The 55,512-nt window shown below is 50.8% G+C and overlaps 2 protein-coding genes across 7 annotated transcripts; one reads left to right on the top strand and one right to left on the bottom strand.

Annotated features, from left to right (window-relative positions):
* The first annotated feature begins 4,157 nt into the window (after positions 1 to 4,157).
* Positions 4,158 to 14,318, top strand: Cd74 (CD74 molecule). Of its 2 annotated transcripts, XM_021150594.3 has the most exons (9): positions 4,158 to 4,402; positions 9,522 to 9,691; positions 9,846 to 9,925; positions 10,647 to 10,709; positions 11,605 to 11,697; positions 11,953 to 12,043; positions 12,918 to 13,109; positions 13,504 to 13,566; positions 13,806 to 14,318. In XM_021150594.3, exons 1-9 carry the CDS (start codon positions 4,326 to 4,328, stop codon positions 13,814 to 13,816), a joined length of 840 nt encoding a protein of 279 aa, XP_021006253.1. In that variant the 5' UTR covers positions 4,158 to 4,325; the 3' UTR covers positions 13,817 to 14,318. The 2 variants fall into 2 exon arrangements, with proteins under 2 accessions (XP_021006253.1, XP_021006255.1); XM_021150596.3 differs by lacking the exon at positions 12,918 to 13,109.
* Positions 14,319 to 15,416: 1,098 nt separating this feature from the next.
* On the bottom strand, positions 15,417 to 50,354 carry Tcof1 (treacle ribosome biogenesis factor 1). Of its 5 annotated transcripts, none has more exons than XM_029472094.2 (26): positions 50,145 to 50,354; positions 47,212 to 47,267; positions 44,774 to 44,916; positions 41,323 to 41,384; positions 40,446 to 40,632; positions 39,478 to 39,551; positions 37,036 to 37,287; positions 34,786 to 35,034; positions 34,342 to 34,551; positions 34,047 to 34,244; positions 33,770 to 33,928; positions 33,381 to 33,599; positions 33,120 to 33,287; positions 31,024 to 31,125; positions 30,684 to 30,872; positions 30,397 to 30,591; positions 29,380 to 29,487; positions 24,664 to 24,850; positions 23,495 to 23,619; positions 20,990 to 21,212; positions 20,477 to 20,559; positions 19,635 to 19,815; positions 17,657 to 18,184; positions 16,608 to 16,702; positions 16,177 to 16,222; positions 15,417 to 15,756 (listed from the first exon to the last, which is right to left on the bottom strand). In XM_029472094.2, the coding sequence occupies exons 1-25, from the start codon at positions 50,250 to 50,252 to the stop codon at positions 16,196 to 16,198; spliced, it is 4,128 nt and encodes a 1,375-aa protein (XP_029327954.1). In that variant the 5' UTR covers positions 50,253 to 50,354; the 3' UTR covers positions 15,417 to 15,756; positions 16,177 to 16,195. The 5 variants fall into 5 exon arrangements, with proteins under 5 accessions (XP_029327954.1, XP_029327953.1, XP_021006608.1 ...); XM_029472093.2 differs by having other exon boundaries at positions 15,417 to 15,759; XM_021150949.2 differs by having other exon boundaries at positions 15,417 to 15,850.
* Positions 50,355 to 55,512: the final 5,158 nt, after the last annotated feature.

Genomic DNA, 55,512 nt, shown 5'->3' on the forward strand with positions numbered 1-55,512 from the left:
CCCTCCCCCATCCTCCCCTTTCTCTCTCGACCAGAATTCAGAGCTCCTCCTGCCTCTGTCTCTCTGGAGTTCTGGGACTAAGGGTGTGTGCCACCACACCCAGTTTCTTTCTTTCTTTTTTTTTTTTTTTGGTTTTTCGAGACAGGGTTTCTCTGTATAGCCCTGGCTGTCCTGTAACTCACTTTGTAGACCAGGCTGGCCTTGAACTCAGAAATCCGCCTGCCTCTGCCTCCCGAGTGCTGGGATTAAAGGTGTGAGCCACCACGCCTGGCCAGTTTCTATTTTTAATGTCTCAAGAGTTCTTCTTCATTCTTCAACACAGTCACACGTGTCTGCATCCTCTTTGTGACTCTAGATACAGCTCCATCCTTTCCGGCACTGGGAAAGTTAGTGAATTTATTTCTTCCTTGTGCTTTCTCCACTTGACTGTTTTTGCCTGCTCTCTTTAATGGTAATACATATTCCTTTGGATGTTTTATGACCCTTGGTTTTCTGAACTGGAGTCTGTGGCCCATGAGTACGGCTTGGCTGGGTCAGTGAGGTCCTGCACAGGGTTATCTGGCTGGGCTGTCCCACTGGAGAACAGTTCCAGATTCCTCAGATGTTGTCCCCTGTGATGGTCGTGATCTCCAAAGAAGTTTCCTTCTGTGTGCATCCTGGAGGAAGAAGGCCTAACGTCTGGTATTCTGCCACAAGAGATGATAGATGCTTAGAGTGGGTTTGTGCCTTTCTCTGTCAGGGGTTAGGCTGTTATATAGGAGGGCTGAATCAGTCACTTTTGGGTCACTGTGACTAAATACGCAACAGAAACGACTTGTGTAAGGGAAGATTTATTTTGGTTGATGGTCAAAGAGTTGTAGTCCATCCTAACAGGAGAGGTGAGACATAGTGAGTGGCTCAGGCATGGCAGTGGGATAGGAGGCAATGCCTATTTACATTGGATTAGGAAGCAGAGCGAGCAGGCACAGTTAGGGGTACACCCCCTAGTATTCTACTACTGCCAGACAGACCCCAATTTCTAAAGGCTCCACAACCTTCAGGGACCAAGCACTCAAACAGAGAGCCTATGGGAAACAATTTAGATTCAAACGGTGTCTTTTGTTATTGTTGTTGTTGCTGTTGTTTTGAGACAGTGTTTCTCTGTGTATCCTTAGCTATGCTAGAATTTACTCTACAGACCAGGTTAGCCTACTTCTGTCTCCAGAGGGCTGGGATTAAAGGCATGAGCCACCACTGCTTGGCTTAAACTGTGTCCTAATTACTGTTCTATTGCTGTGAAGAAACATCATAATCGAGAAAACTCTTTAAAGAAAGTATGTAGCCGAGTGTGGTGGCGCATGCCTTTAATCCCAGCACTCGGGAGGCAGAGGCAGGCAGATTTCTGAGTTTGAGGCCAGCCTGGTCTACAAAGTGAGTTCCAGGACAGCCAGGGCTATACAGAGAAACGCTCTCTCGAAAAACAAAAACAAAAACAAAAAGTATGTATTGTAGGCTTGCTTACAGTTTTAGAGGGTTGGTCCATGAGCATCATGGCAAGAAGCAGAGAGTGAAAGTGCGTTAGTGCTGGAGCAGTAGCTGAGGGCTTTATATAGATAGATAGATATATATATTTTAAGATTTACTTATTTATTGTATGTATATGAGTACACTGCAGCTCTCAGACACACCAGAAGAGGGCATTGGATCCCATTACAGATGGTTGTAAGCTACCATGTAGTTGCTGAGAATTGAACTCAGGACCTCTAGAAGAGCAGTCAGTGCTCTTAATCACTGAGCCATCTCTCCAGCCCCCAGGGCTTTATATCTTAATCTGAAGACAGCAGGCAGAGAGAGGGAGAGAGAGAGAGAGACAGACAGACAGAGAGACAGAGACAGAAAGAATGGACTTGGCGTGGGTCTTTGAAACTTCAAAGCTCATACCCAGTGAATAACTACTCCAACAAAGTCACACCCCCTAGTCCTTCTCAAACAGTCCCACTGTCTGGTAACTAAGCATTCGAATATATGAGTCTATGGGCACAGGCCATTCTCATTCAAACCATCTCCGCTCATACAAGGGGAACTCAGGGAAACACTCTGCTTACCACTTTATCCTAAAAGAGCCACATGCAGAGGCAAGCGGTACATGACCTGCGGTATGGGAAATAGGCCTCCGGCACAGGAACTTGTAGTGTTGGCTGTGCTGCACTCTTGAAGTATGAAAGATATTCAGACCCTGTCCGCTGGGGTTTTTATAGAAGTTCTGTATATGAACATATGATTAAGTTACTTTGTAATGTGATTATGCTCAATCTTCATCTCTTCCCCCTGAAAAGAGTTCAAGTCCTCATCCAATGGTCAGTCATTCTGGCAACACGCCTCCATCCTAATTAACATATAAAAATATCCTCTGGGCTGCAGGGGGGGGCGGGGGGGGGGGGAGATCAGTCGGTAGAGTATTTGTCTATCACATCATGAAGGAAGCCCTGGGTTCAGTTGTTGTCGGGAACTTTGTGAAATAAGCACTCTGATACCAATGAGAGTGGAAGAGAGATGATGTCACCAGTGGAGCAGAGATGATGTCACCAGTGGAACAGAGATGATGTCACCAGTGGACCAAAGCCAGTACAGCTCTTCAAAGCCTGTGATACTGGGTCCAGTTTGTGTTCTCTCGTTTTATGCTCTTTGGTTACACAAAGACAGGATTTCTTTTTTTTTCTTTCTTTCTTTTGTTGTTAAGATATATATATATATATATATATATATATATATATATATATATATATATATATATATATATATACTGTTGCTGTCTTCAGACATACCAGAAGAGGATATTGGATCCCATTCCAGATGGTTGTGAGCCACCATGTGGTTGCTGGGAATTGAACTCATGTCTATCCTGGAACTCATTCTGTAGACCAGGCTGGCCTTGAACTCACATAGATTCTCCAGGGATTAAAGCACCACCACCTGGCTCTTATTTTATGCTCTAGAACCACAAGGTGGGTTGGGAAGCAAACAAACAAGATTTTACAGAAGTGCACATGGCAGTGAGCAGGTTGTTAGGGAGCGAATAGGCAGTATAAGCAGTGCTTTACATAAATCAATAAATAAGTCAATAAATTAATATCTAATAATAATAATAATAATTGGCCTTTTCTGTCTTATTCTACTTCACAGTCCCCAGCATTGCATAAACTTGGTGTGGTGGTGCAGGTATATAATCCCAGCACTCAGGAGGTGGGGAGGGAGGAAGATCAGAAGTTCAAAGCCATCCTTAGCTACTTAGTGAGTTTGAGGCCAGCCTGGGCTACGTGAGACCCTCTCTAAAACAACAACAAAATGCCCTTGCCACTCTAGATCCCAAGGCCTTAGTGATTCTTGTGTCAGAGACCAAGTGCAGAGACTGAAGATCTTTCTAGCTAGGTCCCAGTGTAGGCACAGATATGGATGATGAAACCTTGTCAACACAGTGAAATCTCTATGGCGCCCTTTTCCAGCCTCTATTTCCTCACTCCCTGTCACACTGACACTACACAGTCTGAGCTTTGGGAAGCAGAAGAGAATGGCTAAGAATCTGGGCTCCAACCATCTCTGCTTGCATGTATGAGCCTGGGCACACGTAGCCTCTCTCTCTACACCACAGTGTGAGCCTGGGCACAGGCAGCTTCTCTACACCAGTTTCCACTTGAAACACGGGAGAAGGCGCACTCCTCTGAGATATCGTAAAGATCCTATAAAGCTCGACCAGTTATGATTTGATCACAGCATGGCGTTAGTCTATGATGACAAGTGTCAGCACGAGGGCCTTCACACATGGACACTGTGTAGATAGGAGCAGAGGGGACACCAGACCAGAGAGAGGGGGACTTGTCTAAGCTCCTTTCATCCTTCATTTATTCATAGATGAGGGGCAGTGGGGGTGGGGATAGGGATGGGTAGACAAAGGCACTTTCTGCTTCAAAAATAACTCCTTGCCTGGGGAGAGTGCCTGCTTCTAGAACTGTCCAAAGAGCCTGATGAATCCAGAAGTCTGCCTAGAAACAAGTGATGATAGCCCTGGCCAGCCAATGGGATCATGCAGGCCTTTCTACCTGTTTAGGGAACTCCCCCTTCATCCTGCCCAGGGAAGGCAGCTTTGAGTGAGTGGGGAATTTCCAGATTTGTGGCTTTCAGTTCCACATCTACCATGTGGGCGGAGTGACCAGCTGTGGACGAATCAGATTCCTTCCAGTATCAGCTTTAAGAGGTGATCTCGGGGCTCAAGGGTCCCAGACACACAGCAGCAGCAGCAGCAGCAGCAGCAGCAGCAGCGCCTGTGGGAAAAACTAGAGGCTAGAGCCATGGATGACCAGCGCGACCTCATCTCTAACCATGAGCAATTGCCCATACTGGGCAACCGCCCTAGAGACCCAGAAAGGTATGTGTGAATACTAGCAGAGGGGCACAGAATGCAGGCCTGGGGAGGGACACAGAGCTGTGTTGCAGGAAGGTTGCCTTGAGTGGCCTTGAGCGCTGATTTTCTGAGTGAATTTTATTTATTTATTTATTTTTGAGATAGGGTTTCTTTATATATATCCCTGGCATTCTACATAATGAAACTCATTATATACACCAGGCTGGCCTTGAACTGCCTGCCTCTGCCTCCCAAGAGCGAGGATCAAAGGCATGTGTTACCACACTTGGCTTTGAGTAATCTTGCCTCCCCCACTCTGCCCCCACCTGCCAAGGGTACTGACTTCCCCTCTGTAAACCAAGGGCCTCCTTTAGGACTTGTGTTCAGAGAGCCCTGGATTCGAGTTTCACCATACAAGTAAGGTCTTTCACAGATCCTCTGAAGCTGGGCCATAACTCCAGGTCAGAAGACTTAAGACCATAGTGTTCCCCCTTGAATCTGTTCTCCCTTGTCTTCAATAAGTCTGTTTGCTTTCCTAGCCTCTAATCTGGAAAAGGGTTCCCATGCCAACAGCCTCAGAACCCATTTCTGAGGACAGTAGAAGTGGCTCCTCACAGTCTTCCTTAACTGCTAGAAGACGTGTATGAGCCCAGGCAAGCAGGGCCTCACCAGACCCGAGTCCACACCTGACACAGGATGAGCCTTTCTGTATATGTGTGTAGGGGAATAGAGCTGCCTGCCATCCCAGACGCTGCTCACAGAAACGGAGCTCCTGGTCCATGTGTTACATGGTTGCCACAGCCATCCAGATAGCCCTGGGTTCCTCTCCCAGCCCCTTAATGACCTCAGCCTTACACTCCCAATGCCCCCCCAAACCAAACAGGGTTAGAATTCGCTTGCCTTCTTGCCTTGTTCCCCCAACCCCCAAGCTGCCTATTTGCTTGCCTATGGGGAACTAAAACCAGATGTGACGTCAGCTGTCTCCAGGCAGAAAGGGGTTTTGAAAGAGACTCTGGGAGATTGACCACGAATGGCATTCTAGCAAGAAGGTAACCAGATATGGATTCTTAGAGCAATGGGGAATTCTGAGGCAACTTTTTTTTTTTTTTTTTTTTTTTTAGGTTTTTCGAGACAGGGTTTCTCTGTATAGCCCTGGCTGTCCTGGCACTCACTTTGTAGACCAGGCTGGCCTCGAACTCAGAAATCCGCCTGCCTCTGCCTCCCGAGTGCTGGGATTAAAGGCGTGCGCCACCACGCCCGGCCTGAGGCAACTTTTACTGCTGTCATGGGTGACCACAGAAAAACCACAGCCTCTTTTCTGGGTCCCACTGCTTAACAGCAATGGCTATAAGAACTGTTCATCTATTGTGTCCCTTCCACCGGTCCTCAGATGACATTGATCATCACGGTAATGATAAACAAACTACAGATTCCATATTAATTCTTTCAGTTACTGTAGCTAGGACTTGGGCATTTTTATTATCTCCCTCTGCCTGTGCCTTTTTTTTTTTTTTTTTAAGGCTGGTTTTACTATGTAGTTGGGCTGGAATTCACAGAGTAGACCAAGCTGGCCTTGAGCTAAGAGAAACTTGCTTATTTCTTCTGAGTGTTGGGATTAAAGGTGTGTGCCACTATGGCTGGCATTATTATTACACAGAAGGAATTTGAGCTCATCTAGTAAGTAACTTCCAGGTTATTTCACCTGCTGAGTGTTGGGCATAGCATTTAAGCCAGGACTGAGTCCTGTCTGGGTCCTGTAGAGGCCTCATTTGTGGAGCGAGGAGGTGGGAGCCCTCTGACCTCAGGCCTCTCATTGAGGGCTGTGTGTCATCAAATCCATGACAATCTTCACTTTACTTCAGTTACTGCTTCCAAGACTGACCAGGCCTTCAGCTCCAGGGCTATTCCCTACAGGTTTGATTTGGGGCATTTTTGTGAACACTTCTGCCTGGCAACATGTGCGTCATGATTCCTGTCGGCTCTGGTTGGTTTCTGACTTAAGTCAATTTTTTTTTTTTTTAAACACAAGGAGGAAGTACAAAGGAGGAAGTAAAACTAGGAGGTGGCAAGAGTTGGCATTCAATCAGAACCAAGACCCAGCCAACCTAGAGGCAGTAAGAGGTGTGGTTGTGTATGCCTAGAATCCAGCATTTGGGAGGTGGAGGCAGGAGGATCAGGGGTTCAAGGCCAGACTCATCTACATGAGACCATCTCAGAAAAACAAAATAATATTAAATTGAGTAAAAGAGGAAGGAGAGATGATGCTGGACTTGACGTCCAGTCTCCTGGAGGGCAGCATTGTACTGGATAGTGACCTACCTGAGAGCAGCATTACTGGTAGAGGAAATGTGTGTCAGGTGTGGGGCCAAGTGTTTCATCTCTTCGTTATTTAGCAACCGCTCATTCCAAGCCCTAACCTGGTCCACACACAGAAGTGTTGTCTTGTTCCTGGCCCCAGAGTTAGGCAAGCCAGGACGCCAGTTATGGCTACTGTTCTCATCTTCAATACAAACCTGTGTTCACTGGCCTTCTGAAAGATTGAAGTTCGAAAGGAGAGGGACGTGGCTACCCCAAGCTCATGTGGTAGCAGGTAGAGCTGGGACTAGATCTGAATATGGGGTGGTAGAGGGGTTCAGGGGTTCCATGAGTCACCAAAGTAGATGAAGCAGAAGACCTTGAGCCCAGGTTCCATCTTCCTTCAGAAGGCCAAAAAATTAAACTTATTCTCCCTCCTGTCTGATCTCCTTTCTCCAGCCCTTGGCTTAGGAAATACAGAGGGTTGGTAAGCCAATGAGAATTAGCTGTGTCTGTGACGTCATATGTTACCAGGCAGACAGGTTTTCTGGCTTTTCCTAAATGACCCTTCCTGGTTGCTGGAGTAGGCAAGATGCAAACTTATTGAGAGAATTTCCAATGTAGTTCGTCTTACTTAGTCTGAGTCTGCGTTACTATAATAGAAAGCCACAGACTGGGTCATTTATATAAATAATAATAATAATTAATAATAATAAAATCTGGAGATTTATTTCCTATAGTTACGAAGGCTGAGAATCCCAAGATCAAGGCGCTGGCATCTAATGATGAGTTTCTTGCTGTGTTGTAAATAGAAAGGCAGTGAAAAGGCAGGAGACTCACTCCCCTGTTAAGCCTTCCTACAATGGTGCCTAACTCCACCCATGAAAACACTTGAATCTTAAAGGGGATGTGTGCAAATAACAGTACTGATTGTTCTCCCCACCCAAGGGTGAGTTGGGAAGATTGGACAGGAACTCTCAGGGTGCCCAGTCAGGGTCCTTGTGCTCCATATTGTAACATGTGCATGCACCCCAACACATTACTCAAAGCCCCCAAACTGTAAGGAGTCACTGAAGTCTGAGAGTCTGGCTGTCCAGGAGCATGAAGCCCAGGTAACCTGTGTTGCTCTTTAACTTGCCCCGTTGGAGATCACTACAAGATGCTTCTATGGCCATAGTAAGATCTTGTTTCAAAAAAGAAAACTGTGCTGGGGTGGTGGGGTGGTGGCTTAGTTAGTGAAGTGCTGGCTACATAAGCAGGAGCCACCCCCTGACCCCCGCCCCATTTGAATCAAGTATCTGTAATCCTAGTGTTGGGGAAGCAGAAACAGGAGGGACCCCTGGGCTTTGTTGCTGAGACAGTCTAGCTGAATCTTAAAGCTCCCAGGGTCAGTGAGAGACCCAGCCTCAAAAAAAAAAAAAAAAAAAGGTGGAGAGCGACTGAAGAAAACATCCAAAGTGGACATCTGGTCGCCACACACATGTGGGAATGCACATGTAGGCACACACATACACACACACCATACACACACACACCACACACCACTCATGCACACACCACACCACACCACATACCACACACACCCCACACATACACACCACACACAATACACACACCACTCACAAACACCACACACACCACACATACACATACACAGCACACGTGAGTATACACGCACACACACACTTGTTGGAGGACAGCCAAATTTTAACACTGTGGGTTTGAGGCTTGCTTACATGACACATGAGAGAGCTGGGAGACTGGTGAAGAAGATCTATTCAGATTTCCAGGGACTCTGGGACAGACGGACTCTGGAGCAGGGGTGGGGGTGAGGGGGTTGTCTTGAAGGTGTGTGTGTGTGTGTTTGTGTGTGTGTGTGTGTGTATGTGTGTGTGCGCACGCACACGTGCCTGGCACTGCTCCAGCCTGACAATGTTCCTCCCGCTCTACGTGTAAAAGCTCTAGGCCCCACTTCTCCTTTTCAGGTATAAATCCGGCTTTTGCTGTCCCCTACCACACTTCCTTCCCTTTTCTCTTTAAACCTGACGTCACCTCGGGGATTGGGGACGGCACAGTGGATGAAAACCCTTCTTCCTCTTACATAGTGAACTCACCTATCTTTTTCTGCCAGCAAAAACAAGATCAAATCCCCCTCCCCACTTCTTTTTTTTTTTTTTTTAAAGATTTATTTATTATATGTAAGTACACTGTAGCTGTCCTCAGACACTCCAGAAGAGGGAGTCAGATCTCGTTACAGATGGTTGTGAGCCACCATGTGGTTGCTGGGATTTGAACTCTGGACCTTCAGAAGAGCAATCTGGTGCTCTTACCCACTGAGCCATCTCACCAGCCCTTCTTTTTTTTTTTTTTGTTTTTTGTTTTTTTTGAGACAGGGTTTCTCTGTATAGCCCTGGCTGTCCTGGAACTCACTTTGTAGACCAGGCTGGCCTCGAACTCAGAAATCCGCCTGCCTCTGCCTCCCAAGTGCTGGGATTAAAGGTGTGAGCCACCATGCCCGGCCCCCCTCCCCACTTCTGAGGGGGGCTTAGCTCCTCAGATCTCCAGGGTAGAGGGAACTTGGGAGGAGGGAGGACACTCCACTTTACCCTGTCACTACACAGAAGAGACACCAAAGCCCAGAGGAGGCAAGGAACGTGGCTCATCCTTCCCATTGAGCTTGGGCCCCAGGTGGATCAGAGTTCTTCCTGGGAAGGACACTGGGGGTCGGCAGGAGCAGATGTCCTCACTATTGGGAATGTTTGAGTCTGAGAGGGCGTGGGTGGGGGCTTACGTCCCCACTTCCAGTCAGCATCCAGCTCTGGATCATGCTCTTACTCCATCCCAACAGGTGCAGCCGCGGAGCCATGTACACTGGTGTCTCTGTCCTGGTGGCTCTGCTCTTGGCTGGGCAGGCCACCACTGCTTACTTCCTGTACCAGCAGCAGGGCCGCCTAGACAAGCTGACCATCACCTCCCAGAACCTGCAACTGGAGAGCCTTCGCATGAAGCTTCCGAAATGTGCGTGCTCCACCTGTCCCTCACCTCACAGACATCATTTCTCCGTTTAGCCCCTCCCGATGTCCCTCCCTCCCCTGCACCAGGTTTCAGATCTTAACCCCTGGGTTCCTTACTCCCTTGGACCTGGACTCATACTGTCTTCCCTGCCCCACAGCTGCCAAACCTGTGAGTCAGATGCGGATGGCTACTCCCTTGCTGATGCGTCCAATGTCCATGGATAACATGCTCCTTGGGGTAAGGAAGGAGGCAGGAAGGAAATGGTAGCTGGTGTTTGCCAAGGGGAGGGGCCGAAGGATAACAGCTGTCAAGGAATCTGGGCACTAACTACTGGCGAGGAGCAGGGCACACCTCAGAGAGGCTCGCCCAAGGTGACTGAGGAGGCCAGCACTCTTAGGGCTCCCCTGGTGGGGAAAGGGCAAGTCCCACAGCTTGCAAAGTGCTTCTTCACCTTAGCATCCTATAGTTCCTTACTTCCTCCAAGTCTTTGGCTGCAAAAATGCTGTTACTCATAAGATTACTATTGGTACCTTATCCAGGGCAGAGCACATCAATAGAACGGTGCCAAATGGTCAGTCCTGAAAACATACACAAGTTAGCATGATGCAGATGGGGCAGGTTTAATTAGGACTAGTGGTGTATATATATATATAGACATATAATATATGCAAGCAATGACAATGAATGAAAAAAAGAGGCCATGAATTTGAAGTGAAGCAGGAAGGAACATATGGGAGGGTTTGGGGGGAGAGAGCAAACTCTGCTATTGGGAAGGCTCTGACAAGCTTATGCCCGCCTGACCAGAGAGGGCATAGAGGCAGGAAGGGCGGGCGTGAGGGGCTGGCACTTCCATGTTAGGAGGTGGCAGATTTGAGCTGTTGAGTGCAAGCACCTGACTCGTACTAGACTCTAGCTGCTGGTCCCTGCAGTGCTGGCAACCCTGTTCCCTTCCCCACAGCCTGTGAAGAACGTTACCAAGTACGGCAACATGACCCAGGACCATGTGATGCATCTGCTCACGGTGAGTATCAGAGACAGCGGGCAGTCTCCTGGTTCACGTGGGACCCCGACCCTCACTCATGGGTTAGGCTCACTATAAACTCAACACATGCTTAGTCCAAGGAATACAAGGTGGTCCTTAACTGTTGCGTACAGTCCATCCCCTGCCCACCTTGAGATAAGAGTCTATGTAGTCCTGGAACCGACTATGTAGAACAGGTTGGCTTTGAACTCACAATTTGCCTGCCTCTGGCTCCCAGTGCTAGGATTAAAGACGTGCATCACTAGGCCAGATTCCAGCCACCTCACTTTTGAGGAGTTAAAAATTATGCTCCATTGAGGCTGGAGAGATGGCTTAGAGGTTAAGAGCACCACCTACTCTTCCAGAGGTCCTGAGTTCAATTCCCAGCCACCACATGGTGGCTCACAACCATCTGTAATGGGGATCCGATGCCCTCTTCTGGTGTGTCTGAAGACAGAGACAGTGTGCTTGCATACATGAAATAAATAAATAAATAAATAAATAAATCTTTTTAAAAAATCAAATTAAGGTCTAATGGATGTGACTTGGCCATGATACCATGTTCTCTTTCCCAAATTAATATTGCACATGCTTGCTTCGTGCCAGGCACTGTGCATGGCTCTTGGCATACAGCAGGGAGCACTAGTTGTGTGAGGACAGGCAGAGGACCCAGTCAGAGGGAAAAAACTGGAGGCGCTGGTTCAGCTCCTGACCTTGACTGGAGTTCCATAGCTGGGTGCCCCTCACCCCTGCTCTCCAACACGGGGACCAGGGACCAGGCTTGGTGTGGCTAACATCCATTCCTCAGAACGAAGGCCTGGGAACATGGGGTACACATCTCCCCTTATCTATCCTGGGTTCTCTATAACTTTCCCCTTGCCCTGCTGCTCTGCAGAGGTCTGGACCCCTGGAGTACCCGCAGCTGAAGGGGACCTTCCCAGAGAATCTGAAGCATCTTAAGAACTCCATGGATGGCGTGAACTGGAAGGTAAACAGCCCCTGTTGGAATCTCTTCTTCTTCCCACAGTAGCTTCAGGACTAGAAAGAGGCAAAGGGAGGACTAGGGCTGCTGTTCTCTTGAAGCTACTGAGGGCCTTCTAACATTCACGACACCCCTGTGAGTCTTTAAGAGGCACTGAAGCTGAAGCTGGACCCCTCCAAGTTTGTAGTCACGGCAGAGTCCAGAAGGGTAGGCGGTTGACTCCTGACCCTGACCATCCATCCATCCCTCTGTTCTCGTTAGATCTTCGAGAGCTGGATGAAGCAGTGGCTCTTGTTTGAAATGAGCAAGAACTCCCTGGAGGAGAAGAAGCCCACCGAGGCTCCACCTAAAGGTACCAGGACGGGAGCTTCAGCCTGCCTGTCACAGTGACCTACTCTCTCAGCTCAGTCTTTTCTCGCCTGTTCCTTCAGGGTTCGGAAACCCTTATATCCTATCTGTGGGTCTGTTCTTTCACACACATGTCCAGAGTAGAGAGGCCTCTAGGCTCTCTGTCTTGGAGCAAAACCAACTCAAAACGTACCCGGCAGGAGTTCCCCCAGCAGTACATAAAACATACAAGGAGGACACAGAATCAGCACATGTCCAGACAGAGCCCTGGGCACCTCTCACTTCACGGCAGTGCCAGCATACAGGAGGCTGAGGCATAAAGCATTGGGGAACGCCTCTGCTTTACCTTGGCCTCTAACTTGCTGTGCAGTGCTGGACGAGCCCATCCCACTGGGCTTCCATGTCCCACAAGTGGAAGGCTAGAGGCCCATATTGCTCTGGAGGACCTCAGTTTCTCTGATACATAAATCCCTTACATGCTATCTCATCCAGCTTCTAGCTAATGTTTGAATCCCCTCTCCAGCATCCCCAACAAGTGGCAGCCCCCATTTCTACTTGCATTATCCCAGTAAAGGAAGGTCAGATTCCCAGAGGTGTCCCCATGACTGTCCCCCTGAAACCAGAATCAAACTGTAACAAAATCCAGAATAATTATTCACTGGGGCAAATGACACCTATAAGCCATGCTTTCTCTCTTTTTGGATCTTACTGGTTTCAGACTCAGGCCTCAGTTTTCTCATCTAGGCTATGGGTAGAATAAGGAAAGCAATTTGGATAGGCATTAAGCCCATGGCAGTGGTGTGTGTGTGTGTGGGTCTCTGCTCTGCTGAGATCCTGGCCCAGAGTCCGCCCACTCACTGTCTTCATCATGCCTTCAGTATTGACCAAGTGCCAGGAAGAAGTCAGCCACATCCCTGCCGTCTACCCGGGTGCGTTCCGTCCCAAGTGCGACGAGAACGGTAACTATTTGCCACTCCAGTGCCACGGGAGCACTGGCTACTGCTGGTGTGTGTTCCCCAACGGCACTGAGGTTCCTCACACCAAGAGCCGCGGGCGCCATAACTGCAGTGGTAAGCAGGGGACACCGTGTCACATAATCTAAAGGACTAGGAAGCTCTAAGAAGGCCGAGGGTCCAAAGGTCCCTCCCAGTATATTTGGGGTCAGGACATGGGTTGGCTGTGCCCTGGGAGCATCCACCGTCAGTCACGCACACACCAGCCCCTTTCTCCACACAGGCATTCCTTGTGTCCTTCTAATCTTTGTCTCTTCTCCTTCTCCACACGCTGTTCTGCACTGGAGTCCCACAGACCCACCTGTCTCACTGTATCCCCAACCACACTGTATGCTCTGGTGCCTCCTTTGCCAAGTTCAAGGCACAGTGGCAACAGTGTGTGTGTGTGTGTGTGTATGTGTGTGTGTGTGTTGGGGTAAGAATAACAGTGAGCCTGATGCTTCCCTTGCAGAGCCACTGGACATGGAAGACCCATCTTCTGGCCTGGGAGTGACCAGGCAGGAACTGGGCCAAGGTAAGGGGGATCACAGAGGGAGTCACCCACATGCAGACTCTGGTGACACTGGGACATTCATCACTATCACTGGGATGGTTTTTCCAGAATGGGCTGGTGGCTGGGAGCAGAGTTCTACCTGAGCTCAGCAGGGGGACAGTGGAGGGATTGACTGATCTGCAGTTCCAAGATGTTGGGCAGAGGAGGCAGGGACAACAAACTGGTGGCCCAGCTGTATCAACCTGTGCTTCTCTTCCCAGTCATCCTGTGAAGACAGAGGCCAGCTCTGCACAGCAGCAGCGCCCCCTGCTCTCCTGTGCCTCAGCCCTTCTTATGTTCCCTGACGTCACACCCCACTTGTCACACCCCACTTTCCGTCTCCCTGTACCCTGGGGCTTGAGACTGGTGTCTGTTTCATCGTCCCAGGACACGGCAAATGAAGTCAGAACAGAATGAGGACGCTGGAGGGCCTTGCTGCCTACCGCTATCTAAAGGGACCCCCATTTCTGACCCATTAGTAGTCTTTAATGTGGGGCTCTGAGATAAAGGCCCGCAGACAAGGACAAGGGATGCCCTACCCTTAACCTAGGCTGGACACATTTGCTGTCTTCTCCTCAAGGAAGAAGACCCCCAAGCCCCTCCTCCCAGCAACCCTTCCTCACATCCTGCCAACCCCCCTCAACCCCCACCCCCTTTCAGGTTCCTTGCTCAGCCAAGCTTGTCAGCAGCCTGTAGGATCATGGTTCAAGCGACAATAAAGGAGGAAAGTAGAACACTCTTGCTTCTGCCTCTTCAGTTGGGATCCAGTTAGTTTACCCCAAGGCCAAGGACAACCTTAAATCTAATCATCTACGTACATGGACTGGGGAGATGGGCCCCAGACACACGTGGTACTTAACAGTCAGAAAGAAACAGACTCCTGCTCGGTTTTAAAATCACATCTCATCACGTCCTAGCTTCCATTCCTCCCGTCCCCAATTCCATTTCTGGACTAAGGACAGCGTAAGTGTGATGACAGATGGCGGTGGACACAGGGACCTAGTGTCAGGAATGGGTGCAGGTGGGGGCTGCCAGCGGCTGTCTGTCTGTGCAGGACCTGTGTCTTCTCAGCTTTAGCCCACTGTCACAGGAAAAGGGAGCAGATCCCTTACCACCAGGGACTCCGAAATGAACGTTAAGGACACCGTTCCATTTTGTAGGTTTAAATACTTCTGCGAGTCAGCGAACCAAGGAGAGGCTCTCTGTATTCTGATCTAGACCTACATCCCACACTCTGACCCACACTTGAGAATGGATGGGATGGCTGACTGTTGGGTATGGCGTGTCCGTCCCAAGGCTCTGAGCACAGGGTCCCCGAGACTTGCACCTACTCCTTCTCTGTACTGGTTTTTGTTTTGTTGAGGTGAATGTTCAGTGATTATTCCAACATACTTCAGCTTTGCCCACTTCTTACTGTCAACAGCACAGAACTGTTCCCCAGACAGAGGGTGACTCGAGGCCTAGCTCACTGGGTCTTCCCTGCTTCTCATGCCAGCCACCACGGTTTGCCACTGCCTCCCTCCACATCGTAACTCGTTTCCAAAGGCCCCCTGGTCACTTGAGCCATCTACCTGGCGTCTGATCCACTTTCAGCTCCTCTTAAGCTTATAGGCCGCTTCCTACGGGGAGCCGTCCCTGCATCAACTTCCTCCCTGAGGAGCTTCACTGAGCCTTCCTCTTTAGCAAACTGTCCTACTCATAGTACCTAGGGCCTTGGCTTGAAGTCAGGAAGGAACCCTGAGTACTGACCTGTGCATGTCCAGGGTCACTACACTGTCTGTCCTAAGTAGCCAGTAACAGTCCGAATCCCAGATGCATGGGGAAGGCAAACCTTTATATTTAAAGTCTTTTATTCTGAGTTCTTTAAAAAACAAAACCAAAACAGCTGGAAAAACTGATGGGGGCAAGGCCTCAGGCTGCGCCGGGGTCCAGGGTGTGGGATGAACCACACGTGGGACCTTGCTGGCTCTGCAGATAATGTGGAGGGAGGTCCGGAGGCCTCTGGGCACGTTGGATTTGAAGGGAGAGAGGCAAGTCGCTTAAAAAAATAGATATACTATACACATGTCACGTAGCACTCAGAGGGGGTGCGTGTCCCACCTCGCTTCCTCCTGGTACTGCGGCTTCCCTGCGGGTTCACTGGTTTGGCCAGCTCACGCCAGCCATCATCATCTGCTGAGGGAGGGAAAGTTAGAAAGTTCAGGCCCAATTCACGCTGGCCAGAGGTCAGAGGCCTGGGGATGGATGGTCACACTCTGCCAAGATTCTAGGAGGAGAAAACAAACCAGGCTTTGGTCAGCTTTGCCGACCTTTATCTCCACAAAAGGGAACAAAACCAAGGGAGGGGCGGGAGACAGCTAGCTTAGGCACCAGACTCCCTCAGGGCGGACCCTCTGCATGCTGCTGCAGTCCAACCAACCTGAGGCTCTCTCTCTCTCTCTCTCCAACTCCCTCCCACTGGGCCTAACCAACCTGAGGAAGGGAGTCTCTCTCTCTCTCTCTCTCTCTCTCTCTCTCTCCTCTCTCTCTCTCTCCAACTCCCTCCCACTGGGCCTACCCAGCTGCCCAGAAAGGCTGGACGCAGTCAGGTACCTGCTCTATTCGTTGGGCCTCACACGGCAGGCTCGGCCGTCTTCTTCTGTGGGGAGGGAAGGAAGCAAGCTATCAGTTCTATGGCTTCTCCTCACCACCGCTGTCCCACAGGTCCAGGACAGAACTCCCTCGAAGGATCCACGCCCCTGCAGGTGTAAGGATCTAGACCCACTGATACCAGCCCTGGGCAGAACTGCCTCTGATCCCAGGAAGCAGCTGGCTGTTTCTTCTGTGGGCTCCCCGCTGGCCAGCCCACCTGAAAGCTAGCCATTGTCCTGCCTGTGGAGGTCTTTCCCATCACCCCTCCCCTGATCCTCCTCACAAGGTCCATTAGATTAAGGGACTGGAAAGGTGGCCTAGGCCCGGTCTAGGTGTTGGAAGGGGAAGGGTTTGAATTCCTGGTCCTGAGGCTCCTCAGGAACTCAATCTACCTTCTTCTTTTTCTTCTTCTGGACCGGCGAGGCAGAGTCTTTGGCCGGCGACTTTTTTCCTTTCTTCTTTTCCTTTTTCTCCTTGTCTTTTTTTTCTGAGGGAAGAAATCGAGCTTCCTGAGCAATAGATTTTGACACTGATGGGTCAGCGTCAGGAGGCCCACGGCAGCTCACAGCTCTTAACACCACGGGGAAGCAAGGCCCTGACAGGGCCAGGATACCATCCATGTGCCAGGCTCCACTCTTCCTGTCTGTGGACTACACAATCTGGCCTCAGAACTATGCAAGTCTACCTATCTAATCTTGAGTGTGAGGGAAGGGACAAGAACCTGGGAGAGATCAGGTACCACCTCCCATGCCACAGAATGGCAGTGCTCAGGACTTCCATGCTGGGCGTGGTGGCACACCCTTTTAATCCCAGCACCCAGGAGGCAGAGGCAGCTGGATTGCTGTAAATTTGAGAACAGCCTGTTCTACACAGTAAATTCCAGGCCGGTCAAGGTTACATTGTGAGGCCCCTAAGACAAAACTAAAGTGGGGACTGCCTAGCACCAGTGGCCTTTCCTTCTCAGAGCCTGCTTCCCCTTAGAAAAAGAAAACAGAACACTGCTGGCGGCCCAGGGCTGGCGGGTGACTCAGAAGTCCTGCTGGGTGCAGGTTCCCGCATGGAGGGCAACGAATGGCTGTTTTCACCAAAGAACTGAATTCTAGAGTAAAGATGGGCTCTGGATGAGAACCCAGGGGACAGTCCACACCCCAGGGACTGGCCGTGGACTCTGCTGGAGCAGAGAGATCCCTGTTGTGAAGCTGGGGTTGAGCTTGTTTTCCAAACCCTGAGGCTAAATACTGGGCACTGTAAGGGGCCGTGGGGGCAGGGGACACAGGCCAGCTCTAGTCTCCTTTTGCCTTTGCCACCAGACACTTGTTAAACTCTGAACAAACTACTTCCCAGGCTCTTGTTCTCTGTGGAAAGAATGAGATAAAGAGCCAGGGCAGGGCCCTGCCACCCAGGTTGCGCCAGCAGCGCGTGCTGGAAAGCAGTCACTTACTCTTGCGGGATTTCTTCTTTTTCGACTTGCTCTTCGGGTCGCTCTGCTCGCCACTCTCAAGCTTTATCCCCAGCAACTCGCCGTCAGGCTTCTCCTTGGCTCCTTGGGGGCCAGGAGACCCCTTCCCCTTGCCACCAGCACTCCCTTTGTCAAGCTTTGATTTTGCCTTGGGAGTCATGGGAGCCTTTTCTGGGGAAACAGCGCTTGCCCCGGGCACTGGCTGCTCCTTCTTCTTCTTGTTCTTTGGGGCCCCAGCTTCTAGGTCCCCTGATAATTTCCGCTTCTGGTTCTTCTTCCCACTCTCCTTGATGGCCTCTGTGGCCTTCAGCCGTTCCTGCTCCAGAAGCTCTGTCAGGACCTTCACCACAGAGGCCTGCACCTGCGCCTCGCTCAGGGGCCAGGCCTGCTCCAGGAGGCGCTGGGTGATGCTGTTCGGCAGTGTCTGTGTGGGAGCTGACGAGCTTGAGGTGCTCTTCTTGGGTTTCTTGGGCTTCTGAGGCGTGGGGCCCGAGGAGGCCTCTTTCCTACCTGTAAATCACAGGTCTTGGAGGTCACAAGTCTGGAAAGCTGAGGGTCAGATCTTGCACAATGCATGACAACTGAGGGGGTGTACTTTACAACTGCATAAATGGGAAATTGAGGTCCAGGGGTCACTCTGCTGTAGCTGTCTCCTATGCTTAGCTATGTTTGTAGATCGACAGAGATCCCAGAATGCTACGGAGAGGACCTGAAGTCTGCTAATGAGACAGAGGGCACAGTAGGTGGGACATGGGTGACACTGGTTCTAGGACTGCCTTTATCAATTTAGTGTAGGGCTTTGGCCAGGTCACAGTCCCTCAAGGCTGTTTCCCACTGTACAGAAAGAAGCTAGACATACAATGATGTCTTCTGTCATGAACTGTGGATTATAACACACAAGGAGGTCCTACAGACCAATGCTCAGCTCCTGTCTATGGACACACCATGGGTCCTTAGCCCATCAAGGCTGGGGCGAGAGGCAGATTGGGGGGCACTCTTGAGTATGCTGTGTATACATGCAGTGGCTGACTAAGCAGGTTTACTGCCTGCCAGAGTGGCTTCTGGTGCAGCCTTTGTTTAGAATTTTCTACGCCTCTGCTTGCCTTTGATAATTGTGTGCTGACTACACGTGTTAAAAAAAAAAAAAAAAAAAAAAAAAACCTTCCACAGCCCCCTTGAAAATGTCTCCTTGTCGCTCGCACCCGCCTCTCACATAGACAAGAACACTGGCAAAGAAAGTGAGCAACAGCTCCGCCTCTGACCCAGCGCTGGGAAGCTGAAGTTACCAGCCCCCGGAGCCTCTGCTGGTCTCCCAGGTCACCTGTGCAGCAAGGAATGCCTACATGCTGGGCACAGGGGCTGAACCCAAGGGGACAGGAGTGGGGTGGTGTTATTTAAGTCAGGGGTGTGGGCACTCCTGACAGTCCCCTCCCCTGGGTCCCTCTCCAAATGTCACGTGACAGTTTTCTTTATGCTCTGCTTTTGACCCTGCACGATGGCATTGCTCTTGCCTTGTGTGGTTAAGACACAGGGTCAGAAGCTTGTCAAGGCTACAGCAGCGTGAGTCAGAGCAGCCCCCGGAGGCCTGTCCCTTATCCAGGGTCTCCTCTAGGTACTGACTCCTCTAAACAAGGCTGCTGGCCTAGTCTGAGTCATTCTGGGTCCCTATACCCAGGACCCTTGTCCACTGACTGAGAAGTCAGTAGGGATGGACAGACAGCCAAGGCCTCCTCCACAAGACTTAGAGAAATAGCTTCAAATGGCTGGATATATCTGCTCCCAGACTGCCCAGAGCTGGCAACCTGGTCCTGGGCGCCAGCTGCATTTAAGGGTACCCCTAGTTCCCAGAGGACCCCACAGGCTCGAATGTGAGACTCTTGGATGGGACACAGACAAATGCTGCCCATGACAAGCAGGGACCAGCAGTCTTGCCTCTCCATGTCTTGCTGTCCCCACTCACCGGTTTTAGGGAATGCGGTGTCTGCTGAGTGTTGGGATCTTGACTTCTGCTTGCCATCCGGGTTATCTTTGGTGGCTGGGGCAGAGGAAGCTAAGGGGTTGGAGTCTGGCCTAGGAGTAGCTTTTGAAGGCTGGGAATTAGCCACAGTCAAGCCGGGAGTCATGTAACCTGAGAGGAGAGACTGAAGAAGTCCAGTGTGAAAGACGCAGCGAGCCCCTAGCAGTATCACAGAGGCAAGGCTTGCTCAAGAGAATCAGTCGGTGACCACGGATCAGGCTAACCCAGCCAAGCATGAGCCGGCGGGCGGCACTGAGCCCACGGGGAACATAGGCCCTCAGCGTGTGCCTCCTAAGCTATGTGAATTAACGCATATGTAAGGCACATTAAAAGGGGACTTTCTTATTGCCAATGGACTATTTCCATCACAGAAGATGGTTAATGTTTTTTTTGGGCTGGCAAGATGGCTCAGAGGGTAGAGGCACTGACGCGAGCCGAGTCTGACAGCCTGAGTTCAATCCAGTAACCTTCGTGAAGGTGGAAGGAGAGGACTGACCCCAACACGCACCCACTCCCCACACATGAGAAAGTCACTGGAGTCTGTCCTATATAGGAAGAGCCTTAAGAGAGACCTAAGAAATCGTCTTCTCTGGTCATGTCTCGGAATCCATCTGAATCTCTTCCCTGGGCCCCAGAGCATGAGGTGAGGTTCTATTCGATTGATTAGAGGCACCCCACTGACAGGACCTTACCCAGGGCCCTGGGAATGGGGATCTAGACACTCATCCAGGGGGTGGCTGAAGTCTAAAGGCAGCTCCCAAGTTCCAGCCCTGCCTGGCAGTTACCTGTGAGGGGGCCACCATCTCATCTTCGCTGGATTCTGTAGGGGTCTCCTCTACCACAGTTTCCTTCTGGGAAGGGTCTGGATCTAGTGTGGAAGCAGAGGTTTCCCGTTGAGTGTGAGTCCCTGGCGGCCCTGTTATTCAGGCCAGGCAGAGCTCCCCAGGAAGCCTCCGAGGCCTGGGTCTTTCTCTGTTCCTCATCCTCCTGCTGTCCACCCATGCTAATCTGGAGCACCTGGCCCGACACAGGCGAACGGCATCATTTCCCCTCTGGTTCCTGAGGCTCCCACTTTTCTGCCTCCTACCCCCAAAGGGAAGCAGAGTTCTGGAACTTGGGGCCTTCAGTAATGGGAGCTTAATACCAAGAAGCCGCCAGCTGTCTAACAGCAGTTGGGTCTTTGAAGTCGTAAAGGTATATCAGGGGATGAGACAAGGCCAGGGTGGGTTGAGAAGGCCAGAGCCTATAGTTCTACCAGGCTGTGCCTCATCTCCCACCCTCCCTCTGGGAATCCTCACCCAGCCTATGGGCCAACTTGGACATCTGGGGTCTCTTGGCATCCTCCTCGTCCTCGGAAGAGGTGTCACTGCTGTCCTCTGAGCTCCTGGGGGCCTTGGGGTAGCCTGGGGCAAGCTGCTGCTTCTCAGGGAGCTTGGATTTCCGGAGCTTGTTGGTGGCTTTGGGCTGGATGGGTGCGCTCTGGGGAGGCGTCACGGGGAGTGTTTCCACAGCACTGCTGGTCTAGTTTGGTAAAGTAGGAACACCAGGTTAAGTTACAGCAAGAAGGACACGGCAGGCCAGGCTCCACATGGGAAGCACTACGCATGGCTTTCTATGACTTTCCCACAGCCCTCTGGTGGGCACTGCGGCTCCTTACCAGGCACTAGCACACTGAGGCCCAGGGAGGTGAAAGAGGGGCTGCTGACTACACACACAACCATGCTGGCCTTTCACTGAGGTGGAGCAGAAGAGAACCCAGTCATACGAAGCCTTCTGTCTTTTAATGTGACTTGGGGCTCACCAATTAGGCTAAGCTGGCTGGTTAACGTGCCCCAGTATTGGGATTACAAACGCCCACTACCATGCCTGGCTTTCCCCTGTGGGTACAGGAGAATGAGCTCAGGGCCTCATGCTTGCACAGTGAGTGAGCCGTGCCCCTCCCCCATGCTTACTGGCTTAAAAAAAAAGATTTATTTATTATATATAAGTACACCGTAGGGAAGAGGGTATCACATCTCATTACAGAAGGTTGTGGGCCACCATGTAGTTGCTGGGATTTGAATTCAGTACCTCTGTTTTTTGTTTTAGATATTTTGGTTTTCTCGAGACAGGGTTTCTCTGTATAGCTCTGGTTGATCCTGTAGACCAGGCGAATTCAGTACCTCTGGAAGAGCAGGCAATGCTCTTTTTTTTTTTTTTTTTTTTTTGAGACAGGGTTTCTCTGTGTAGCCCTGGCTGTCCTGGCACTCACTTTGTAGACCAGGCTGGCCTCGAACTCAGAAATCCGCCTGCCTCTGCCTCCTGAGTGCTGGGATTAAAGGCGTGGGCCACCACGCCCGGCTCAGGCAGTGCTCTTAATGCTGAGCCATCTCTCCAGCCCCCTGTTTACTGGCTTTTTTTTTTTTTTTTAAAGATTTATTTATTTATTACATATAAGTACACTGTAGCTGTCTTCATACACACCAGAAGAGGGAGTCAGATCTTGTTACAGATGGTTGTGAGCCACCATGTGGTTGCTGGGATTTGAACTAAGGACCTTTGGAAGAGCAGTCGGGTGCTCTTACCTGCTGAGCCATCTCACCAGTCCGTTTACTGGCTTTTTGAAAGAGTTTTCAACACCGGTGGTGGTGAGCTATGGCTTTGTTCTCTAATCTGGGCCCAGGGGAGGACAGCACAGCTCTAACTCCAGTGGCCATTGCCTGTGTCTCCTCTGGGATGTGCCCCTGGCTAGGTGGTCCCTCTGGGAACCCCTGCTTCCCATCCTGCTACAAGTCAGGAAGAGCACACAGACAATAGATGAGCCTTTGCTAAGCCTCCGGGAGCTGCAGACACAAAGCAGTCCAGGTATGGCCTGACCCCCTTGCTACTTTATCTTACCCACCCTATGTGAATCACCTAGGGCTCTAGTACCTCTGGGTTCCCTTCCTGCAGGGCAGGCTCTGCTCATGTTCCCAGAGAAGCCTTCCCTGTCCGCCTTTTCTAAAGCAGGTCACCCATTATTCTCTGTTCTGTGCTGTTCCCTTTGCAACACTTAGCAGTTGGTGACAACTAATTTATGCTGCTTTTTCTGTGTAATGGCTGTGTCTCTGCTGGCTTAGGACTCCGTGAAGGACTTGTGCCTGCTGCAGCCTCGGTGCCCTGCAGGGCAGATGCTCAGGCCATCTCATTACCCACTGGATCACCCGGCTGCCAGAGGCTCTTTTTCGGCTAGTTTGTGATGCACCCGGTAACAGGGCGGCACAGTAGCACCCCGAAGCTGGGAGGGGCTTCAGTACAGCCTTCTTTTCCTGCCCCTTAGGGTGTTGGGTGTATGACAGACACTTCCCTCACATTAACAAACCCCATTAGGCCTACCTAGCAAAGAACCTGGAGCTGGAGGACCCAGGTTCTGTCCTGGACCAACCCTGGTGGGATGAGCCCTCCGTTTTATTTAGACATTGTCCACTAATCTTGCCCTAGATATTAATAATGCACTGGACTGTGAAGGCTGGGAGGAAACAGTAAGGCCACTTCCATTACGAATACTAAGAGAGGCAAGCAACTCAGAGTCGGTTTCAGCGTCTCAAATCCAGAAGAAAACTAATCCACACTCAGCCAAGTTGGGAAGACGGGGGATTCCGCTTGCCTTCGGGCTCCCAGCCCGATCTTCCGGACAACACCATGGGGATTTGGGAGCTTGGCTCCTGGCCTGTATGACAGTGCCAGGGGGCTGGGAGCAAGCTAGTGACTGGCGTGTGGCCGGAGGGCACATGGCAAGGCAACAGAGAGTGACCCCACCACAGCCCTCTCTTACCCGACAGTACCTGAGCGGACGCCGACGCCTTTGCTTTCTTGCCTTTTGGCATCTGGCTAGACTGCTCACTCTTGCTGGGTTGGGAAGCTGCTCGTGAGAGGGCTGCGGGCGTCGTCGTCACACTGGTTCTGAGGGCTGAAACGGAGGAGAAGGGGGGCCGTCAGGATACGAAGCAGTAGGACTCCCCAGCAGGGCATTACCAAATCACTCTTCCCGAGGACCTATGCTGAGCTTAGGGATGCTAAAGGGGACGCTGGCTTCCCAAGCCTTCCAGACAGCAGCTTTCACCACATCATTTGAAAATGGCTGCTGTGGCGGTGACTCCAAGCCTTACCCTCATCTTTTTCTCTTGCGCAGGTCACAGTGAGCGACTGCTCAGTTAGGATCAGTGGGAGAGCTGCTGGGTGCTGAGAAGATGTTGACCACAGCCTAACGTGAGCTCATGTCCCCACTATGTACTCACCAAATAAACGGCAGTATTTTGCCGACAGTAGGAATCTTGCTGTCCATACTTAACGACATAGTGTCCCTTTTTTTGTTGTTTTTTTTTCGAGACAGGGTTTCTCTGTATAGCCCTGGCTGTCCTGGAACTCACTTTGTAGATCAGGCTGGCCTTAAACTCAGAAATCCGCCTGTCTCTGCCTCCCAGGTGCTGGGATTAAAGGCGTGTGCCACCACCACCGCCCGCCCAGCATGACAGTGCCCTGATATATAACTGAAGATGATTGCGCTACCAGAGGGCCTCGCCACATACAAAGACACTCAGTCACCTTAGGTTCTGGGAAGAGAACAAGTATAAAATGCTACCTGTCTTCTTTTTCTATGCTAAGGGGATGGAAGCTCACTGCCAGGCTAATAGCGTACCCCACGGCCAGTTGGCTATATATAGCAGAGCTCTGGTTTAGACTAGCCTGGTCCCTGTAGCCACCAGAATGCTCCTTCTGGCTTTCAGGCTTGGAAGCCAGCACACAGAAGCCTCAATGTAATTCCTTCAAAATGAGGCAGACGAGCTTTCCTCATCAAGGGAACAATGAATACAGTGCCTAAGGCTGAGTCCCCAGTCCTTCTCGCCAATGCCTCTGCGAGGCCACCTGGTTAGTGCCTTCTGGCCTCAGTGGGGAGGGCATGCGTGGCAGGGGCCTGTGCTGGCCGAACAGCACCCACTGCAGCAGCACCTACCATAGGTGGAGGGTTGTGTGGCAGGAATCAAGTCCTCGTCCCCGTCCTCACTCTCAGAGGAGGAGCTCGGGGCAGTGGTGCCTAAGGCCTTCTTTGTGGTGTTCACAGCCTGGACTCGTTCTGGGGTAGGAGCTGGGACAGCTGGACCACAGTTACGGTTGACAGAAACTGGAGGAGATTTAATCGCCTTGAAAACCAAAAACAGAAACATCCCGCCTCTGATTAAAGGCTTGGTCAGGGGAAGGGGAGGGGAAATGGGTGAGGGAGGGGTTTTGTAATGCAAACTTCAAGGAGCTAGGGTCTTCTAGACCCACTCCCACCCCATAACAGCCGGACACCCAGCACAGCACAGCACAGCACAGCACTTCAGAGCTCTTGGAGCCCAGCTGACCTTCACAGTGACCCCAAGCTAAGCAGTATCCACCCACTCCACCGGCCTAACAGGAAAGCCTTAAGTCCAGAGGGGAGAAGAGGAGCGCCCAGGCCACACAGCCACATGGGAAGGAAGCAAGGTGGAGCTGGAATGTCTTCTAATTTAGCCTTTCTTCTGGTGACATCAGATGGCCACCTGCTGAGTGGGGAATTCTATTTTTTTTTTTTTTTTTTTTTTTGGTTTTTCGAGACAGGGTTTCTCTGTATAGCCCTGGCTGTCCTGGAACTCCCTCTGTAGACCAGGCTGGCCTCGAACTCAGAAATCCGCCTGCCTCTGCCTCCCGAGTGCTGGGATTAAAGGCGTGCGCCACCACGCCCGGCTTGAGTGGGGAATTCTAAAAAGCATTTCCTGTAGCAGGTCTGACTGTGTGATTTCCCTGGAGTTTCATTGTCCCTTCCCCCAGAGACCCTGATAGCAGCCTCCCGGAGATGTGGCCCAGCATGCAGACCCCAGTTATACTGAACTAGTTTCTTAGTACACAAACTGCCTGGAGTAACAGGTGGGTGGGATGGGTAGGCCAGCCAACAGATTAGAGAGCTCAGGATGGTAACACAGTATGTGTGGCCCTTATTCACTTTGAGACAGGTTTTGCTATGTAGACCAGTCTATCCTTGGATGAAGAAATCTACCTGCCTCTGCCTCCACTGCTAGAATTAGAGGAACAGATCTCCACATACTAACCTTATTTAGACTCACTCTTAAACAGGACAAGTATGAAAAATGTCACTCATCAGACAGATACTTTGGAGAAACAGGCACAAGGCCTGCTTGCTGGTCAGCTTTCTAGCTGAGATACTGTCTTGTGGTTGTGTCTACAAGGACTAGGAAGACTCTTATCATTTTGAGCTGCATACTGAAATCCTGATGGATGACATGTCGGGCCTGAGACCAGCTTCAAAGTCAAGGACACAAGTAGAATGTGCACAAAGCCAACCTGCTCAAGACTGGGACGGCTGCAGGTTAGGATAATGCATAGGGTTCAATTTTACTTTTTTAATCCTGAGACAGGGTCTCATTGTATAGCCTACCACATTGACCTCTGATATTCCTACCTTGTCTCCTGGATGCTGGGATTACAGACATGTTCTAACATGCCCTGATGCACTTCACCTGTGGGTCTGCTCTGTATCTCAGTGAGATGGCAGAGCAGCAGCAGATCCTAGTACTGGGAGGGTCAATTTGGCAGTGAACCAGATTCCCAAATATGTCACCAATACACCAGGGGACTCCAGATCTATTTCCTTTCAGAGTCCCAGCTGATGAAGGTACAGAGGCAGTAGTTAGGGAACTGGAATTCCACTTTCTACTCTCCAAATGCCAGTGCTGGCTGAAGGCTGTTGGTGCTCTGGCTAATGAGAGGGCTGCCTGAGGGGTAGCTGGGTAGACTCTATCCATGACACCCTCCTGCCTGCAGTGCTTTACCAAGCTCCCACCGCCCCAGGGGCTGTGAGACACAGAGAAAGCAACAAACTTAGCACTATGGTATCCACCAAGTGTGGCGGCGGCGGCACCGCTGCGCTCAGGCCCTCCCTACCCTGCCAAACAGCCTCCCCCGCGGCTGCTCTGAGCTGCCACTTCCAGAGCCTTCCCTTCCCACGTGATGAGAAGGAGAAGGATGGAAAGTGGGAGAAGGCTTGCGGTGGAGGGAGGGGGATCTATATATATGTGAGAAGACAGAAGAACAGATTGTTGGGGACCAAGAGAGGCAGCAAACCCACTGAGGCAAACAATAGCGTCTTGGAATGTTAAAAGCAGCTCTGCAGCACAGCCTCCACCAGCCCCACCTGCCCACACCACCCATCTCCAGGCAGGGACGGCAGGCGACGGAGGAGGCAGCGGCCTGGCTGATGAGGGTGGGCTGGGCACTGGGGCAGTGCTTAGGTCTGTAGCACCTCTGCACCTCACTCTGTGGCCGGTGCTGCATGTGGTCACCTGGGGAAAGCACAAAGCCCAGCGGGTGTGGGCTGTGCTTAGATCAGAGAGGCGAAGCAGCGGAAGAGGACAGTACCGCCACAGCCACCTGAGCATCTCACCTCCATTCCCCTTGGGTGCTGAGAGCAGATTAGGGGGATACCCTACCTATTTGCAGGAATGATGCTTACAGAAGCAGATTTGGGACCCTTTTGGGCGGTGCCCACTGCCTGCTGTCTTAGCTGGGCTCCTATCTACTTATTCCAGTTAGTCTGGGGCAGAGAGGGGAGGTGGAGCTCTGTCGAAGGGACAGTCACCGAGAGCTTCCCTCAAAGCAGCTTTGTGGGGCTAGAGGTGCAGTGCAGTGGAGGGTGTGTCCTCAGCACTGGGACCCCCTGAGGACCCCTCCCCGCCCCCACAGAGAGGAGGACTATGATTATTACCCGGGGGGCTCATCCTTCCCCAAGAGACTTAGAAACGACACTTTCTGGGGATGCAGCTAGGAGACCCAAGGTTTATAAACTCCAGTCTGACTTGGAGCTGAGGCTGAGGCTCTCAGAGTGGACAAGCACCTCGTCCAGGACGACAAGCAAATTGGTTTCAGATACAGGACTGGAAGGGAGAGCTCTCTGGGGGCCAGATGTAACCATGCAAGCCTTGACTAAATTTATATATATATATATATTTTTACAGGTCCCCCATTCTCACTCAATAAGGACACAGTCTATGCCTTTGTTTCGGCAAAACAGCAGCTGAAGTAGCCTTTAAAACAATTTAAGGGGGCTGGAGAGATGGCTTAGAGGTTTTATTTCCTAGGACCTGGGTTTGACTCCTAGCATTCACAGAGCACCTCACAACTGTCTGAAACTCTAGTTCCAGAGGGATCTGACACCCTCTTCTAGTCTCCACAGGCACCGGGCAGGCATGTGGTACACATACATACATGCAGGCAAACGCTGACACATTTAATAATAATTTACGTGGGAGGTTACGCATGACGCGGTACGATACATGGCTACAACAGAACGGGTCAGCCATGCCGTCTTGTGCCTGCATGACCTCACATGCCCACTTCTTTCTAACTTGTAGCCACCCCAGGTCCCAGTCAGCCTCAGCTTGAGGCTTACACTCCACACGGCAGGGAAGAGCTGCAGGACGGAACCTGGGATCAGAGCTGGCCCAGAGCTGGACTATCTGGCCTTTTCTCCCACGGACAGGCTAATGAAAACAACCAACCAGACGGGGAACCCTAGGAAGGAGCATCTGCAGCTCTCCATAGAGAAGTGCTTCATAAATGCCCAACAGTGACAGCAATCCCGCGTAGGCTAGCGCTCTCCCAGAGGGAAACCACAGCTTCCTGGGCTGTGCCCGCTTCCCTGAATTCCTTCTGGGAACTTAGAAAACTACTGGCTTTGTTTTTGTTTTCAAAATAGAGACCCCCCAGATCTTCAAGACTAAAGGACCACTTTAAAGGTTCAATTTCAGCATAATGCTCATTTTAATTGTGCTAGTCTACTCACACAGAGAAAAACCAAGGCAACCTCAGGCTGTCTGTCCTTTAGGAGTGAGGGAGGCACCTCAGGAAGACTGTAGAGCCAGAGAGTAAAAGCCAAGCCTGGAAGGGGACTAAAGGGACAGCTGGGCAGGAGAAAGTGCAGACTGCCAGGATTTAAATGTTCTCTGAGCTCCCTCAGAGTTACAGACCCCTCTCTCCTTCAAATGGAAATACCCTACTCCTTCAGAAAGAGGCCAGTGCTGCCTCTACAAAGGCCTGGGTTCACACAGAGCTTGTACCATCTTGGTGGCTATGTTGGGCTCCTGAAATCAGAGAAGGTGTCCCGGACCTCACCCTTGGGAACAAGGCCAGGCAGGAGTGGGGACCAGTGGACAATGAGCAGGTGCCATAAGTTACATAGGCCTGACCTGGGGTAAGGCCCACAGATTCCAAGGAAGGTCACAAGGGAGGATCTAGAGCCCCAATAGTCTATGGGGACCAAAGAGGCTTGGGCAGTAGTGTTCTGGATCCCTCAAGCTTCTTCATGAGAAGATAAGGGGCCTCAACCCCTGGCCTGCCGAACAGGCCGCCAGGACATCGTGCCTGCCTAACAGTGCTCAGGCAGGTGACTGGGCACCATGACCAACTCCATTTTACACAAAACATCAGAGTCCTAAAAGGCTCCTGGGCAGCAGAGTGGAGCCACGGGTGTGAAGCCTGCGCCCGACCACACCAGGAGTGTATCAGAAGACAGCTAGGAGCTGTGAAGTGTTACCTGCATGTGGTGAGACTATCCCCGTTGGGAAGCTGTACCCTCTCACCAGAGAGCGGCAGCCTGGCCCAGCCGGGGGCAGCCTTTAGAGTAGCTACAGCCTACCTGGCCGGAGGGCAGGTCCTCATCACTGCTCTCTGAGGACCCTTCTATGCTCTTCTCTGGGGACGCTGGACCTGACGCTTTGCCTCTGGCAGGCTGGGAGATATCATCCTTTGGAGGGGACAAGACTTGAGTAAGCACGTGACATGGGAGGGTTCCCAGTGAGGGGGAAATGCGGAAGAGCGACACTTCTTAAGCCCTGTTAAGACCATTCTTCACGGGCCGGGTGGTCCAAAGCCACAGAACTTGTCAATCAGTGAAGAAGTGCTGGTGGTGATGCCAACTTAAGGGAGGCCCAGGGAGGGCTCTATGTCTCCCTGCACGGGTGGCCTGTGCTCAATCAGCAAGTAGGACCGGGTTTCTCAGGAGAAGCTACAAAATCTCCACATTCCCTTTGTTTCTATAAGGTCACGGTCGGCTGAAACTGACAAGGACCAACCATTTTCTTTCTGATCTTGCTGCCACCTCCCTAAGGTGCAACACCAGAGGCCATCATGTACGATTCTACCAGGCTGCCTGAGCTCAGACTAGAGACTGTCAGCCAGAGCAAGCCCCACTGCTTGCTGCAACCAACCAGGCCAAGAACTGGATAATGGTTTGGGTATGAGATAGCTTCTCTTTCTTTTCCACTCCTTGGGCCTAGGCATCACTGAGCAAGACGGGCCCTTCTTAGACAGAGACTTGCGCTGTAGCCCAAGCTTCCTTCCTGGTGACTCTGACAGGGGTGTCTTTGCAGGATGGCTCCAGGTTCCTCAGCAGAACCTGACTCAGCTTGCATGGGACTGCTGTGCCCAGTGGTGCAGAGGCCCCTGCGGAGCTGTAGGAGTGCCTAGGATGTCCTATACTAGGATGGCCTTGGTTTGGGACTTACAGCTCATTTCATCCAGGGACATGGTGGGGAGGACCTGGAGGCAAGGGATCCTGGAGTTAGGACTTCTACCTGTTCTTTCTCCCCTCCAGGGCACAATCTGTTTATGAGCAGAGTTGGTGACAGTGGCTCTCGGGCCTGGCAGAGCTCACCTGGGCTGATGGCATCTCTGTGTCACTGTCAGATTCCTCACTACTGCTGTCTGAGTCCTCTGTCTTCCCTGTCTGGGCCTGGGTAGATGAAGATCCCGTCTTGCCGGAGGTTCCTGGATGGGCTCCTTTTTTAGGAGACTCCTTGGCAGGGGCTGAGGCAGCTCTGACCTGAGAGGTCTTCCCCACAGGTTTTATCTGGAGAAACAGCAAGGGGAGAGGCATGTCAAGTGTGCCTGTAGGCCTGGGCCAAAACACATGGTGCTCTAACCCCAAGTCCAGCTGGGTACCTGGGCTGGCGTCTCTTCTTCACTGTCAGACTCCTCTTTACTGCTGCTCTCTGAGTCCTCCCCTGCGCCAGCCACGGGACCCTTCTGGGCTTGGGTTGCTGGGGCCCCTGCTTTTCCCACGGCTGGCACAGACCGCTGGCCCCTTGCAGAGACGGTGCTGTTCGGAACAGTATTCGCAGGTGGTTTACCCTGAATCAAGAGGTGGCAATGGTATTGGAGGAGGAAAGGGTGGCAGTCATCCTTCTACTAGTGTGTGGCTGTAATATCACAGGGGGTGGGACAGCGGGTGGTCCTTTTAGATTTTATCCTAACGTGTTTTGTGGTTTCTGGTCCCACTTGCCTTGGTTGGAGCAGCCACAGCTTTTCCAGATGCAGACGCTGGAGGTGTCTTAGTGGGAAGTGGGTTGGCTTTGGCCTGAGGAAGTCTCCCCAAGGGCGTGGCCTGGAAGGAAGGGAAGGAAATTAGGAAGGGCAAAGGGCAACAGAGCATTCATCAAAGAACACTGATGCTGCAGACACTGAGCAGATGCTGGCTCCTTCTTCCAACTAACAGCAGTGTGAGCTTAAGAAATCCCTGATGCCAAGCCGGGCGTGGTGGCACACACCTTTAATCCCAGCACTCAGGAGGCAGGCGGATTTCTGAGTTTAAGGCCAGTCTGGTCTACAGAGTGAGTTCCAGGACAGCCAGAGCTACACAGAGAAACCCTGTCTTGAAAAACAAAAAACAGAAGAAAAAAAAAAAAAAGATTGCTGGGCGATGGTGGCGCACGCCTTTAATCCCAGCACTTGGGAGGCAGAGGCAGGAGGATTTCTGGGTTCGAGGCTAGCCTGGTCTACACAGAGTGAGCTCCAGGACAGCCAGGGCTACACAGAGAAACCCTGTCTCTGATGCCAGGTATGGCAGTGCACGCCTTTAACTAGCACTTGGGAGGCAGGGATAGTCATAGCTCGGTGAGTCTGAAGCCAGCCTGGTCTACAGAGCAAGTTCCATGACAGCCAGAGCTATGCAGTGAGACCTGATTTCAAAAACAAAACACAACAAAGACGAAGCCACTTAATCTTACCAGGCCTCACTTTCATCTCTATAAAAGGGGTGTAAAAATAAAACATTATCTATGGGATTTCTGCAAAGATTAAACACACTACGTGTTTACTAACACACATTCAAATTCAGCACTGTAAAGCCTTTTAAATATAACCCTACCCAAACACAACTGCTTTTTAGGTTCCCTTTCAACTAGACTCTGTGTCATTAAATTCTACTCTACAGAATGGAAGCTGAGTGCCATATAGAATCGTCAATCTGTGCTTTCTTCTCCCTGAAATGCAGAGGGGGCTCGAGCTCAAGCATCCGTCTCAACCCAGGAACTAGGAACTGAGCAGGTTAAAAGAACACAATAGAGTCATTGCTTCTGCTTAATCTCATCCCCCCCAAGCCCCCCGCAATGCCTGTCAGGGTGTCCAGCTTGTACAAACCCACAGGGATCAGAGACAGAGGAGAAACCATCACGGAGTCAGTGCTGTGCCGGAGATGGAACTCAGGGCCTGGTGCATGGTAGGTAAACACTATACCCCCCAGCTAGGAGCTATGGCCTCAGCCAGAGTAAGACAGACACTGATAGGCTCTGAGCGCAATTCGGTGAGTGTGGACCTGAGAAAGGCCCCGACTCCCTCAGATATCACCATCTAGTCAGTTTCAAAGTAGCTCCAACTCCCAATGCCTCTCATGTGTACGACAGAGTTAGGACTTAAGGAAGGTCCCCCATAGCGCAGACTGCGACAAGATCCTTTTCATTTCCTGCTCTCTCGGGCCAGGTGGTATGCCTTGCGACTCTGCCCCCAGCAGCCTAGCCCGCGGCCAGGAAGGCAGGTCCCTGGGCTTCCGGCAGGCGAGGCCTTACCCATACCCACAAGGGTGGATTGATGTCAGACGGAACTGTAGCCAAGGCCCCAGGAATAGAACTGGACTTGAGCCCAGGTAACCTGGCTCTTGGCCTCTGCCACTTAATCCTGCTTGTGGTGCGACCCAAGCCAACTTTCTTGGCTTCTGCAAAGAGTCTACCCTCTACCTCACCAGACGACTTTCAGTTCCTCACCGACATGACACTCCTCTTAAAATATCTCGGGTACCATGCTTGGCTAGCCCCACTGCACATCCCTATCCTGCTGTAACGGTGTGTACTGTACCACACCTTGCCCCAGGTGGCAACTTCCCCAAGGCCAAAGCCACAGACTTCTGTCTAGAGTGGCAGTGGGCAGAATGCGTGGCACTAGATGTGTAAGAACCTAGAGCCAGGGGGCTCAGGAAACAAGAGGGTGGGAGAATGTGAGACTTGTGTGAGTCTGAATCCCAGGATTCTGTGCTCCTAGGGCCAAGAGCAGCCTCTGCTGAGCTCATCCCTAGTCTTGGTTCAGGCTGCTTCCTCCCTACCTCACCTGTGCTGGGGTCTCATCCTCTTCCTCGCTGCTGGAGTCCTCCTCGAGGCTCTCTGAGTCTTCCTGAGCCACAGCTTTGACCGAAGGCCCTGTCTTCTGAGTGTGCACTGGGGCCATCCCTTGCCCCAAGGCAGCTTTCCCTTGGAGGCCCTTCCCCCCAGACTTCCCCTAGAATGACAAGGAGAAGAAAGGGTTTCTCAAGGGCCTGAGATGCCCCATGGGGGCTGGGAGTGAGCCCACCTGGGCAAATGCAGCCCTTACCTGAACCCTGGGGGTGCTGGGAGCAGCTCCTGACTCCGACTCACTGGAAGAGTCCACATCTGGCCTCTGGGTGCCCTTTGCCAGAGCTGGGGATGACAGGCTGGCTGAAGAGGTCACCACTCCTGCCTTACAATGGGATGAGGTGCTCGCTCCTGTCGCGGATGCAGGCGTGCCTTTCTTAGACGAAGCTTTCACCTGCTTTTCCAGAGCTGGCTTAGCCTGTGGAGAAAGTGCAGATGAAGGTTGGGGGAGACTCCTGGACTCATTCGTTCTGAGATGCAGCTCCCCCTGGTCTTCCTACTAACCAGAACCCATCTAATTCTGAGAGGTGGGGTTTCCGACTGGGGCGGGCCAGGACAGCCAGACTGCCTCTCTTCCCTGGTCCCCACCTGAGCAGCAGAGGCTGCTGGTGCTGCCTCCTCTTCGCTGTCAGGCAACTCCTCACTGCTCCCTGAGTGGTCTTTGCCCCTGTCAGTCTTGACCTGGGTGGCCACAGGCCCCACCTTCTGAGGGAGTGCAGGGGAGGCCTTTTTCCCTGGGGGCTTTGCCTGGAATGAGATCAGTGGGAGCCCCAGGTAGGAGACAGGCAGCAATTAGAGACCCAGACGACAGAACTTGGGATATAGGGCCATGTAGGCTCCTGGGCTGAGACCTCTCAGGACTTACCTTGGCTGGGCTCACAGGCCCGTCACTGTCCAACTCCTCACTGCTGCTCTCCGAGGCCTCTTCTTTCTTTCCCATTTGGACCTTGAGAGCTGCTGACCCCACCTTCCCAGGGCAGGGCAGGTTGGCATCTTTTCCCGATGACCCCGGGGTGACAGTGGAAACAGGTCTGACCTGGGAGCTCTTCCCCAAAGGTTTCACCTGGGAGCGACAGAGAGCAAGATCAGGGGACGATGCTCTGGTTTTGAAGAAGGAGGCCTTCCTTTCTAGGCAGAGCACAAGGCACACCTGGCCTCACCTTGGCAGGACTCGTGGTCAGAGTCGCAGCAGCTGGTGTCTCACCACTGTCACTTTCTGACTCCTCACTGCTCTTGGCTTCTGGTTTCCCTGCTTGGACTACCACAGGCCTTGCCTTTCCAGGGGTGACTGCAGGAGCCCCTTTCTGGGATGACTCCTTGGTGGGGGCTGAGGTACCTCTGGCCCGAGGGCTCTTCCCAGAAGTCCTTGCCTGGTATAAGAAATTGAGGAGTAAATCATTAGGCAGATGTAGGCAGAGACCTGACAGGAGCAGGGAGCCTTACCAGTAAGAAGGGATGGGAGCTGGGCCCAGCTGAGGAGAAGGGACAGGGGCTGGGCCCAGCTGAGGAGAAGAGAAAGGGGCTGGAAACAGCTGAGGAGACAGGTTAGCAGCCTTCAGGTCTGGGCTATGATGCCCCCCCTCCACCCCACCCCCAGGCTTTACCTGAGGAGTGGTCACAGTGACTGGCATTTCATCCTCACTCTCAGAATCGTCTTCACTGCTGGTTTCCGAGTCCTTCTCTGGCCTTTCTGCCTTGGCCTGGGTGGCTGCGGGCCCAGTCTTCCCTGGGGTTGCTAAGATGGGCCCTTTCCCAGAGATCCCCTTGGCTGCTGAGATGGGCCCTTTCCCAGAGATCCCCTTGGCAGACACCAAGGCGGCTCTGACATGGGGACCTTTTCCAGAGGCCTTTACCTGGCGAAGGGAAAGAATAGTTCGTTCTTCTTTTTCAGTCCTTAGGTGATGCCATCAGGAAGAAGCCCAGAGGCTCTGGAGATATCACTTTCCTTTCTCACCTTCACTGGTGCCCCAGCCACCCCGGCTGGCCCTCGGCTTCCTGGGCACTGACCTCCTCAGCACCCAGTGACACCAGTATAGTGGCTTTCATTCTGGCCCTGGACAGCCCTAGCACGTAAATGGTTAAATCGTTAGCTGGAATAGTCTGTTCTGTGGGCACAAGCGCTGGCCTGTGAGACTGTCTGGCTCATTAACTAGCCAGCAATGCTTAAGGCAGAGAAGGAGTATGCAAAGTTCTTAAAGAACAGCCTGAGCATGGAAAAAGGCTCAAACTCCCCAGGGCTTCCTGTGGTAGACAGGACTCCTAGATCAGCTGTCATCATCCTGTGGGTCACGACCCCCTGTGGGGTCACACATCAGATATCCTGCATACCAGATATTTACATTTTGATTCATAGCAGTAGCAAAATTACAGTTATGAAGTAGCCATGAAATGATTTTGTGGTTGGGGGTCCTCACAACATGAGGAACTGTATTTAAGGCTCACAGCATGAGGGAGGCTGAGAACTACTGTTCCTTCACTGGCCTTCTCTTTATCCATTCTCCTCACTGTTCTCAGCCAAAGGCTCACCACTGCCTCCCTGTTTGGTAGGGTGGCTACAAGCTTCTACAGTCTTCTCATGACGGCCTTGTCTGCTCTGCCCTAAGCTTCCTAGAAAATAAATGGCTTTGGACCTTCCCAGGCCTTCTGTGTAGAGGGGCAGTTAATTGTACACAAGCTGCATTTGGCTCCTCTCTTCAGACTTGAACCAACACCCACAATGCAGCCCCAAGTAGGCTGGGTCTGCCCACCTTGTAACTTGCCACAGAACGTCAGCAGCCAACTATATCCTCTACGCCCTTCAACTATAGGTCTGTAGTCACATCTCCTTCTGGGTCCTTCCTTGTCCACTTCATGTTGTCAACCAACTCTTCTTTAACATTTTAATAACTGCCACGCCCCTGCCCCAGTCCTGGATACAGACCCCTTCACTTCTTCCTGTTCTACCTCTAAAGGCTTTCTAGTCCTTTCTGCTCCGCCCGGCAGGTGTGCAGGACTGGGAGACTGCTAACTGAATTACACTCCATGGGAAAGGCCCCAGAAGAGGAACAAAAGAGATTCTCCCTGGTGGTTGCTGGCTCAGGGTCTGGTTTGGCTAAAGAGAGAACCAAGCCCTTGAACATTCTCAGGACTCACTGGAGGGGGGCATGTGATATCTGAATACTTGCTGTGTCCCCCCCCCCACCCCTACCCCTTCCATCGATGAGAGCGTTTGGAAAGCCTGGCTTTATTAGAGAAGGTGTACTAAATGGCTTTGAAGGTAGCTTTCTCTCTGCCTGCGGACCAGTTTTAAGGCTTTTAGCTACTGTTCCAGTGCCATGCCTGGCTGACACCATGTTCTCAGTCATCACGGCCATGGAACTGAACTGTAAGCACCCACTTGAATTCTCTCTTTATAAGTTGCTTTGTGATGATGGCTCTGAAGCGATAGAAAACTTAAGACAGCAAGATAGCACGTGCCTGTGACCCCCAAATTTGGGGCGCCCAGACAGGAAGAGAATGTGTTAGAGGCCAGCTTGGGCTATAGGGAAACTGACTCAGAATGAAGAAAGCCTCAGGTCTCTTCTTAGCAGTTGTGCTGAGGGCAGCTACACTGACCACACACGAAAACCAAGAAAATTAACATCACCAGAGTAGGTGCAGGACAACCCCCCAACTCCCCAAAGGCATCAGCCACTCTGGCAGCAGTGTGAGCCCAGTGGACGTTCCCACAGGTACCGAAGCCCCCTGGCCAGTCGCCATTGTTTCTCTCTCCATAAACTCTAGAATGGGCCCTTAGCAGGAGTTCTCCACACAGTGGCTTTGCCAGCATCGGGGACTACAGGCAGCGGGTCAGGGATAACCCTCCCTGGACTCACCTGGCTGGGCAGACCAGCAGGGGCCTCGTCCTCACTGTCTGAGTCCTCCTCGCTGCTCTCAGACTCTTCTGCTGCAGCAGCAGCAGCAGCAGTCACAGCAGCAGCAGCAGCTGCCGCCGCCGCCCTGGCTGGTTTAGCAGGTGTGGGCGCCACATTCCCTAACTTGGTAGGGCCTGGGGCTGTTCTTGCTGGAGGATCCTTGGCAGGGGCTGCTGAGGCTTTGGCCTGGGGTGGTTTTGCTGAGGCTTTCACCTAGAAGCAGGCAAGAGATGCAGCACAAGAAGAGCCTTCCCCCCTCTGCCGTCAGCTCTCTGTCAATCTGAACGGGAACGGCCCCATAGGCTCCCAACTGCGAGAAGTGTTTGCCCCACTGGAGGACGTGTGTCACTGGGGTAGGCTTATGCCCTGCGTTTTCTCACTGCCTCCTGCTTGTGAATCGGGGTTCGAGCTCCGAGCGGTTCCAGTTCTTGTGCCTTTGCTCTGCCGTCACAAACTCTTAACCTTTTGAAACCGTAAGTTCAACTAAACTCTTTTCTTAAAAAACTTGCTTTGGGGGCTGGTGAGATGGCTCAGTGGGTAAGAGCACCTGACTGCTCTTCCAAAGGTCCAGAGTTCAAATCCCAGCAACCACATGGTGGCTCACAACCATCCGTAACGAGATCTGGCGCCCTCTTCTGGAGTGTCTGAAGACAGCTACAGTGTACTTACATATAATAAATAAATAAATCTTAAAAAAAAAAAAAAAACTTGCTTTGGTGTCTGAGTCACTGCCCTATTGCTGTGCAGAGACGCCGTGACCAAGGTGGTCGTTTAAAAGGAAGACCGTGTTGCCGGAGAAGTAGCTGGGAGCTGCACCCTGATCCACAGGTAGACAAAGACAAAAGGACTTTGGAAACCTTTGAGACCTCAGAGCCCACCCCCAGTGGTGATGGGATTTCTCCAACAAGGCCACACCTCCTAACCCTTGTAATCCTTTCAAATAGTTCCACTCCCTGGTGACCAAGCATTCAGATAGATGAGCCTATGGGGGCTGTTCTTAGCAACAGAAAAGGAATACAAGCCCCTTCTTAAAAGCATGTTCCTTTCCATCTCCCAGAGGCAGAGAGAATCTTACACCCTTCCCCTAAAAAGGCCCAGATCATTTAAAGGCAGCACAAAAGGCTTATAAGGACCCCTGGCTACCTTTGGGGCAGAACTCAGCCACCGCGCCTACCTACCCACTGACATGTTTATAAGATGGTCCATCCTGAGGGGCCACTCAACCTAAAAAGTATCTGACTGAGGTACTGTCCGGACAGAGGAGCCTGGATCTGCACTGACTTGAACTTCTTCCTGGGACTTCCTTAGCATTCCAAAATCCCGAAAGGCCTGAGGTAGCCAGCAGGCCAGTCAGTGCCTGTTTCATGCTGCCCCTCACGCCCCACACCAGCCTATGGCACCACCCTCTTTCAAACGCCTCTCCGAGGCAGGAGCTCCGCACTGGTTTCCTGTTGCCAGTGCTGTACACGTAGGAGCTGAATTTGCGGGAGCAAGGCTTGGAGTAAAGGGACCCAGAGGAATCCCGTGGGCCTTATTACACTCAGGGCCCAACAGAGAGACGGGAGGCGAGTTACAGCTGTGGTCAAGTCTTGAACAGAAGGGGATGGCTCAGGCTACACAGGGCCACTGGGTTTGGTGGGGCAGCTCCGTAGGCACAGTCTATCCCTGGCTCCTGCTGGCCCCCTACCCACTTAAGTGTCCAACCTTTTGAAACTGTGATACAGTTTTGTGATTTACAAAGCCCATGCCCAAGATCCAACAACTGGAATATAAACACCCTCATGGTTTTTGTCTTTTGTTTTTTATAAGCTTGTGGCTTTGTATTGGGGTAGAGGTTGGCTATTATGCCAAATAATATATGTCATACATATGGGACATACTGGTTCCTGCCACTGGCACCTGTGGCTGTTACCTGACAGTCTGCCAGTGGGCCTCACTAATTTTACTCTAAATCTTCCTCCAGGCCAGGCCACAGCAGCAATCTTTTTGAGATGCGAGCCAGGCCACCTCACTTTGGTGCATAAAACCCTGTGATGACACCCCCCAACGATCCTACAAAGAGACAAGGCTGCAGACCAAGGATCCCATCCAATTCTATCCCCAAACGCACATTCACCACTGGGCTCAGAATCCTCGAGGCAGTCCTACTCCTGGCCACGTGTCACAGTTACTCCTACTCAGGTCTCTGCTCCTGTGTCTTCCTCTCCCAGCACTGGACTCTGATACCCAGCGTATCCAGAGCAGTACTGAGGTCCTCATTCCCCAACTGCCTAGCCCTGTCTGTAACTATCCATCTGTCGGAAACAACTGCTGGGCTGATGACTGGCCACTGGGGATCTGAACGCTAGCAAGAGAGGGTCAGAAGCTGGAAGAGAGCAATCCCTGGGGATGGGTGGCAATTACCTCGACATCTGTCTCATCGCTTGAGATGGAGGTATCTTCACTGGAACTGCTGGCTTGGCCCGCTGACACCGTTCCTGAGGGGGGACACAGGGGACTGAGGATCCTTCCCACAGTCCTCTCCCCTCCTAGAGCCTCCATGCAGGTTGTTAGTCAAACTTAGGCTGCACTTGCTTCTCGCCTGTACAGGGTTTGATATCTGCCCTGACCCAAAGTCCCTGAGCTGGAGCACGGACCCTCACTACCTATTTTTGCGGGCCTCTCTGAGGTCTTGGAAAGGCTAGAAGTACCTGCTAGTTAATCAAGTCACTATTTGCTATCAAGTTGGGGGATGGGGGACAAGCTGGGCAAAGGCCTATTTTGCATAAGACTTATACCTTTTCATTTAGTTTCCAAGTGACCACAGCGTTCCCTGTAACCCACCAGAGAGAGAAGCCGGAAATGCCACCCTCTAAAAAGCCCAAATAGCGGGCTGGAAAGATGGCTTAGAGGTTAAGAGCACTGACTTCTCTTCCAGAGGACCTGGGTTCAATTCCCAGCACCTACATGGCAGTTCACAACTGTCTATAACTCCAAAGTATGATATCTCATACAGACGTACATGCAGGCAAATCACTGATGCAAATAAAATAAAAGAAAATTTAAAATAGTCTAGGGGGCTGGTGAGATGGCTCAGTGGGTAAGAGCACCCGACTGCTCTTCCGAAGGTCCAGAGTTCAAATCCCAGCAACCACATGGTGGCTCACAACCATCTGCAACGAGATCCGGCACCCTCTTCTGGAATGTCTGAAGACAGCGACAGTGTACTTACATATAATAAATAAATCTTTAAAAAAAAAAATAGTCTAGGAAGTCAGAAAAGGTGGAAATGGCTGTTGTAAGACCCTGGCTGTCACATAGACAAACCCATACTCAGAATGTCTCTCCAGTGTTCAGTCCTGCCCCCTTGCCCCAGGCTCTGGGGGTCTCACCAGACTTGGCAGTGGGTCTGAGGGCTTGGGCATTGCCCTCCTCCTCAGTTTCTGAGGCCAAGACGGTGTTTGCCAAGGGCTCTGCTGACTTCTTGGGTGACTTCCCAGAGAGCAGGTGGACCACCGTCTTTCCGGACCCAGGGTGCAGCACAGAGTTCACCGTCTTGTTGGCTGTCTTGGTCTTTCCCTACAAAGCATGGGAGGGATGAGCACTCTGTCACGACAGGACATGTGAAAAGCATCAGGAGGACACTGGGTCCTACAAGGCCCACCTCTCCCATAGACTAAGAGCAGTCAGCTCTGGCCTTTCACAGTCCACTGGTTTGTCATCTCATCTCTACAGCAAGACAAAGATGCCTTTCACACAAGCATTAAGGGAGCATTACTGCTTCTGGGTCAGAGTAGCTCCTACTTTACATGAAACTATAGTTCACTGTGATACTATTATTATTTCATCATTGCTTTTACATACGATAGCTATCACCTGGTTTGGGTGACACAATCATTTATGTGTCTGCAACAGTGTGTATGGATTACTGGAAAATGACATTTTTGAAGTATTTTTTGATCTAGAAAATGTGTACAGTGCATTCCTTATGATGGCACTGACGGCCTAGTAGCACACCAGCGACTGGAGGGGGGCTGTTTATACAACCGGTGAGTGGGTGCAGGGACGACAGAGGAAGGCACTTGCCCAAGTGTGTGTGGTTTGAGGCATCACTTCTGTTTCACAGAAAAGGCACCCGAGGCACAGCTAGATGAAGACACAGACACCTAGAGACACACGCTGAACCTCACGACCCTATCCTGACATGGCAGGCTATGCTCCACTGGATACAGCTCCCACAGGTAATGAGTAACTCGGAAATAAACTCACCTTTTCTTTTACTTTTGATGGCAAAGCTGCGGCTACAGAATTGACAGGTGTCGGTCTTGGGGCTGCAAGACACAAATGCTGTGAGCAAGGCGGGTTCTTCTCATCTAAGACGATGGGCAGACTTTATGCCATCTAATGGTCCTACTGGTACTGGTTGCTTGGTGCTAGTATGAGGACCTGAGGCCTAGCCCAGAACTCATGGTGGTTACCGTGTCTGCATCCCCGAGGGACTCCCAGCTGTTCCATGGCATGAGACCTGGAAGCCCCCAGAGGGAAAGGACAGGCTTACAATCCTACCACCTACCACTACAAGACATGCCCAACTCTGGGGACTACTCTTTGGGTCGGGTGCCAACCATCAGTCCTGATAGTCACTGGCAGGCAGGGCAGTGGTCAAGCAGCCAGCCCCAGGCCATAGAGGAAGCTATGTGGACATCAATGGTGCTGACCCAGGAGCCTGGGACTAGTAGGAGACACTGATATTCAGACTCTCGAGGGTTTTAAGAAATGGTGCTTTGGATCTCAGGCATTCAGGGGAAGAAGTTATCACTAAAGAGACAGGTGTTGAAATGAACAGCAGGACTGAATTCATTTCGGGGCTCTTTGACACTCCCTTTTCTGCACATGAGCAAAGTTTTTAAAAATATCCAGAAGTACACCAAAGTCACCTAGCTCCAGCTTTTGTGTGTGTGTGTGTGTGTATGATATGCAGCCTCAGCTGTTATTGTAACTTTATATCAACCCGTAGTCAACCTCAGTTTACCCAATGTTTCATTTTCCCTTCCCCATCATACATTATTTTGAAGAAAATACTTCACACCCTGTCATGTTACCCATAAATACTTCTGAGGACTCTTAAATTAAGCCAGACATGGGGCCACGTGCCTATAATGCTAGCACTCAGAAAGCTGAGGCAGGATATTCCTGAGTTTGAGGCCAGTCTGGGGTACATATCAGGACCCTGTCGCAAGAAGAACTAGGGGGAAACAACAAAAACCCCAAAAACCCAAAATGTAAAAAGTCAATTATAGGGCTGGAGAGATGGCTCAGTGGTTAAGAGCACTGACTGCTCTTCCAGAGGACCTTAGTTCAATTCCCAGCAACCACATGGTGGCTCACAACCATCTGTAATGGGATCCAATACCCTCTTCTGGTGTGTCTAGCTACCATGTTCATATATATATATATATATATATATATATATATATATATATTTCTTAAAATTGAGTACTAGCTCAAGATTGGGGTATAAGTGATGGGACTTACTACTGTCATTTTGCCATGAGAACATTTCAAACGCACGCATGTACACACAGTCACCTTTCTGCAGTAGCAATGCAGAGACTCCTAACTTGTCAAAGTTGAGACTGAGTGACACCTGAGCTCTTAGCCCTCAATGGGACACATATCAAGCCTACATGGCTCAGGGAGCATTATAGAATAGCCGGTGTTAAGGATGCAGAGCTGGCTGGGCAGTGGTGGTGCACTTTAATCCCAGCACTTGGGAGGCAGAGGCAGGTGGATTTCTGAGTTTGAGGCCAGTCTGGTCTACAGAGTGAGTTCCAGGACAGCCAGGGCTACAAAGAGAAACCCTGTCTCGAAAAACCAAAAAAAAAAAAAAAAAAAAAAGCAAAGTTGATGAAACGTGGTCACAACAAGGTCATACTCATGAACCTGAAGTAGCCCGGTGACCTACACAGGATCAGTCAACACCCTGCAGGCAGCACTAACTGGATCCAGCCAGTTGATTGCAACAATAAAAAAACAAACTCGGGAAACAAAAAGAGGGTACTACGAGAGGGGACATACTGGGGGCGTGCCCTGGGGGAGCTGGGCGTGGGCATGATCAACATATACTGTATACGTGTATGAAACTGTCAAAGAGAAAGGTATTTTTAAAAAACCGATTACTATCAGATACCTAGTTAGCACAAGCATTTGCCATTTCTGTTTGAAGCACGCTGTGGGTCAGTCCACATGCACACAGCTGGACTCCTGTTTGACTGGAAGCGACAGGGCAGGTTTATGGGCTGCCGACCAAGAGACATGGGTAGGAAGTGATGGGGCTGGCAACAGGGATTCTTACATTTCCCTTCTCTCTGCTTCTGTCTATAAACTGGACCTGCTTTGCATTTATAATTTAAGATTAAGATATAAAATATGCACCGAAAATGTCCTCTCAAGCATCTGACAGAACATACACAGGAGGAATAAATGAAAGACAAGATTGTGGGGGTATAGATGTCAAGAATGTGGGTGACTTCTCCCCTGCCTTTTCTTAAAACAACTTTCAAATGTTCTGTAATGAACATTTTATAATAAAGCCTGCACTTCTTTTATAAGCAGAAAACCTACTTAAAAAAATCAAGAAACTGTCTTCTGTATAAGCAATATGATATTTGTGGGACACAGAGACACAGCCAGTTGCTGGGTGTAGCATTCTAGCTGCTTCTGCCAGGACAGAAGAGGCCAAAGAGCCCACGCGAGGCCACACAGCTACCAGACCCACCACTACCGCCAAAATAAGGGAATGACGATCAGTATGGTGGTTTGAATGAGACTATATTTGAATGTTTGGTTCCCGGTTGGTGGATGGAGGTGTGTCTTGGGGGTGCGCTTCGAGGTCTCAAAGGCCTACACCAAGCCCAGTCTCCAGCTTTCTGTTCACTGTCTGCAGATCGGGATGTAAGCTCACAGGAACTGCTACGGTGCCATGCCTACCTGGCTGCTGCCATGGGGATCATGGACGAACTCCCCTGACACTGTAAGCCAGCCCTTCAGCTAAATGCTTCCTTTTATGTCAGTTGCTTTGCCCAGGGTGCCTCCTCATAGCAGCAGAACAGTAACTAAAACAGCCAGCAAGTCTGAAAGCAGCCCCAGGGCCACACAGAAGTCAGAACTATCAGCCTTCTGAAATGGACTCAACACCTGCACAGATGTGGTCCGTGCCCCCCCCCCCCCCCCCCCCCCGCCATCCAATCTCTAGCAGCAGCATCCTGGAGCTGTGGAAAGTCCTTGTGAAGTGAACTGAACGACTGACTGTGTGGGCCGGCCATCCTGTGTTGGGGAAGGGAGGTTGGGAGGGGAGACAGGTTCTCACTTTGTAGCCCTGGTTGGCCTGGAACTTACTATGTCGACCAGGCTGCCCTCAAATTCTCAGATTCACTTGTCTCTGTGCTGAGATTAAAAGTGTGCGCCACTAGACCCAGCCTCCTGGGATCTTAGGATTCATCCTTGGATCCTCAGAGGATTAGAATGCCTGCCCTCAGGGGTTAAAATGCCTGCCACAAAGGAAGGCCTCCCAGGTATTCCCCAACCTTCCTCTGAGAAGCCCCACCTTTTCTTGTTTTACACTAAACAATGATTCAGAGGCAGACACCCCTGTAGAGCAGACTAGAAGCCCACGACTTGCAGTCGGGTCCCAATTCCACACAGCAAGGAGGGCTCTTACTGGCTTTGGCCTTTTCGGTTGCTGCCTCCTCTTCCTCCTGTTCCGAGCTCTCTGAGCTGCTAACAGGATCCGACACTCGAGACTTCTTAGCCTGAAGGGTCTCATCATCCTCTGCCTTCTGCTTCTGGCCAAGCTCTGAGGTCCTGCAGGGCAGGGGAGACGGGACCAATCCATGAGGTTTGGAAAGATACCTATCTACCTCTTCAGTCCTCAAAGGAAACAGGCACACAGAGTTTAGACAGTGGCGCCAATACAGTGCAGAAATGATCTGTTCTTCACCCACTTCCTAATGCACTTTAACCAGTCTCAGGGTCCCAAGCAGCCGACGAGGTGACAGAACGGCAGCAGCTCACAACCATCGGCTGACTGGCCACAGCCCACACATAGGCTGCACAGAACCATCCAGGTTCTCCCCACCCTAGAACCGAGTCCTTCTCTCGTGGTGCTGTCCTGGCTGGTTTTGCCTGTTAACTTGACACAAGCTAGAGTCATCAAAGAGGAAGGAGCCTCTGTTACTCTTGAGTTTGGCGTGAAGCATCTTTGCTGACACCCCTTCCTCCCCCCGCCCTCCCCAGCACTCCGCCCTGCCATTCAGTTTCGTTTCCTTCTCTGGTTGATTTCTGGACAACTCCACTACTATACAAACAGGCCCCCAGAGAGGAGGACGGCAGCTCATACGGCATCCCACCCAGTATCTGGCACACACCTAGAGAAAGGAACCATCATTGAACTGGAATCTGGAAGGAAGCAGAGTGGGGAGTGTGTGTATGTGTGTATGTGTGTGTGTGTGTGTGTGTGTGTATGTGTGTGTGCTGTTAAGTCTTCAGACAGCTTAGTCCCTTGAACTTTGATTCCACCCTCCTACCGGCAGGAAGTCATTAAGCCCCATTCTTCCTAGCTGGGTTTGACACTGCTGTCAACAGCTTGGGCTCTGTTATCCAGGTTCCTTCTTCCTAGGAAGGCCACCTGCCAGGAAGCTGTTAGAAGAGGCTTTATTACACGTATAAAAGTTTGTTCCATCCCCCACCCCATCCCCCAACAGAATGTGAATTTCACAAGAACAGGGATTTTTCCCCTTCTTGCTTGTTCTCTGTCATATCAAGAACAGTATCTGAGGACCAGTAGCAGGACAGATCTCACTGGCCAGTTTTAGGACTGTTATTAAATAGATCACTGTGTTTGAACTTCTTCACAATACGTGATGATAAAGTTCACTTTACAGATGAGGTTACTCTAGGAGGTCACAAACGTTGCTCAAGGTCAGGTAGCTCGTTTGACTGGGTTTGACTTGATAGGTAATCGCTGCTCTAGACTGGCTCGGTGGGTGAGATCTTTGGCCCACTCTGTACCCCTCACCCACAGAGGGGGCAGAGGCAGGAAACTGTGTGGCACAGCTCCAACAGTTTGCTGGGGAAGGAAGCACAGTAAGCAACACCCACACACCTGGGCAAGGACGCACCGGTGCTCCGAGCTTGTCGAGCAGCAGGGGAGTATTAAAAGTATGGAGGGAGGGTGGGCAAGATTTTCACTGACCGGAGCTCTCCTCCGGAGCCTGGCGTCCCCTGCCTTCGGAGCTGCTACGATGGAACTGTCACTACCAACTTCACTTTTCAGCAGCTCAGATGGTAAGCGCTCAGGTTGGGCGCCAGGCTCCTGCTTTCACTAGTTCTCACTACCACTAGCATCTCCTTTGACTTGTGCCTGCCGCAGCGATTACAACATCAGCAACAAGAAAGAAAAAACAAGCCAGGCCGTGCAGGCTCATGCCTTTTAGTCCCAGCACTTGGGAGGCAGAGGCTGGTGGATCTTTGAGTTCCTGGTCTACAGAGGGAGTTCCAGGACAGCCAGGGCTACCCAGGGACTCTGTCTTGAAAAGACAAAACAAAACAAAAATAAAAAAATAAAAACCCAGCTGTCCCATTTCTTTTCCTTTCTTTCTTGAGACCCTTAGAACTCACTCTGTAGACGAGGCTGGACTTGAACTCAGAGACCTGACTACCCCAATCTCCCCGGAGTGCTGGGTAAATTAAAGGTGTGAGCATTTGGTTTTTTGTTTTGTTTTATTTTGTTTTGTTTTTTCGAGACAGGGTTTCTCTGTATAGCCCTGGCTGTCCTGGAACTCACTTTGTAGACCAGGCTGTCCTTGAACTCAGAAATCCGCCTGCCTCTGCCTCCCAAGACACACTCCAATTGTCCCAGCACGCAAGAGGCAGCAGTAGCAACAGGATCTCTGTGAGTTCAAGGGTAGCCTGATCTACATAGTGAGATCCTGTCTTTAAAACAGAACACACATGGAAAGTGGGGGAGGTGGAACCGACCTAATGAAGGTGACAAGTATGCCCACAGTGGACCATTAGAACACATTCACATACTAGCTCAATGCAAAGATGACGTGTTAGGGTATCCCTGCTCCCTCCCTTCCATTCCACCAGACTTACTGTTGCCAGTGTGTATAGATGTCCAGAAGGGTGACGGGCTGAGTCAGGAAACTCTTCTGTAGAGAAATGGAGAGAGAGCGCTTCAAAAAAAAAAAAAATACCCAACCCGCTAGGCATCCTCCCTGGGCCTGATGCTCCCTGACATCAGGGCCTGCAACAAGTGCTTTGGAAAATGCCGTTTGCTCTTCCAGTTCCTCTGGGCTTCACCAGCACCATTCACAGCCTTCCAGAGTCAAGAAGGACAAACAGTTCCAGCTACAAACCTTTCAATATGATACATCGGGAAGGGGCACCTCTGAGAGGTAGGCACTCAACAGTCTAAACTAGCATTACCCAGCATTCTACTACAGTACAGGGATGGAAGCCATATGACAGGGCTTCCTGGCTAGTCAATCTCCCCCCAAACACAAGACAGCCCAAACCCTGAAAGCTTCCACGTGACATAACGGAACCCAGGGGATGTCTGGAAAGAGACTGAGTGCTAGGGTCGGAGTTAAAACAGAGGTTGACAGGTAGAATCCAGGCCTAAGGTGAGGAGCACACACTCTGTGTGAACATTAAGACTGAATAGCTCCAATGGACTCCAAAGAGCCATGTGCAAAGGAAAGAACACGCTAGCACGTAAACAGACTGGCCTGGAGTCAGGGAGAGCACCGATTGGACCGCTCAGCTCATCTTCGACCTCTGCAAACTTCAGGATCCTTCTTTACAGCACCATAAATGTAAGAGGGAAATGGACAGTCTCTCCCTCTACTCCCAGGAGATGGAGGCAGGCAGATCTCTGAGTTCAAGGCCAGCCTGGTCTATAGAGTGAGTTCCAGGAGAGCCAGGGCTATACAGAGAAACCCTGTCAGGTCTGAAGGGCACAGTCCAGTCAGTCAGTTCCATCCTGCTCCAACCGTATCGTCATGACAAAGTAAATTGGGCTACCAGTTCCTAATAGGGCTTTGCCATTCTTGCTACTGAGACTTTCTCTCTCTTGCCAACCACACAGCCTATCTCCTCATTTCCTTCTAGTCTCTACTCCAATGTCATCTTCCCCATTAAAGCAACTGAGGGCTGACACTTGTTAGCCTTATTCTGGCCAGCACCTGCCACGATATGCTAAGCCACATACATAAATACTTAAATACACATACATATATGTATTTAAGTATATATATATGTTTGTTTGTTTGTATTTGCATCTTTTCTGTGAGAGCAGGGAACTCTTGCTTGGGCACAGGAACCACAACAATGGGCACTATAACCCACTTCCTGCTTTATAGTTTGAGTATGAATGGACATGGAGAACCATACAGGAAGATTAAGAAAGCAATAGATAACATCTTAAGGGCCCAGCAACTTTGGGCTTTAAGTTTGTTTTTTTGTTTTTCAAGACAGAGTTTCTCTGTGTAGCCTTGGCTGTCCTGGAACTCACTATGTAGATCAGGCTGGCCTTGAACTCACAGAAATCCATCCTTTTTGGTCCCCAGAGTGATGGAATTAAAGTTATGGGCCAACTCAGGGTGCCCCCAACCCCAGCTTAAGTTTTTTTTTGTTTTGTTTTTTTGTTTTTTTGTTTTTTTTTTTTTTGAGATAGGGTCTCATCATGCAAACCTTGGCTGGTCTTGAACTCACTATGTAGACCAGGCTAGCTTTGAACTTAAGAGACCTACCAACCGGGCGGTGGTTGCACATGCCTTTAATTCCAGCACTTGGGAGGCAGAGGCAGGCGGCTTTCTGAGTTCCAGGACAGCCAGGACTATACAGAGAAACCCTGTCTCAAAACACCCCCCCCCCCCCAAAAAAAAAGAGATCTACCTGCTTCTACATCTAGAGTGCTGGGATTAAAGGCAGACACTACCACATCCAGGATCCTCCAGGTCAAAATCCATTTCACCAGTGACTTAATCATACACAGTTCTGGGAAGACTACCCATCGGCCATTCCTGTCTGTCTGCTTTGGGAGACTCCATTCCTAGTCATGTATTTCAAACTTCAGGCTCAGCAAACTTTCTGGTGGCTAGGACACTCAGAAGCCTCGCATTAGAGCTTCTAAATACCCATCTCCCTCGAGATCTCAGATCAGCTACTACATCCTTAGGGAAGCAGTCCTGGATATTTCCCACCCAGGTTCTTCCACCCATGTTTTAGCATCTCCAATTTCTCGTTCTATAGCTTAATATGTTAACTGTACAGTCACTTTGGGTTTTTTTTTTTTTTTTTGTACCAGCTATTAGGCTGTGAGACGGGCAGAGGAGTCTGAAACTGGCCCGTCCCATTTCATCATCAGCACCACAGGGCCAAATTAAAAGTTGCCAGCTGGGCAGTGGTGGCGCATGCCTTTAATCCCAGCACTTGGTAGGCAGAGGCAGGCGGATTTCTGAGTTCGAGGCCAGCCTGGTCTACAGAGTGAGTTCCAGGACAGCCAGGGCTATACAGAGAAACCCTGTCTTGAAAAAACAAAACAAAACAAAAGTTGCCAAATGAATGAACTTTGAAATCACCGCACCACGGGTTCAAGTCTTGTCATAACTGAAGACAGCCAAGGGCCTGCACGCCCTGCATTCTAGATCATCAACTTAGGGGACCTTCGTCTCCGTGTTCCCAACAACAGTGGTGACAATCCACTCCAGCTGGACTCCCATGTGGTGTCCCAGGGAAACTGCATAGAGCCACGTGGCCAGATCCTAGGGAAACTTAAACCTGCCGCTACCAGGAACCCGGGCGGGAATTACAAAGCTGCACTAGTCGGACCAGTTTCCGGCCCGCCCACTGCACCCATGGGGAAACTGAGCCCTGGGAGGTGGCTATAAGTCCCAGGGAGTAGAGCAGAGCTTAATGTTCTTCCTCCACCCTAGCCCGCATCTCTGACTCCCGCTGGCCAGGTCTCCCGGGAGGGGAGCGGGCTACTGCTCTCTAGATCTTGTACTGGGCCATCTGACGCTTACCTGGCCGCTCTGCTCCTTTACTTCCCGCGCCGCGCGGACGTAGCCTGCTTGCAACAGATGATGGTAAATGAGGGGAAGCAGCTCCCGCCGCTTCCTGGCCTCGGCCATGCCAGAGATCCGGCCAGGGGATTCACGTGCACGCCCCCTCGCCCCCGCTAGCCGCTTCCCTCGCGCCCTAGAACCTCATGTTCCTCACTTCCGGCTCCGCGTCACCGGGCCGCGCGGCACGTTGGGAAGTGTAGTCTTGCAGCTGGAGTGGGCTATCCCATCCAAGAGGGCTGAGCCACGAAGGCTAACCAGCTCTGCCATTGGCTCGAAGGCGTGTCCCGATCTAGACCCGCCCTCTGGGCCGCCATGATTTTTAAAAAAAAAAAAAGAAAAAAAAAAAGGTCTCCTGCATCTTAATTCTTACCCTTTGAAGGGATTTACTGTCTAGGTTTTTTGATGCCTGCGGCGCCTTTATTCATCTTTGAACTTCCTGATCACTGTCCCCAGCTTCCGAGTTTTCATTTCACACAGTGTTTAGGACCCCGTGAATGAGGCATGAGTTGTCACTAGTGTGTTGAATCTCTAAACAAACCCTTACCTGAGCTCTATATGTTTGGATCGCGCCTAGCTAGGCTTGGGGCACGTAAAGAGAAACAAAGCAAGCAGTTGACTCAAAAATCACCCACGTGGGAGACACAGTGAATAACCTAGTAATTACAGTTCAGATGTCTGGTACACCTTGTCGAGAGAAGACAAAGCTCATGGAAGCATGGAGGAGGGGCACCCAACCCCCAAGAGACATTTAAATTTAGCCCCAAAGACAGCAGGAACTTTTAAGCACCACGGAGAGGACAGGCTGCAGGTACTGAGCGAGTCAGAATGTGAGAACCACCTTGGTATTTGGTAAGGGAACCCCAAACAGAACTCTGTACTGCTAGGCTGTAGAATTGGGAAGAAGAAAGTCCAAAATACAGAAAAGACTCAGGATGTAGGCTACTGTGTTTGTTGAGGGGACACTGACCAGGAGAGAATGGGAATACCCTGGGAATATTTGAGGCGGCTGTTCCTCAAGGACTGGTTGGAAATCTGCTGATAGCTTTCACTCTAGAAATATGTGTCAACATACATTTCCGCGAAAGTTTAGGACCCACATAAGCACATATGATAATTAATCCTTAGTGGTGACTGGACTTTAGAATTACCTAAAAGATACTCCTGTGGGTATGTCTGGGTAGGGCCTGCTTGTATTTTTCTTTCTCTGTTTTCTGGCCAGCTGACATGTAACCAAAGTTCCTGCCACCATCTTTCCTTCCTTCATGGCCTGTGAACTGTGAGCCATAGTAAATTTTTCTTTTCTTTTCTTTTTTTTTTTTTTTTTTTCTCGAGACAAGGTTTCTCTGTGTAGTCCTGGCTCTCCTGGAACTCACTTTGTAGACCAGGCTGGCCTTGAACTCAGAAATCCGCCTGCCTCTGCCTCCCAAGTGCTGGGATTAAAGGCGTGTGCCACCACCACCCGGACTCTTTCTTTTTTTAAAGATTTATTTATTTTATATATGTGAGTACACTGTTGCTCTCCCCAGACACACCAGAAGAGGGCATCAGATCCCATTACAGATGGTTGTGAGCCACCATGTGGTTGCTGGAAATTGAACTCAGGACTTCTGGAAGAGCAGTCAGTGCTATTAACTGCTGAGCCATCCCTCCAGCCCCCATAATAAACCTTTCTAATATAAGTTGTTCTTGTGATATTTGGCCACAGGGACAAGAAAAGTGACAAATGCACATTCCAGGGAGAAGCACACAGGACCAGGTGACAGGAGTGGGTGGTATGTAGTGTGTGAGGACACGGGAGACTAATCTACATTTAGACACCAGGCAGATATTTATTGAATACCTACTACTGGAGACCACATGGTCTGTATGCCTGCAGAATTTCCAAGGCTAATGAGAGAGGTACCTGTTAAACAAATAGCTGTAGTGTACATCAAAGGGTGAATAGCCTCTTCCTGTGGAATGGTATGGTGTCTGAAAGCTACACTGAAGTCACACGATCTGGATTTAAAGTTTGGCTTTGTTTCTTATTAAGTGAGCTTGGCAATTCTAGGCATTCTTTGTGCCTTGGTTTATCTGAGAAGTGGAGATAATTACCATTTTCTACCTCCAAGAGTTGTCAGGAGGGGGAAGGGAGTTCTAAGCAGAAATGTTTAGAAAGCTCCTTAGCAATAGAACTGAGTACCTTAGCAATTACTATAAAATAACAGGAAGAAGGAATCTCTTCTTAGGGGAAGTAGAAGGATTCCCAGAGGAAATGGTATTCATTTCCTCTGAGCTAGGTGTGAGGGAGTCTGGATCAGCAGAATCCTGGTCAGAGGGGCAGCTGGTAGAAGATCTTGAGGCAGATGGTATGGCTGAAGCTGGGAGTGGTGTCCAATGCCTGAAATCCTAGAACTCCAGAGGCAGAGACCAGAGGCTTGCTCTGAGTTGGAGGCCAATCTGGTTTACATAACAAGTTCAAGACAACTTGAACTTGTTACCTATACAGTGACACTCTGTCTTAACCTTGTTCTGCCCTGGGAAAGGTTACAACTAAGGGGAGAGGCGAGTGAAGGCCTTGCTGGCAGGGCACAGGAGGACTTAGACTCGGGGACTGAAGGGCACAAAGGGACAACACAAGGCAGACTCCATTTTAGAGGTTTCCTTAGCTTGAGGCTGGTTGGAGAGCAGGGTAATTTGAACCCTAGAGGGACAGGACATCATATGAATTATACATGGCCTATGCAAGTGTTCAGAGAGTAGAGTGAGGGGTAAAATCAATAATGGTGAGAGGTGCAAGCAGCAGGGTAGCAAACAGAGGTTGGAGCAACATCTGTGGCATAGAACAATGACCTATGGAGGTCCCCAGAGCTGGTCCCAGCCACCACTAACTCCGGCTGGAATGGGATGGTGAGTAAGAAGCAGTTCAGGGTGTGTCTTCTGGGGTGTCTGTGCAGACAGGTAGGCAGAACCTTTTAGATGAGGTAGCAGGAAGTGGGCTTGGGGAAGGGTTGAGGGAGGCAATGGCAGAGGAGAAGCAGAATCAGTCCTACTTCATACACCCTGTGGCTAGAAAGGGCAAAAGGCAAATAGATGTTTGCTTTCCTCTGTGTGTATGTGTGCTGCCCAGGATGGGGTGCTGGGGTTGGAGACCAGAGCCTTGTGAAGGCTAAGCAAGAACTCCCCACTGAGCTATATACCCCAGGTCTCTAGTAGGTACTTGGAAACCTGGTTTGGGCACAAATTAGAGGTCAGAGTCAGAGAAAAGAAAGACATTTGTCAATGGAAAGAGGTTCTTTGGGACTCTAGATGTAGACACCATGCCCACCGAGAACACACAGAGAGAAAGAAGGAGGTACCAGAGGTGGTTCTGAGGCGTGTCCACAGGTAGGGCTGTTCAAAAGACAAGCCTGCTACAGCAGAAGAGCAAAGCCAGAGGGGGCTCACAAGGGAGCTGAGCGCAGAGTTTCAGTAATGTGAAATGCTGGGAAGTGCTCTAAGGCCAGAAGAGATGGACATGGGTCATGCTTGATCTGATTGCTATCACTGAAGACTGACTCAGAAAGTGCTGCATGCAGAACAGGGCAGGGACAATGGTACCACAAGTGTGGGAGGGCTGGGCTGTTGGGCAGGTTTGCGTGGTGGGGAGAAAAGAATTAACACTGTGTGTGTGTGTGTGTTATTGGGGGAGGAGTGTTTTGAGGTAGAAGAGACCGAAGTTGGTTTAAAAATCAACTTAGATCCAGGGGAGAGAGATGGGGTGGTGGGGGGCATTTTAGGAAGCTGGGAAGCGATGTCTGAGGGTACGTGGGAGGGAGGCATTGGTGTGGGTGAAGGGCTGGTCTGAGAACGGAGGAGGGAGGACTTCAATAGAAGCCCAAAGCAGGCTCGTGGAGAGAATGGGAGCGCATGTGGATGTGGGTTTGCAGTGGGAGGTTAAGGGAGATTTCATCTTGAACTTCTATTTTCCTCTTCCAAGTGGGAGGCAAGGTCTGCTGAGAGTGAAGAAGAGGTGGTGAGGAGTTGGAAGGAGGGAGAGCCTGCATTCAGAGAGTCAAGCAACTTGCCCACAGGATCCTGGGTGGCCTGATGGATTTGATGATGCAGCTAGGGCTACTGTGGCCAGTCTGCTGGGTCTCTGAAGGCAGGGCTTACCTGCCCAGATGCGGGCAAAGGAAAACACTCAGAGGGGTTTTGTCAAACCGCCAGGAAACAAAAGGGTGTGGGGTCTAAGGTGTTCCTAAAAGAACCACAGTACCCCACCCCTAGGAATTAAGTTGGTAGGGGAGGGATGCAAAGGGTCAGATTTTAGGGATACAGCCTTCAGAGACTAGGGCCACCATAGGTTCGGGCAACTAGAGACCTGGAAAGTAGACGCTGGCAGGTAGGTGAATGATGAGCCTGGAGTTTCACTTGCACAGTCATGTGTAGTATGATGTGATATCTTGTGGTAGGCTGATGAGAGTGAGGAATGAGCAGGCAAGCATTCAAAGACCCGTGCTCTTTCTCACTAGCCTCTCCCCACAAATTCTTCCTCCTCTGGGGCATTCTCCAAATGATAATGATCAGGTCCTTAAAAAGGATCTCGGGGCTGGCGAGATGGCTCAGTGGTTAAGAGCGCCGACTGCTCTTCCGAAGGTCCCTAGTTCAAATCCCGGCAACCACATGGTGGCTCACAACCATCCATAACAAAATCTGATGCCCTTTTCTGGAGTGTCTGAGGACAGCTACAGTGTACTTACATATAATAAATAAGTAAATCTTAAAAAAAAAAAGAAAGTTGAGTTACAATAAATTATTAAAAAAAAAAAAAAGATCTTGTGGTCCCTGTCTGAGCACATGGACCTGCCCCCAGCTCAGAGGCTGTGCACAGTAGGCTCTCTGGTCACTACTGGCAAGTGCCTTGGGAAGAGGCCAGGACGCTTGCTACAAGCAGGAGTGTGAGCCGAGAAGGAGCCGGGTATGTATCCCCAGCTGACCCCGGCAGGAACGGAGAGCTAGTATTAAATTAAAAAGACAAACCTACACTAAACCAGGACATGCTAATACCTCAGTCTGGCGACAGGTTGATTTGCTTTGTCCCTAATAAAATTCATTGTCAGATGCCTCTTTGGCGGACAATTCCTTTATTTCCTGGATTTTCTAAAATCACATCCTTCGGTGAATTGCCTCAGGGCCCTAGCACGAAATTAGAACATTAAGCCCATAAAATATAAAAAGGCCACAGTCAGGGCAGAAGCAAACAAAGGCGTGCATTAAAAACATTAGCCTCGGAGCCTTTCTCCACCAGTTTGGAAAAGTTGACCTTGTTCATGGAAGAAGCTGGAAGCTTCCAGAGCACTTGACT

The sequence above is a fragment of the Mus caroli genome, unplaced genomic scaffold (assembly GCF_978045245.1).
Source record: "Mus caroli unplaced genomic scaffold, Mus_caroli_1 scaffold_19, whole genome shotgun sequence".
Classification (NCBI taxonomy): Eukaryota; Metazoa; Chordata; class Mammalia; order Rodentia; family Muridae; genus Mus; species Mus caroli.

What these genes read in the sequence shown, in the direction of transcription:
- Tcof1 (XM_029472094.2), bottom strand. Translation starts at nt 50,252, where the DNA reads ATGGCCGAGGCCAGGAAGCGGCGGGAGCTGCTTCCCCTCATTTACCAT. An exon ending in AGGATGAGACCCCAGCACAG is followed by an intron (nt 31,126 to 33,119) that starts GTGAGGTAGGGA and finishes CCTTCCTTCCAG; the next exon opens with GCCACGCCCTTGGGGAGACT. An exon ending in AAAGAAGAAATCCCGCAAGA is followed by an intron (nt 16,703 to 17,656) that starts GTAAGTGACTGC and finishes TTCTTCCCTCAG; the next exon opens with AAAAAAAAGACAAGGAGAAA.
- Cd74 (XM_021150594.3), top strand. Translation starts at nt 4,326, where the DNA reads ATGGATGACCAGCGCGACCTCATCTCTAACCATGAGCAATTGCCCATA. An exon ending in TGGATGGCGTGAACTGGAAG is followed by an intron (nt 11,698 to 11,952) that starts GTAAACAGCCCC and finishes TGTTCTCGTTAG; the next exon opens with ATCTTCGAGAGCTGGATGAA. An exon ending in CGGGCGCCATAACTGCAGTG is followed by an intron (nt 13,110 to 13,503) that starts GTAAGCAGGGGA and finishes CTTCCCTTGCAG; the next exon opens with AGCCACTGGACATGGAAGAC.